A 72089-nucleotide genomic window follows, 5' to 3' on the forward strand; every position below is an offset into this window, starting at 1 on the left:
AGTCTTTCTCGATGCAACTCTTGGTTAAAAGCGTCATGCATTGGACGATTGGGTGCGGTCAGGCCTAATTGAATTAATAGTTTGTTTGACATTATCAAGCACATGTCCTCAATTGAAATCAATGCTTCATTGTAAATTTCTTCACTGATTTGTATATTTGGATTTCCCATTCTATTCTGTATTTGATACAAAATATCATCACACATATAATCTTTGTACTTGATCTTTTTTTATATATAATAGTTGAATACCTCCTAGGTGAAGCCGGGTAAACCAGCTAGTTTAATATGAACTTTATACCATAGCAATAAAGCTCAAATTGACTACGTTTTAGTTACAAATCATTTGTATTAGAAAAAGAAAAGGGCTATTTTTAGGGTTTTTCCAGCAATAATTCTAATTTTTCTCGCCGTAAAAACCATCCTTGAACTTCAACGAACATTTGAAAAAAAGATTTGGCCAAATTGGTCCAGGCGTTGTTGAGTTATGCGCTTACCAACACATTTTGCGATTCATTTTTATATTATAGATTATATTTTAATTTTTCAACAAGCTAAACAAACAATTATGTAAGTAAATTTTTTTTTTTTTAATAAATTATAACCAGGGTTCCCCTCAGGGAAAGTATATGATAATATGCTTAGCGCATCCGGGGCCCCGAGCTACACTGGCGGAAATCCTCAGGCAGGAGATTCCAGTGGGTTTAATCCGAATTACTCCCGGTATAAGGAGCAACCCCTTTACGCTAGTAAAGGGAAGAACATTCTCTTGTCCTTAGGGTAAGAAATTACTCTTAAAGGCGGACGAACGTGTCAAATTTTTTTTTCTCGTCAACGACATAGAATGCGAAAAGCAAGAGTCAACTATCGCATTTAATATCTAAATAGATATCCTGAGTATCAGCAATTTAAAGTATGAATGCTTCGACAGTAAAAAATTCCGGAGGTAAAATAGTCCCCCAATCGGATTTCCGGGTGAGGACTACTCAAGAAGTTAATCCTTTAAGATTGAAGAAGAAAGGTCACGATATCAAGAGAGTTGGCACGTGGAATGTCAGAACACTTCTGCAGAAGTTTTTAGTGCATATAATTTCTGGCTCTAATTATTTATTTTTTATTTTATTAATAGAATAATTTGTATAATTATTAGTTACAAAATAAATTATAATATAATCGTATTATATAATCTTACATATTATGCAAGGAAAATATTATATATACTTATCAAACAATTCATACAATTACAAATATTTTTTAAAGAACCTTGTTTTTTTTAATTATCTTTTTCTTTAGTTAAACAAACGTATCTCAAATTATTATTAACATTTTTTTAAAATAACGACCACATTATCGTTAGGAACTCATGCATAATATAACTGTAATTCAGGGACTGGATCCGGGAAATCGTGAATCTTTCCAATGGGCCAGTCCTTGTATGGGCCGCTATATATTATTATATAATTACCAAAAAAAAGTTTTATTTTATAAAATAAATAAAAATCATTAAAAAAATTAATATATATTTAAAAATGCATTAAGATCAAAATTCAAGTTCAAGTTGGAACTGATTAATCATGTGACTTACCCAAAACTATTATAGCTATAATTATAGTAATTTTATTGTAAATTTTACTAATTTAAGGGTGAAACTAAACAAATTTTGAAATTTATGCAAAATAAAGCATTTTTTTGGGAGGGGGAGTGGTAAAATAGTTTAATTTGCGGTTCATGGGCTGATTTATTTCATATTTCTTAGGCCGAAAATAATTCCCAATCCGCCCCTGGTTATTCAGTATGATGTATAATTTATGATTAGGTAAATATCATCAAATATTTACAGGTATTTTTATAAGTACCAATATTAAAATAATTTATAAACGTATTACATTAGATCCTTAGATTTCAAAAGTTTTCTTATCTTAAATATTATTATTTTTAATATATTTATTTTACGGATAAATCATCAATAAATATAAAAAAGATTTTTAACTGTTAGCATTATTATTAATTATTATAAAATGTTTTAATAATCACAGATTATTATAAGGTAAAGCACATATTTATAATTATTGTATATCTATGAGATATGTAATAAATATTTAAGACAGTTTAAATATTAATACAATTTATTTTACAACGTTATATTTATTAATTACAAATTATTTTTCACACAGATTATAAATTTATATTTTAACATAATATGCAATGCCACCCTATCGTTACGCCACTGGTTATAATGCATTTCTATGCCATACCCATTTTTTGTTTGTGTGGTCAAATCTGTGAGCCAACCATTGGTATTCCAGCAACTTGTACCGTTCTGCACTTAAATATAGTGGTTTTCCACGTCTGTTTTATTGCAAAAAATGAATAAATCAATTTATGATTCAATATGCTTATTAACACACTAAACATTTTTAAATATTTACTTGAGTTCATGGTCTTCTTCACCAAAGGTATCCAAGTACATGGATCCCCAAAGACATGCCCGTTTGCCACGAATCACTATCACTGAACTGGAAGTTACAACCAAGAACATGCCTGTACCACCACCACATTCCAACGAATGCTAAAATAAAACCAAGTATAGGTTTATGAATATATAACTCATGATTAAATACAATTATAGTAAAAATATAAAAGAAAACAATTATAAATAATAGGATATGTATAACAATAATTATAAAATATTTACCGAAATGAAAGTAAAAATTGACCAAAATCTTCAACTGTTATGCAATGTAAGAAATGTATGAAATAGTAAAAATAGTCAAAATTCTACATAGATAAAGAGACATTAAAAAATTGAAACTCTAAGTCCTGAATACCCTTGAATAAATTTTCACAAAAATCATTAAAAATAATTGAACTAATCAAAATAAAAAAATTGAAATGATAGAAATACAATAACCTATAATAACCTATAAGTATTTAACTAGATGAAAATACATACTTGCACAGCTTCAAAAATACCATTAGTTTTGCAACAGTTTTCTTTCAGGCATACCACAGTACCACATATTAGACACAGACTACTCTCACGTGGTACGCCATGGCACCGATGACACGGTCGACCATGATAATACTGCAACACATCATCATAACAATGTGGCAACTTTATTAGTTTAGGCCCCGTCCACTTAACTGTTGGTAACAAACGGAGGCCACGGTCTGAATTACTATCGTTAATTTCACTAGTATTATGGTAATATTTAGAGAGACCACCATCACAGCAATCTACGGCAAGTAATAAACGTGCAGCCATCATAATATTGGCGCTTGAATTTGGGTCCATGTCTAGAGATGCAGGTGAAACATTTATATTTTTATACATGGTAGTGGCTATAGGAATACTGGATGTTAACGCTTGGCGAAATGATGTCAACCAAGCCCGAGAAATAGTAGTCGATATATTATCACTGGTATCAGAAGTAGAATACGACCATTTTGGCCAAATAACTGCTTCCATGGCGGACGGTGGCTGAAATGTTGTACATGGTTTGATATCTTTAGGGCTGTAACCTTTGTTATTTTTACAAGAATTATCAATTTCTTTACAGTTAGCACAGTCTTCATAGATTTCCTCGTCGTAATTTAATAGTTTCAAATAACAAGCAAGTGTAAAATATTCATAATCGTCACGTGACCATTGATGACAACGACAATTATTTATATGTGCACGTTCATTAACACATGCTGGAGTATTCTTTACTAACTCATTTTGTTTGTGATGTTCAACATTTGAATTATTTTGTTGTTGCGGCCATGATAATGTTGACAAATCTTGAATGTCATCAAGATTATCTTCATCATCTTCATTTATATACTTTTTCAACAATGCAGCGAACCGTAAAAATGGTAGAGTACATTGCCTTCCATATGATTCTACAAGCAATATATTTTGTTCATCTTCTGAATCAACAATTGGAACATTTTTATCATCTTGAGAAGAAAATAATAAGTTTTTAGCTAAAGCTACAGCTTGCAAAAACGTAGGTGACCGGAATGACAATAATAGTGATGTATCGCCACCTTCGGCCATGTCCACAGATGATATAAATGGCGGTACATCAACTTTGCCATCATCTATATCCATTGGATCACCACTGCTACCTGTTTCTTCAGTCTTCAATATAGTTTTACTTATTTTGTAACGATTATGAGGACGATAGCGATTGTAAGTATTGCGGTTTAAATTACAGTTTTGTTTCCATGTTATAGCAATTTTCAACGCGGCCACGTATAGTTGCATGTTATATGTAAGTTTGACCAAAGCATCAAACAAATCTACATGAATAGTAAAAAATAAATTTTATTTTGACGATTAGGAATTATTATTTGTATATTTAGAAATGTTTACATACTTAGAAAGTAGAATAAAAATTAGAGAAATAAATATATCTTACCACGGTCTAAGTTGGGTATCAACATTGAGAGTTGTAAAAGCACGGTACTTGGATCTCGCATTAATAGCGGTGGTTGAGTCATCTTATATTGTGCTTGAGGACGTTCAGCTCCGGTCAACTTGCACCAAACATCATTGATTGTATTGTCAGTAGTTGATATTAAAGATTGAGCGCTCACACGCAACACATTTAACAATGGAGCTACAAAAACACAAATTAAATAGTTTACTATAAGTAAACTACACTATAAAAAATATATTACACACTTATCTATACTACATTAACTTCTAAATGGATATTATACATTTATACATCAGTTAATATTTGTAAATCAAACCGTATACTTTGTATAAAATAAGGGTAGTAACAGTAGTGAATATTTGAAATTATATCAGTTGTATAGCATGGATTTTGAGAAAATTATCAAAAAATTTTATGAGTCAAAAGGTCTACCAAATATTTACCTATAACTCTTTTGAACTCAAACCTAAGTTTAATTTTTAACAACTGAAGTATAAATTATTTATACATAAATAAACTGTGTGGTACTGTGATATATTCAAAATCATAAGTGCTTACAAATAGTGTATAATTATGTGGCCCTCACTAAGACATTGAATGTATATTGTAACTATAAGCTCTCGTATGATGTTTCAAATCATGTTACACGACGGCACGATGCTCAAATACTAAGTATATTAAAATTAAAATACATTTTCCATCGTCAGAAGCAACATTCAATAACTACCACATTATCGTGTTTGTCAATATATTAGTATCTTATATTCTTAAACATTATTATTGTCTTTATTATTATTAATAAAAGTTAAGAAATATTTATTTTGAATTATATTAAATGTTTTCAAATATACTATTTATTTTCTTTAAGTAAAAATATACGCACCTATACAATTGCACTTCGGCAACATATTGTAATAATTATTGCTACCACTTTTATCTGTATTGGTCATTGCATATCTTTGGTGACGATAACATGAATTACCGTGCTGCAATGACCATGATTCCTTCTCTTGTGTTAGTAGAGTGTTATTACGTTGCACTAGTTCCACTTGGATATTCGTCCATGCTACAGACACGACATTATGCCATCTGACTTTGTACAATTTTTTTCTTTGAGCAGGAGTTAATAAATTTGGTGGTGTTGAAAATGTATGTGCAGCAGCAGTTATAACTGTGGTAGATATCATATCGTTTACACATCTATGTATAGCGTCCAACAAAGAATCTTCTCCACGTTCTAATTCAATTCCATCTTCAGAACTAGACGTTTCATCAATGCTTACATTACTACTAGTTGGTGTTATATTTATAATATCTGTCAATCGATTTATAGCATCATTCAAAGCAATTAATTTATTCGTAGGATTAGAAGTTGCAACACCATATTGCTTTTGTTCTGAGTCACTAGTAGGTGGAATTAACGGCATTATAGAATTTGCTAATTGTTGACAAAGTGGACAACTATACTCTCCTCTGTAATAATAATTAAAAAGTTTTATAATGATACAAATATACAAATTAAATTGCTATATCACATGTTGACAACCCGAGTATGCATGTAAACTATTTATGAACTTTACATGCATACTCTACTCGTGTTGATTATTATATATTAACTATTTATGAACTTAATATATAATATCATAAAATTACTAACTTATCAGAATCAAACCGCTGAGTACCACGCAGGGAGCTTAGATATAAACTCCAACATCTTATATGTAAATGGTGACCGCACGTCTGTACATGAGCATTACCACCGATGGGAACAGCACTAGTTGTGGTTGTTAAAGCTCCAATTTCCAAATCACCCTTATCTAAATTCTGCAACATAAATAATAAAACATCACAACAGGTAAATAAAAAAATATAATAGTAAAAATAAAACAATAATTAAACTAATACTCTGAAAAATTAATACTTTTGAATAATTTATTATTTTAAACACTTGAATATACCTTTAATGTGAGGCAAAACTATTAGAAGAAACAAACTTACATTGAAATACTGCAATAGAAGATGTTTGCGGCGGTCTGAATGTGAGGCATAAGTAGTTGTATCATCATCATTACTAACTGTAGTGACTATAGGTTGATGTTGCTTTAAATCAGAATCATCATCTTCAGATGTGGATTGCTGATGAACTTGTTTTGATGGTAATGGTGGCAAAGAAGGCCAATAACGACTGATATTTAGTCCATCTTCATTCACAAAGTTATTTTCCTCAAAAATACTGTTAGTATCTATTTCTATCTGTTTTTGGGATAACTGATTAGAATCAGTAACATTATTGCTAATGTTATTTTGATTAATTAATGATACTGTAGATGTAATGTGTCTCCTGTGGGCCAATACATTTGTACCCTATAAAGCAATAATAATATGTATTAATTTGGAAATATATAATATTTCATTCTTGTTAAGCAATTTATATGAACTCCGCTCATTAACATACTTTTTTTTGATTATTATTGTAAGTTTAATTATTAATTTACAAATTTGAACTTTTATTAAATTTGTTGCAATAAACCATTAAAATTGTTTCAACATGAGTAAATTATATATTTTGAACAATTAGAAATTATCATTTTAATAAAAATAATGTACTTGTACTAGTATCACTAATCCTACTGGATCTTCACGCTGTTGTTCAGCTTGAATGACCACAGTTTGTTTACAAATAATGCAATCTATTGTATGAAGTATTTTTGATGAATTTGTTAGATGAAGCGCTGTTTCCTTAGTTTCAAAACTATTATTTTGTTCTTTGTCCGTAATATTATCTGGTAAAGATGAGTTATTTATATTACTACTACCAGTGGTTGGAGTAGAAGTTTGAACTCCAGAGACTGGTTCATCATATAATAAAGATGTAGAGGCAGAAGAATTTGCATTCTCTGACACACGGAGTCTATCCAAGAATCTACGTTGCTCTTTTTCTATTTCTTCCATAATTTTTTGCTTTCTCTCACGAGCACGACGTTTACGTTCACATTCCTCATCTTCCCGAGTAGGTGTTTCCTGTATCACAACAGTTTTTGGCCATAATAACAGCCGATGATGAACAATACATTTATAACATGATGATGACCCCTTAGCTAACCGGTCCAATAAGCGACCCACATAGAATGTTCCATCTCCACATTGGAAATAATTATTAGCTTCTGGGCATAATTGATTTGGAAGAATTGATTCGTTTGTTTCAGAAGATGTGGGTGGTGGTGGATGATAGGAATCTGATTTACCAGACAATTGAGAATGTAATTTCAATAGCAATGAAATTATACTCTCATTAATGGGAACTAAGGGATTTTGTTTATCATCATCACTGATTTCCGGTGCTAACTGTTCAAATAAAAAAATGATTATTAGTCAATAAAACCAAACACAAATATTTGTTACTTACATTTTCATTACTTTCTAATATATCTGCTGATGTTTCAGTAGAATTATCATTTTCATAATTAGGCGGAAATACTCGTGGTTTAACTGGATTCACTGTTATATAAAATTAAAAAATTGTGAAATATTTGCAAAAAAAAAAAAAAAAAACATTTATAATATTTAATATATAATCAAATATTACTAATTAAAAATAGTATATAAAAAAATCAAATAATAAGAGTTTCTTACAGTTTCCTAAGTTATGAAAGCTTGAGTTAGGTGTCAAGATATCAAATACGTTTGTCACTAATGTTGAAGCTGTTGATGTATTATTAGTTGGTGGAATGGTATTTTCAGAGTCAGGACCAAAAAAATAATGAAAATATGGTGATGGCAATTCAAAATCCGTAATGGTCATACAAAGATTCTCTACCAAATCATCACTATTAAACCATCGATCCAATAGATGAGATTTTGTATCTTGTTTCTTGCTCAAATTTTTGGTTTTGTCATTTTCACAGCATGCATGGTTAACGTCTGCTTCTTTAATTTTGATTCGTTTCGTTGGACATAATTTTTCAATTGTATCAGTTTTTGGAGATACATAGGAATATTCTTTAGATGATGTTGGTAAAGAAGACGCAGTTGACAAATCCAAATTCAAATCCATGGGTGGTTGTTGTTGATTAGATGAATTTTTTTCATTTATAGAAGAGTCAATATAACATGTCCAAGCTAGATCAAGAAGATAAATCAACAAGCTGAGTGCGTGTTCATCAACATCTTTAAAAACAGCTGTACGATACAGGCAATGCCAAGCAACTCCATGAAATAATCTAGATAATAGTGCTCTACAAGGATCTTGATAAGCTGGGTGGTGTTTTTGTGGTTTCTTATATGGTGGCCAAGGAGTTTCATTCTGTTTCAGAAGTCCAACAGAGCGCATGCTATAAATAAGTTAAAAACAAATAATTAAATTATATAATTAATATAATATAATAAAATCTTTGAACATACTATGCTGTGTAACGATCTAATGCTGATTGAAAGTCACGCCTATGAACAGTTCTCAAAAGTATATGTATTGGATCGTATAAATCACACCAAACATGAGGCAAAGGTACATACAATCCTTGCTGCATATTACCTGATGCTTCAAATTGAGGCCTCTTGTACTCGGCAACCTTTGAATGTTTATGAAATAATTTATATATACGATTAATTCTAGACAAAAAATGATTAATATTAAACTTACAGTTTGTAATACAGTTTCAAAATCTCGTGGCCCTTGATTGTCATCTCTGTCTTTAATAGTGGTAGAGGCCGTGACAGTAGTAGTTTGTGTATTGTCACCACAACGCTCGGGCATTAGTTCCATTAGTTGACTATGAGTCTTATCCGAGACACATAACAATGTTACCATTTCTAGTTGGGACTGACAATAATCATAATTTTCGTCAGAACCTAAAAAAAATAAAATCAAGGTTTTTTAATTTAAAATAAATATTAATGACACATATATTTAATAATAGGAACTCACATAAATTATTTCGGAAGCCCACTAAAGTTGCTAAGAATACCAATAAGCTTTTTATGGTAGATATATCATATTCGACAGTATCCATTATTTGAGGTAATCCACCATGTCTTACATAGAGACAATCATATACTTTAAACCTACAACAACGATGATATAAGCAAATAATTATAATAAACAGAACAAAATTAATGTATATTCTTAAAATAGATAATAATTACTTTTCTAATATTAAAGTCATAAATATGTTGGCATCTGATAATTCAGATACACAAAGTTGAAGTAAATAGATATCAATATCAACCATTGATGTACAGAATTTTATATAAGATTGCATGTAATGCATGGTTTGACCTGAAATTTGTGTACCATTGCGAATTCTGTGATTCAGTGCTTTCTGCATAATTGTATGGAATGCAGCTTGAATATGAACAGGATGTGATGCAATCGCTAGTAAAAATGCATCTCTTTCATCTTTATGACTTGTACCGGTGTATGACATAATATCTTCCATTCGAGCACCTTGCTTTCGCACTGCTTGACACACGAAAGTTCCAAAATACCGATGCAAGGGTAGATGAAAACTGAACTGATTGACATTATCTGATCATCGAATAATGGCTGTGTTACTATGGGTACCAATAATATTATAGTAGCTGAAAATGATACATTACCACCATAAACATCGATTGCATATTGATTATTGATGTAACCAATACTTTGAAGCCATTTGAAAAGGTGTTTTGTAGATGCACGAATCACGTTTGAAGACAATTCCCGTGTATCAGTGGATGTGAGGTGCAATAGCATTGCCCACATGATGTATGTATTGAATTGTTGCTCACCTATAAAAGCAGCAATGAGAGTGTCAGGTTCAAACTCAATGTGACTGTCCAACTCTTGACGGTTGACATTCATTCCTATAAATATTATATTTTCTAGTATTTTTGCACAAGTGATCACTAAAGAACATTTAATATAGAAATACGTAATAATGAAAAATACCTTGAAACATGGACACAAATGAGAACAACAAATCTAACAAAGGTTTATCACGCATAAACTGAATAGCAATAGATCTATGATACAGTAAATTTTTCAGGTCACTCGCTAATACCCAATAATTTTGTTCTTTCATAACGTTTATTGAGCAATCTACAACCATGTGTTTGTTTTTTGTAATATCTAACATTAAAAGAAAATAAATAATTACCTAATTTAATACGAAATATAAATGTTAACGGATTTAATACAATTAATAAATTAATATGATAAACTCAAAAAACCAGTTATTTATAACTAAAATTCCCTAATAATCCTTAACATAAAATGATCTTACCATGAAGTGTGGATCGTATTAATATTTTTGTCATTTCTTTCCGTAAATTAAGTATAATTATTTTAATAAAATCGAATTTCATAACCATATGCGTAGCTAATTCCTTATGACTTAGAAATTGACAATTAATTTTAGCAATTTTGCTACAAAGTTTGTCTAAATCTGATGTTGTGGTTTCCATCAATTGTACTGCACATTTATAGTGCGAAATAATTGCTTCCGCCAAAGATTCTTTAAAATTTGAATCAGATAACATCTTTAACAACCAGCATACCATATATTCAGGATACTTATATTGTACAGTCCAAAAATAAATTTCTTGCAAAAAATTACAATGATTCAATTGATTTTTTTGACTGCTATTATCACCTAAAATATTATTTTCACTTATCATGAATATTTTCTTATAGAAAATTTATTAAAAATAAAACCAAAAAAACATTTAATATATGATGATAGATAAAGACAATAAACACTTAATTGAGAATATATATTTTAAAATTTATATTAAAACTATTTAATTTACCTTTCTGCTGTTGTGGTTCATATAGACTAAAATCTTGATTCACAATACTAGAAGTGCTACTAGTTTGGTAATCACATGCCCATTGGTAAATCTATAAAAGAAAAAAAATTGTTTACAATTTACATAGCTGGAGAAGTTTTAATAAATTAACCTTTTTACTAATGAGAGACCCAGTTATTACACGTCTCATAGTAGATCCCAAATCATTTAGCTTATGCAGCATATTAAAAAATACTCGTAGATCCAATTCTATTCTATCACTTATTATACCTGAAGATACATATGTTGAAGATATTCTAGTATCAGGAAGTTTAATAAAAATAGATATATTAAAAATAATAATTAGTATTATATTAAATTTTTCAATATAATATATACTATACCTGATATTACGTAAATATTGAAGCAGTCTTAACATTAATCTCGGCATTATTTTATCTGCTATTCTTAATAAATCAGCAGGAGATTGTTTATCACTATTAAAACTACCATTTGAATTATTTGTGCTGCGATGTTCATAGCAAATCCTTAAAAAAAAATTTTAATATTTACCCATTTTTCTATCATAAACGTTTTTTAAATTTTATACATATGCTTATAAATAACATGTATAATATTATTGTATTAACACAATGAAATTTATTTTAAAAATGTTCGATACATTACTATCCATTAACACATATCGATTCTGTGTTGTATTCGATGAGTATAGACATGTGCGTGTTCGTTAATAATTATTTATACTAACGTGTTATAAGTGTCAAATATCTAACGCTCGTTAAACAATCAATAATTGAAATTTGTGAACAATATTCAGAAATATTTAATTTAGAAGGAGATCACTTAACTTTTACAAATGCAGCGGAACATGACATTAAGCTAAAAGATAATCAACCACCAATTTATAAAAGACCATATAGATTACCCTATACACAACAATATGAAATTAATTCACAAATTCGAAAAATGGTAGACGACGATATTATAGTACAATCTATGATGCGTCCTTGGAACGCACCTTTATTATTAGTGAAAAAGAAATCAGATGCAAGTGGTAAACAGAAGTTCAGGGTAGTTATAGATTTTAGAGCGTTAAACGAAGTAACTTTAAATGAATTTCATCAACTATCTAATATAACGGAAATATTAGATCAATTAGGACAATGTCAAATATTTAGTGTAATTGATTTAGCGTCAGGATTTTATCAAATTCCGTTATCAGAAACATCTCGGGAGTTAACAGCTTTTTCGACTAATCAAGGGCATTGGCATTTTAAAAGAATGGCAATGGGCATGAAAACGTCACCAGCAACATTTCAGAGGTTAATGAATAACGTACTATCGGGAATAATAGGAATAAAATGTTTAGTATACTTAGATGATATAATAGTATATGAGAAAAATTTACGAGATCATAATAACAAATTAAAAGAAGTATTTGAGAGACTAATAAATAATAATTTAAAAATACAACCGGATAAATGCGAATTTTTAAAATGAGAATGTATTTATTTAGGTCATGTAATAACAGAGCACGGTATAAAACCGGATATAAATAAAATAAAATCAGTGTTAGAATTTCCGACACCGATAAATGCAAAAGGTATTAAATCATTTTTGGGATTATCGGGTTATTACAGAAAATTTATAGAATTATATAGTGCAAAAGCAAAACCATTAACAAACTTACTAAGAAAATATATAAAAATTAATTGGACAGATGAATGTCAAAAATCATTTGGTAGTTTAAAACAAGCATTATGTTCAGAACATATATTGCAATACCCAGATTTTACAAAACCATTTATTTTAACAACCGATGCGAGTAACAAAGCGTTAGGAGCAATTTTATCTCAAGGGGAAGTAGGAAAAGATTTACCTATAGCATATGCATCACGTACTTTAAATAATAGTGAAAATAATTATAGTATTACAGAACTAGAATGTTTAGCGATAATATTCGGAGTTAATCAATTTAGACCATATTTATATGGACGAAAATTTATAATTGTGAGTGACCATAGACCATTAACGTGGTTATTTAATTTAAAAAATCCTTTATCAAAACTCGCTAGATGGAGAATACAACTAGAAGAGTATGATTATGAAATTAGGTATAAACCAGGAGTATTAAACTCAAATGTAGATGCACTTAGTAGAATGTATACTATAGAGGAAATAAAAAGTGAAAACTATGAAACATTTTTAAATAAATTAGAAATACAGTTAATAACAAATACTAAAAGTATTTGAACAAAAGTTCGAAAATAATCAAACATTACCACCAAGTAAAATGATAGGAGATATAAAATATTTTAAATCAGACGATAGATACATAATATTTTTAATAACTAAAAATAAAAAACGTCAATTATCAACATACGAAAATATATACATATTATTAATAAACTTGAAATAATTTTGCGAAGAAAATAAAATAGATAAATTAATAATGAATAAACTAGGTCAATCAGATAATCTTGATGGGGATAAAATTAGGTCAATGTTACGATATATTTTTAAAAATACAAATATAGAAATATTAATTTGTACTAATGATGAGTATACCAAGGAAGAAAAACAAGAATGTTAGTTCGAAGGATTACTATGCATATCGGTTGATGATTAGACGCGATCAAGACAACGTTAGTCTACGATGTCATGAGCTTTGTCAACAATTCCTGGTGGTCTTATATGTAAAGATAGAGAGCAAACGATTTTGATTCTTGCGATTCAATTAAAAAAAGCTGCGTGTGGAAGATTCTCAAAACAATTGTTAGATATCAGTGATGAAAAAGTTTCATCTGTAGTTACTTAACTACAGATGAAACGGGATGCATAAAATTACCGACCGATTTCTGCACAATTATTGATTCACAAGATGCTCTCATTGACGACATATTTCCCAATGTACACAGAAAATACACAAATCATGAGTGGCTGGCATATAGAGCAATTTTAGCAGCAAAAAATGTGGACATCAACGAATTGAATTTCAAGATACAACCTTTGTTACCAGGAAACTTGGTGTCATACAATTCTATTGATACATTTTGCGATGCTACTGAAGGTTTGATCTCCGGTTATTTTGCTTCGTAATTTGAACTTACCACAGTTGTTCAACGGCACGCGATAAGTAATTAAAAAATGAACGAAAAATGTTATTGAAGCCATAATTTTAAATGGAAAATTTTGAGGTGAAAATATATTATTACCGCGAATCCCTATTATACCCACAGATGTACCAATACAAAACGCCTTCAATTTCTAATTAGATTGGCATTTGCAATGACTATCAATAATTTTCACGGCCAAACGATGTCTGTCTGTAGCTTAGATTTGAGCACATCATGTTTTTCACACGGAAAATTATACGTGACGTGCTCTCGAACCATCTAGTTTGTTTGAAATCATAAATAAATAAAATATATATTTTCTATTACCCATCAGACTTCATGACGCTTGTATCTCCACAATCACATACGCCACCTGTTTCAGAACGAAACATATTGAAATCATGACCAGTATGATCAGCACGTCTGAAACAATCTCCACATAGAGCCATGCAAACAGTCATACTACAAGTCCGACATCTGTATGCGAAATAATTATTTGTCCATACAAATCCACATGTTCTTCTATAATCATATCTTTTAACTAAAGAAAAAAGAAAATTTTTAATTATCAGTTATTAAATCATTGTTTATTCAAGATGATAAACAGTAAAATTTAGTGGCTTGACACATACGTATGTGATTTGTGTAAATACCACAAACCTATGGCTAAGAAGGGCTCATTATTTCTCAAAGTATATAAAACTTGTAATATTATACACACGATAATTACACGGTAAAATATGCAGTTATTGGTATATATATAGAAATTTCTCTCTTAATGTTTTTATATATTATGTTTAACCGTAGTTTAATTATTAATTGTCCTTTGACTTTATTTAAAATGTTGTTATGTTTCTAGGTTCATTGTTAAAATTAGAACTTAAATTAAGACACTTAAATTGTTATTGGCACTCTTATTAATAGTTATTGGAACCCAATAAAATATATGACAATTAAGTTTTAGTTCTATAAAGATTGTTAGCCACTTAATTGTTTACCATTTTTTTGTTAAGAAATGTATAGAAAAATATCCACAGGAGGTATATTGATAACTAATTGTTAAAATAAATTAATTTCTTACCTGTTTTATTGACTTGTTAAGATTTTGTATTAATTATGCATTTTCTTAACCAATCATTGCTTATAAAATATTGATAATTTGTAGAGGGAATATGTATCAGTTAAACCAAATAGTAAAAAAAGTTAATTTACCTAAATGTCGAAAATACCACTATTTATAAATTAAACAATTTTACTATGCCAATAACTGAGTACTTTATTCTAGTCAATATATTCAATATACTTAATTTATAATGATCTAAAAAAATAAAAATATCATTTACTATTATTATTATTGCTATTATTCGTTATCATTTTTTTTACGAATAAAATTAATTAATACTTATATCGTATACCTACAATTATACACAAGTACTTAATATAAGTACTATTTCTTCAGAAAAATCAATTACGAGTAGTACTTAGTATTGATTTTTCCGTACTCGTCGAGTACGGTTTAGGCCTATAGCGGTTACATATTATTTATATATATTTCCAATGGTTTTACTTATAATATTACTATACGAGTATAAGACATGTAAGTGATTCTATTTTTATAGAATATAAATACTTTATTTGTATGCAATTAAATTGTATTATTGATTTAATTGAGTTAGTCAGTATGTAAATTAGATTTTAGAAACATATTATTAATATGTTCATATCCTCATATATTTAAGAATTTCAGGCATATAAATACTAATACATTAGTCACTGGATAATTCGAAAAGTCTATCGGTGGAAGACAATTTTCAATTCGAATTTTTTTATCTACTGAATGATATAAAAAGGTATAATGACCGTTTGACAACCATTGAGGAAAACAATTGAAAAAAATAAATGACCGTTGATAACCATAAGTCGTTATTAACTTGGTAGTTCTAATATTGTATATCATAAACGGCACTTGGTAGAAACTCATGTGGGTGCAAACGTTTATGGTGATTCACAAACCGGTTGGTGGGGGGGGGGATGTTTTTCCACGTCACCTAATATTTAACTACTACTGTTACAAAAGTAATAAAAAAAATCTTTATGTAAAACTTTATTATATATTTCAATTAGTATAATATATAATTGTAAATATTAGTTATAACTTATAAATATATAAGGAACCTGTTTTTATCAACATAAATAATAATAAAAAACAATTACTGTTAGTAACATATATTATAATTAAAATTACAATATATTACTATTGTTAGCATTTGCAATTCAATAACTAAAATATAATATAATATTTTTGACTGTTGTCTGTGGGTGCAAAATGATACTTTTGCCCCCCTAGAAAAATTGTCGTGGGTGCAACTACACCCTCATGCTCCCTCCAGATGCCACCACTGTTGTATATAAACTACGCATTATCAGGGCCGTCCCAAAATTTTTCGGGGCTAAGGACAAATTAATTTGGGTGGCCCTTCGACCATAATAATAACGTATGATAAGCAAAATACTGAGAATAACAAAATTCTTGCAAACGTATTTTTCCAAACCTTAACCAATCAAATCCATTTAAATTCATATAATACATTACATACTTACACAATAGAATTTAATATTATTCATAGTTTAATCGCTCAATGTAATCGGAAAAGTTGCTACACGCTCGCACGCGCTCAACTTTAATCGCCGACACCCAGCGTGTAAAATTTCTTAATGTAATCGAGGTTTTATTATTATTTATTAAACATCTAGACTTTATGGGGCCCTCTAAAAAATATTCCAACAATGGGGCCTAGGGAAAAATGGTCCTGTAGTCCCTCCCCTCTGAACGGTCCTTTGCATCATCAGTATTAAAAATGTTAACTTTCATAGTGATATATTTAAAATATATATTATATTATATATATATATATATATTTAAAATATTAAAAGTAAACGGAGCCTTTCTAAGGAACACCAGTCCTTTTTTAAGATGAACCATCAATGATAAATTTATATGATTATATAAAAATCTATTAAAATTTTAAATGAAAAAATTACTTTTGAAAATTAATGGCGAGTAATGAGTATAAAGCAGGGACTGAGACCGAACCAAAAAAAACCGGCTACGGAACCTAAAACCTAGTGTAAATTAAAGAACCGAAAATAACCGTTACCTGTATTTTACATTTTTAATAGACCCTAACCAAAACCGAAACCTATAAACAATACCAAAAGAATACCGGTTTTTTCAAGGGTTTTTTACTGTTTTCAAGTTCCTATTGAAATCGAAAGAAATTACTCTTTAAACTAAAGATATATTATTTAGAAACAATAATTACATATAATAATTTATATTATACAGTATTTACGCAATGTTATATTCGACCGTCGACCAATGAATATAATATTATATACTATTATATTATATTGTCTAAGGAATATTAATATTTATTATGTATAATATACATATAACATATTATGTTATACCAATGGCGCACACTGGAAGGTTCAAGGGTAGCAGCTGCTACCCCTGAAAAATTGGGTGGGTGGGTGGTCCTCCTGGCCCCAAAATATCTACATCTACATAACTATATCATAATAAATCTACTACGTACAGTGGCGTGTTGAAGAGGTTTTTGAGAGGCCATGGCCTCTGCATTTTTAGAGGTGGGTGGTTTGGGTAGCCGAAGTCTCATGACTTATATGAGGATATCAATTCAATTGTACCTATACCTACATAAACTATAATAATAATTATTCAGAGACATTAAAATAGGCAAGTTGAACAAGTTTAGAGAATTCTAGTTAGGGGGTGTGGGGGCGAAGCCCCCACGGGTCTGCTTTTGAAAGTGATTTAGTGGGTGGGTGTTATTTTTCCATTCAATATGCTACCTCTATTCATTTTTGAGTGTGCGCCACTGTGTTATACGATAATGTCGATAACGGATCATTTCTGCGGACACATAAGTTATTTTTACAATTTCAAAAATGACACTGGGTTTTTGAAGTGTTTATTTTTATTACATATCTACACGTCAAACACAGTGCAAACGCATATCGTATTATCGTTATTAGTTATTATCGAATATCGGTGCTCAATGATGAATTTGCTGTCAGTTATGACACATGAACAAGCAGTCTACCTTTTTTTAGTTTAAAAGTGTCAAATTAAAATTATGGGTGGTCATACAGTGTCATGTGTTTATAAATATTTTGTTTACGATAAGAAATCCAAGGAGTCAGTTTGTAAAAGTTGCAATGGAAAAAAAAAAAGTAAGTAGTTACACATTTTTGTTTCATTTAATTTTAATTTAAGTTTAAAATCATTGACAAAAGAATTAAAATAATATTGTAATGAAATGGTAGGCAACTATATAATATTCAAGTAAATAGACATTATCTTTATAGTTTATATCTATACCATCAACTATAATAATGCAGTTTTGAGTAATTTATTTAGGTCCTACTCACTATTATGTTAAAAATACCCAATGTGAATATTATGTGATTATCTACAAAATAATAAATAGTACCTATGATTTTACCATAATTGCTCTTCACCTGTACGTGTAGCTTTGTAGCAGATTACTCATGAAAAGTTTAAATAATATTTATTTTGATTAATTTAGTTTGTATATTGTATTCCTTAAATATTTATATTTTGAAAATCTAATTGATATAGCTAGGTAATCAGATATTATATAAATATTTATGAATATGTACCTATAATTTTAAAAGGGAAAGAACAAATTTGAAAAGGCACCTGAGTTCCCACCAGGATATATATGAGGAGATGCTTTGCTAAGGATACAGAAATAAAAAAATTTACCAGATTTACCCAGATTAACTCATCTTTTATCAAACCACATAAGAAACTATTATTTTTCTATACTCGAGATTAAAGTTAACATTAATATGAACACTTTAATCAGTGCCTGCAAATACTAAACAATAGTATACAATAAATATTCTTGTATTAAAATTTCTAGTTTAAAAAAATAATATACAAAAATAAAGGTTAGAAACCGATTGAAACCAAAACCTAAATTTTAAAACTCTTAAAATCCCGAAATTTAATCTAAACCCCTAAAAATAATATTTTAAAAACCCGAACCCTTACCTAAACCGTTAAAACCATTAAGGTCTTAGTCCTTGGTATAAATACAACGTCTTATTTAGTTATTCAAATATGTTAATTTAATTTAACCTCTTTCGTAAACAAAGGATTTAAATAGGCATTCATAGAGCAAAAGTTATTTATGTTAATAGTTACCGGCACTACTGAATTCATCAAAGGTTTTACCACCAGCCATTAGCCAATATATCCAGTCCAAAATGTTGTCCAAATCGCCTATTTGATTCGGATTAAGTAATACATCCAGTAAGTCGTCTAGTTTTTTACAACGAATCAAAGCAACTTCTGCTTCATCAGTATTACAATTATCTTGCAGTAATTGTTGAGCAATAGCAGCAGCTGCATCACGTTTTCCAAGATTCATGAGGGAATAAGCATTCAAATGCTCAAGCTCAATAATACTATTCGGCATTTTATAGTATATTAGGGCCTAAAATAATGTGTACCCTGAAAATCAAAGTTTGTACCCAGAAATACAAATTAATTTACCAAGTTTTATAGTATATTTTTGTTTTATATTTCAAAATAAAATAATTTGAAATTTCAACACAAATGTATTAATAATATTTTACCCATAAAAAAAAAACTGTTGAATGATTTATCAATTGAAAAGAATTTTAACTTCAATCTCATCTATTTTTACTGATGTAGCTAACATTAATGTTGGCAAAAAAAATAGTTTTTGATCTATTTTTGTACAAAAACGAAATTAAATATTTAATAATACTGGTATATTTATCATCATTTAATGCATAGTTAACAAATGCGCATTAGCTCGGGAAAAACTAACTTCTGAAGTAGGTGACTTAAATAAACTTATTTAAATATGCTCTTCGATTTCATCCTAATTTTACCAATCATGGACTACTAAATACATACTTATTCATATGCATTAACTCAGATATAATACTATCAACTAATATAATAAACAATGGTTCTTAATAATATTGGATATGTATTAGGGATGTTGTACGAAAAATGTATAACTTATGTACGCAATATAATTAGAATGAGTAAAACAAGTTGTAGGCACACTAAAAATTTCTCCCAGTGAAAAACCAAATAACCATGTTGGTAACTTATTAGCATCAATATAATTTTCACTAATTGGCTTACAATTAATTAATTATTTTATTTTAATAGGCATTTGAAAATGGTACTTATAAACTATAACATTATCCTATATTTTATTACTGAGCATATTAAGAAATTGGAAAAGCCTAGTCAAGTCATTTACTTTAAAACAACTAGAAAATTACTGTAAAACAAAAGCTGAAGGATTTTTAAAGATATAATTGTCGTCAACAAATTAAAACTGATACATAAGTTACATAAATAAATTATGTTAACATGCTTTAAATTACAACAATAGATTATATTTATATTTTAAAATATCATATTATAATATAATAATATTTTAAATTTCATTATAAAAAAAAAAAAAAAGTTGGTATTTCAAATCATTAAAATATTTTTGAATATTTTGCTGTATATAAAATCAAACAGCATTGCGTTAAATACGCTTCCCGTGAAACGGTCGGTGTAATACATAATCATAACACAGGAAGGCATTGTTTAGTTTTTAACAACTACCCGCTATAGGAATTCAATTTCGATAAAACTTTTTTCACTATACACTCGACAGTCAGCAAGCTCTATTGACTATTTTTATTTTCAATGTTTTATTATAATACAACAGTTTATAAATTGAAAATAAAAATAACCAATAACTGCCGAGTGTATAATGAAAAATGAAAAGTTAAATTATACATAGAAACTTATTTATTTTAATAATGACTTAGACTGATGATAGTATAATTATTCAAATAGGGTTTTCTAAATTTGCATACGACGAAAAAAAAAGAATAATTTTCAATGAAAGATCTAGCCCTAAACTGAATGTCACTTCAGCTATAAATTGAAAAAAATCGAATAATTGCACAAAACATTTACGAAAGGCACTATACAAAATTACAGTTTGGATTATTTATTATTATTATTATTCACGAGAATTTTACAAATAAATCTATGATGAAGAAAGAAGAATGGAATTAGAATATGAATACATGTATTTTGTACAGTAATTAAAATATAATAAAGTATAATATATGTTAAGTTAATTTTTTAACGCCCAATTTTAAACTTAGAAAACATCACAGACTCTTAAAAATATTTGCTACATTTCCAGTTTCTACCGCAACCACAGAAAAGTAATTTTCGACCTTTAAGATGGTTAAAAAATTCTATGCGTTCTACAATGACTGAATTTAGACTAAACAGTGTTATTTACATTTATAGAACTCAATAAAGTAAATAATTTTACAACTATACTTATACTATACTTATATTAACTATTTTACTTTATTATAACAATGTTGAATTTAAAAATAATACAAAACTTACAAATTGGCTCTGCTGGACAAACATCGACTGACACATGTTCACAATGAACTACTACTACGAACTACAACTCCGACTGCGAATAAGCCCATAGTGTTAGGGTTTGCTTACGTTGAAAATAAAATTGTCCTGTCGGCGATTTGCGTGTGGCGAGATCTAAGGCTCGGTTCCACGAACACACTGTCTTCAATGTTTCACAATTTCTTATTCCAATTACAACTTATACATATAATATTCTAAATAACATTCGTTTATATCAACCGTTTAGGATTTTCTTTTTTATAGTTTCGCAGCACATTTTTTACTCGTCCAACAATATACTGCTGTTCAATAAATAATTATGCATTTAATAAAATTAGATAATGTTTAATGACGAATTAACATTAATTCGATAAAATTTCACATAACAATCTGCGTAAATACGTTTTTTTTTTTTTTTTTACTGAGACTGAGAATTTAACGCATAAAAAAAATTAAAAATATTCATACGCTTTAGCAAGACAATTTACATTTGTGACATTTATTTGACATTCTGTAAAATTTTTAATAACTTTTCGTCATTATTAGAAAAATTAATAGCAAATTCATAAAATTACCCTCTTATCAAACTAAACAATATTTCCTATTAGAAACCTTTTAAGACTGTAATGATCAGAGCATTTTTTCTAATCAAAATTGTATTAGTACACGGACTAGATGTCAGTGTTTGGAGAGAACGTCGTTCGTGAATGCCCGTTCACACGTTCACATTCATATTTTATGGACGACACGCAAACGTCACTTGTTTTTTTTCAAATTTAACGGGAAGAACATTTATATTTTAATGAATTTGAACAACTTTTGGGGTGATTAATTTGATTTACCATATTAAAAATGCATGTATAAATAATGCATATCGAATATAATATGTTTAAATATGGGTTTTAAACAAAAAATAAAATAAACCTAATACATTCTATAAAGGTTCCATTTATACAGAATGCCGATTAGTGGTTCATAAATATAAAATAAAAAAATTTAAATCAACAGCCATATTAACGCGTTCATATTTTCATAGAATGGACGTGAACGTAAAAGAGTTCCTTTTTAATGCATTGAACGTTTACGTGAAAAAGTTCAATTTTTAAATGAGCGTTCCAAATACTGCTATATATATTGTAAATACATCACAATAAGGATACATTGAAATAAGATGTACAATGAAATAATAAAAAAGAATAATGATGTGTACTTAACCATAACAAAAATATAACGTTATAACGTGGGGCAACAAGTAATTCTTCCCTCCTCTTTTACTGGCTCCCCACGTTACATGCATGAAAAAAATCAGGGTGCCATGACTTATGTTCGTAAATTTGGCCGTCCAGATTTATTTATTACTTTTACATGCAAGCCGGAATAGCCGGAAATAAAAAATGAATTATTTCAAGACCAAAAATCGTTTGATAGACACGATATAATCTCTAGAGTTTTTCATCTCAAACTAAAAAAGTTTATGCATGTATTAAAAAATAAATATATTTTCGGTGATGTAAATTGTTATGTTTACAGTGTTGAATGACAAAAACGAGGTTTGCCACACTGCCACATTCTTTTATGGTTACAAACGAAAATTCAGCCAGATGAAATTGATAAAATTATTTCTGCCGAGATACCAAACAAAGACAAAGATCCTATACTTTATGAAATAGTATGCAATAACATGATTCATGGCCCATGCGGCGAGTTAAATATTAGATCGCCATGTATGAATAATGGAAAATGTAGTAAGAAATACCCTCACAAATTGGTCAAGCAAACTGGAGATGATGGTTATCCGACTTACCGACGGAGATCACCAGATGATGGAGGTTATACTGCAATATTAAAAGTTCGTGGTCAAACAGAAATCGTGGTTGACAACCGTTGGGTTGTACCGTATTCTCCAGTGCTATCTAGGTGCTTTAATGCGCATATTAACGTAGAATACCGTCATTCGGTTAAAGCGATAAAATACATATGTAAATATATTAATAAAGGATCAGATAGAGCTACTTTTTCTGTTAATCGTGAAGACGATAAGATTACAAATTATTTGAATGGTCGATACATATGTACTTCTGAAGCGTTTTGGAGAATTTTTAATTTTGAAATCCATGATAGAGATCCGACAGTTCAGCACTTTGCTATTCATCTAGAAAATGAACAGCGTGTTTTCTAATCATAGTTTTCTGCCAACCGTCTGAACCTCAATCTTTGTGGGAACAGTTCAGAAATGATTTTTGTGAAGATATTCTTCATACAGAGCGCACTCGATTAAATGACTTGCAATTTACTTTTTCTGATGAAATATTTAATAGAGGTTTGATTAAAATGGAAGATAAAGTTGTTTGTCCGTCTGAAAAATATTTAACTGAATTTAGAATGAACTCACCTGTTCGAAATGAAAATGCATCTGATCCTTTTGAATTCTCAATTTTGCGTTCTTACGATAATAACCGATTACAAGGATTTGTAGAAATCAATTTACCAAAATTAGTAAATGATCAAAAATATGCTTTTAATGTTATTACAGAAAGTGTAATGAATCATCAAGGAAGGTTAGTTTTTTTTTAGATGCTCCGGGTGGTACAGGAAAAACATTCCTAATTAATTTGTTGTTGGCTCAAATTAGATCCTCAGGTAAAGTTGCATTAGCAGTAGCTTCATCTGATATAGCAGCAACTCTCCTTAGTGGCGGCAGAACTGCTCACTCGACTTTCAAGTTACCGTTAAATGTAGTATTATTTGATACAAAATACGTTTGTCCGATTCGTAAAAATGGCCCTCTTGGAAAAAATTCTTCAAGAAACCTCATTCTTTGTATGGGATGAGTGTACAATGAGTCATAGATCACATATCGAAGCAATTGATCGAACATTAAAAGATCTTAGGTGTAATAATAAGTTTTAGATGGCATAACATTTGTCTTCGCTGGTGATTTCCGTCAAACCTTACCAGTAATCCCTAAAGATACTCGAGCTGATGTCGTTAATGCTTGCTTAAAATCTTCTCATATATGAAACTATATTGAAAAACTTTATTTGTGAACAAACATGAGAGTTTATTTTTGCGGAGAGGACGATATTTTTCCAGCACAGTTGTTGAAAATTGGAAATGGAATTTTAAAAAATGAAAATGGTTACATTTCTGTCAATCACACGATTGGACGGGTGGTCATTAACGTGAAAGAGTTGATTTCTGCAGTTTATCCTGACATTTTTAATCTGTCCAATAAATCTTATCAGTGGTTATGTGAAAGAGCTATTATCTCTCCAAGAAATGTAACAGCAGGAGAAATTAATGATATCATCCTTCTAAAATTCGATGGACACTCACGTGAATATCTATCTATTGATACAGTTACATCAACAGATGATGCTATTCATTATCCACAAGAATTTCTCAATTCTCTTTCTTCTTCGGGACTTCCTCCTCATAAGCTAAAATTAAAAATTGGTGCTTCAATTACATTATTACGTAATCTTCAACCACCGAACTTATGTAACGGTACAAGATTACAAATAAAATCGTTGCGAAATAATATTATAGAAGCCGTAAATCTTACAGGGCCAGCGAAAGGAGAAATGGCATTTATTCCAAGAATTCCCATGATTTCCTCTGACTTGCCGTTTTCTTTCAAACGGCTTCAATTCCCGGTTAAAGTATCTTTTGCCATTACCATAAACAAAGCGCAAGGTCAAACATTCAAGTACGTTGTCGTAGATCTTCGTACAGAGTGCTTTTCACATGGGCAATTATACGTGGCATTTTCTCGAACTAAGGACCCAAATCGTCTTATGATTTTAATTTCAACAGGAAATATAACAAAGAACATCATATACTCAGAAGTCTTATAAAATTCTTATTTTAATTATTTTTTTTTCTTTTTTTTCTTCATCAACTTCAATCAAATTCTTTATCAACCATAAATTATTTCTTTTTTATCTGTATTTATTTTTATCATTTATAACGCTAGAAAAATTTCAATTCGTTTTCATTAACCGTTTTTTTATATATACTTGCCGATCACATTAAACAATAATATTTGAATAAAAAATTAACGGAGTTCACGGGCGAAGCTGTGACGGGTCGGCTAGTTATTAAATAAAACTATTAAAAAACTATTAAAAAATTATAAAAAAAACTATTTAAAAACCATTAATTTTATTTTTGGTAGTAAATGACGGGTATTGTATAAATATTAAACAAAAAAGATCCCGCAACAGGTGTCAAAACAAATAAGAATGTTAGTTCGAAAAATTATTATGCATATCGATTGATGATTAGATGCGATCAGGACAAAATTATTCTACGATATCATGAGCTTATTTTCATGATCAATTTTAATAAATTACTAAAAAAATAAATGTTTGATGTTTTTTCATTTTTATATTTCGTCAACATTTATAGCACTCCATATCTCTTCCTTACATCCTTATCTTTACCCACATTCTTACATGCCTATATTTAATTAGTTATTTTTTCTAGCAAAATATTTTTCTAGGAATAATTTATATAACAAAACAACGTTTGACGGGTCAGCTAGTTACTTATATATTTAAATATTTATTGACGATAGACCAAGGGCGTATTTAATACAGTTCTATCATTACTTGTGAATATTCGTGATTTATGCACGCGTCAATATTATACCAGAACGCGTTTTTTTTTTTTTTGATTCAATTATAATTAGATATATACGACGACCGTTCCGGAAATACAAAGATGATGCCGCATTATCGGTGTTCAATGCGCGCAGGCAAGTTATGTATGATAAACAAATATTTAAAAAATGTCTGTTAAATTTTAAAATAAATCAGTCTTTCAAGCAATACGCTGTGAACAGTACGACTTAGGCCAGAGCGAACAATGATAAATAAAATATAAAAAAAATTACATAAAAAAATATATACATATTTTGAATGCAAATCATAAATGTATAAATATTTTATATTTTTTTAATATCCATTTTTACGATACGTTTTAAAATGTGTCACAATGTACTCATTGTTATTAACTGTTCGTTGTTTTGAACACACGCGTGTGCTTGCACAGATCTAATTTACATTTAAATTCTGTGCATACATTGAAGATTTGAAATTTGAAAATTTTCAAACTTTTTCAACATATTCTTTTATATCTACGTTCGGACATTCAGAGCGCATCCAACGATGTAGCATTTGTCAATATGAGAGGGATTAAAAAGAAATTTCATATTTATAAGTTTTTAAGCGCATATAAATCCTGTCTCTAGTTATAAACAATTAACGTGATCAATTGAATCGTTGGAAAATGTTTAGAGAGATAGAATATGATTGTATTTGAAATGCTAATAATATTTTACACTATAAATTTCAAAGTTCAAAATCAGACGCTCTGCATTCGCGATGAACACGGAGAAACGTAATCTGTCCGGCAGTCGGAAGACCAAATAGCATTATTGTGGTCTAAGGGTCAAAAACAAAATAAGTAACCTAACCCAAACAACTTCGAGAAAAACGATACCATAAAATATAATTTTTTTTTTTTGGTATATGAAATAATTAATTTTCAAGTTCAATATGTATCCTCGTTTACAAGTAAATAGTTTCGCCAGTCATCTGGTTCTAGACGTAACTCTTGTGGGTTTTGATACACAGAAATAACTTATTTGTGCTTTTATACATATTACTGAAGCTTTTAAATTATTCAAATCTAATGGTACTCACGTAAATTATGATGAAGATCCTCCCTCATCAGCTTCATCTACAAAAAAAAAAAAAAATGAAAAATCCATAATTTAAGAAGTCATTGTTGTTATATGAGTACATGTATGTATATACATACATACAATATGTATGTATATACATGTATTCATATAACAACAATGACATACTTTATTAAATCTTATGAAATTTTACTTTATTTAAACTAAAACATAAAACTGTAAACATGATGTTCTTTGCATTTTCACGCTAAATCCTATATATTCTGAATTAATTTAAAAAAACAAGAAAACTACCCTTTTTTTGCCATTACTTCAATACATTGACACTGGACTGAATTATCAAATGTTACATTTGAAAGGAATTACACTGCATATTTATAAGTTTTCTGGCTTATCAAAAACTATTCAAAATGACTTAATTACATGTATTTCTCAATACTTGTTTAGTCATATCAAACAAGTCATGTGCTCATAACCGTCATCGACTACAAGACACAATTTAATATGTTCCGTTTGATTGGAGTGATTAAAATATTTTTCTAATCAAAAATACGTACACACGTGAATCATAATCTGCACATGTATGACGACTTGATCATCAATATTGATTTGTATTTATTCCCAGTAAGTGAAATTATATTACGAGTATATACATATACATATACGCATTACGTTTATGTTTGTGGCTCAACGGCGATTTACGTTCTGCGAGCGAGGCGTGCTAAAATAAAAATAAAAAAAATAAAAAAAAAGAATAATAATAACTTTCGAGTAATAATTATTTACATGTTTTTGTCATGCCATATGCAAGAAAAAAAATAATAATACACTCAACAAAACTGCTGCCCCTAAAACTTAAAATTTTGCCACTGGGGATTGTTTTTTTTATTTTGTTTCAATTTTTTTTCTCCGACTTTATTGTTCGTTTTGCCGTTAAAGGATTCAAAACTTTAAAAATGTAAATACCTTTCATATCGATTTGCTTATAGCTATTAAAATAGTTAATATTCTGCTAATTAATTATTAAAGTATATATAAAAATTTACAATCGTTTAAAAAAGTAAAAAAAAATATTTTTGAATATTAGATTTGAATTAATAAAATTTGATATTTCTTTTTTAGGTATGGCAAATAAAATTTGTGAAATATTAACACAAAATAGATTACACCTTGGTAGTATAGCTTTTCAATCATATGATTTAAATATTTTTTAATTAAGATTAAATACATCAATATGTATGTATAGGTATACACATATATTTTTATCTGTAATCTAAACAGAAAGTGATCATAATAAGGTTGAAATGACTCCGAGTTAAGGCCGAAAACCCGTTCTCTCGACATATTTGATAGTGCATATGTTATAGGTATAGTAAAAAAAAATAGTATGTAAACTAAAATTAATTCTATGCGTCAAAATTTCCTTTAACTTAATTATTAAAATCTTAAGTAACATTCGAAATTAATGACGTTATTTTATTTTAGTCTTTAACGATTGTTTCTATCTTATAGTGTGCCTGACACGAGAAAAAAACATTAAATAAATACAAATTGTTCAATATTTAATAATACTATTAATAAATAATATACCTAGGTTTATGTCATCAGAAGAAGATTGTTAGGGATGTAGAAAATCAAGACAAGTAGAGGTTTAGGACAAGGGTGGCCGGCCCCATAGCTCGGTTTTTTCTTTTTAAGGAACTAGCAAACTATACAAATACGTTTTTTCCTTAAAAATCAACGTCACTGGAAAAGTTTAATACCCGAAATACAATTTATATGTGCCCCCCCCCCATCAAAATAACCAAGATCCGCCCCTGCTTATAAGTATTTATTGTGTCTACCTGTTACCCATAAGAAAAATATTATTTAGAAAAATTGAGTTTATTAATATTATGTCCCGGAGCCGATTTCCAGTATCGCCGGCATAAGTTAAATTGGGTTTAAAATTGAAATTTGTGAAAAATAATTGATTCGGGTGCTGGTGTAACGTTACCGCAACACCCGTAAAATTAAATTGAATTTCGGGGAGGTTCAGGGGTTGTAAAAAATTGTAAGTTGACGTGCGAAAAATGGTCGTACAAATTCATACAAATTACGTACTAATTATTCGCAAAAATATTGTTTTTGAGTTTGAATCCTATATTTTCTGAATAAATTTGAATTTTTTTAAATACTGCTGAGAATCATAGGCTTCGTACTGTAGCGTACGAATTCGTACGTTCGCGCATACATCACGCTGATAATCCGATGAGGTTACATCGTGGCTATTAAAATCACCTACTAAGATGAATGAATTGGGTAGTTGAAGTTTAATTTGCTGTCTCAACCAATGCCACTAAATTTGAATTTTGTTTTTAATTTCAGTTTTTTGAAAATCTTAGTGTGATTTTCATTCGTAATAAGAAGCCTTTAATAATAAGGCCTTTCGGGGAAACCGAATAATGCGACCCGGCCCGTCGACAGGTCTCGGACCGCGCGTGTAAAATCGTTTGTGCCGAGGAGGATATGAATTTTGTTTATTGTAACGTTTGTAATTATTATTATTATTATTACAATTATTATTTTATTTTATACAGATGGATTTCAAATAGAAATCGTTAAATGTTTTCACGGTTCGAAAAAAATGTTATTTCTTAAACAGTTTTTGATGAGTTTTAATTTAGAGAAGCTGCGTAAAAATAAATATAAATGAATAATAAACACAAGCATATAGTATTAATATTATAGACCAGATTTTCAATAATATTATAGAAAAAATATTGGGGTTTTGAAATTTCACAGGATATCTGTATTTTAATAATATAATACTTATACAAAAGAAGAAAATAAAACGCATCGTTTACAATTGCAATGAAAATATTAATATCGGCTGAGAAGAAAAACTATTGGTACCCGTCAAAAATGGCAGTACAAATTTATTACTAAATCTTAATGTCAAAAAAACTTATTTCTTTTATATATATTTATAATTTATATATTATTATTTCTATATTTTAAATAATTTTATCTTATGACAGTCTTGTAGTCATTAAGTGTAAGTATCATCGAAGTAACGACAAGGAAGCAACCACTACAATAGAAGATAAAACATAATAAAACACATACGGGTATATACATTATCAATGGGTATATATCACAGTTAAAATAACACTTATAGGATATAATTAAAAAACAATCCCTGGTAACATCACGCAATAAATGCAAGAATTGCAACTTTTGCAGAATCTCTGGAGAAAAAAATATACAACAGTCAACAGAATCACAATCACAAATTAGACAACAAACTCATATCTTTGTAGGTATAATATTTATACTTATTTATTTTATTTTTTAACACTTTTTTTTTTACTCCCTAGAAAAATATAAATTACACCATTGTTCTTAGATAAAACGGTTCAACATAAAAAAAAATTTAATCTTTTTAATATATATAAATAAATGCTTAGCTTGGAGTATTATAATATATGTATAGTTTGATGGTTTTTAATTAAAAATTATAAGGTAGGTATATAGAAAGTGGACTCTTAGTTGAAAAACTTGGAATGTACCGCATTGCAGAAATATTTATCCCTCGGTTGATAATCGCAATACCAGAAAGACAATTTTATCACCATCATGATCGTGCAAATAGTGATAAAATGTTCATGAAACAAATTATAACGGGCTATAAGCCGAATCTTCTAGAAATACTGGAATATATTGGGTTTTTTCATTTTCGGACCATCCGTTTATGAGGGCAGCTCTGTGATAATTTTTTAAAAAGGTATCAATATTTTTAGAGAAGGCACCCATGAATTTTCCTGGTTTGAAATAAGGTTTTTTATTATCTCTCATATTGGATTTTATTTCTGTTTCTTCGTAATCACCTATTGGGTTCGGAATAAATGTGATATTTGTTAGTGTATCAAAATCGTTTGAGGAAGATTCGCCTTTTAAATAATTAAGTAGTCGGGTTTTTAAATCAATGACTAAACCTGAGGTGATTAAGTTTCTACGTGCTAATTTGCGAATTAATTTTTCTTTGTTTATTTTGTGAACCCAACCGGTAGAAATATTAGAAAAATCAATGTTATTAAATTGTATGTAATTGTTTTCAGTTTCAGACATATGTATTGTTTTTCTTTTTTAATTTCCCACTCTCGGTTTTAAATAATATCAAAAGATGTATTTAGAATTTTAAAAGTATTTTAACTTTATTATATAATTTTAATAATTAATTTTCCACTCTTGGGTTTATTTAATATTAAAAAAATTTTATTAGTATTACTTTTTTTGTAATGGCTTTTTTTTTTTTTTTTTTGCTTAGGACAGTTTTCTTCTTTTAATTTTCTACTCTCGGGTTCAATTAATATTAGAAAATATCTTTAAAATTTAAAAAAATTTTACCTTTATAATATAGTTTTGATAATTATTTTCCCACTCTCGGGTTATAATAATATCAAAAAATTTGTTATTCATATTACTTTTTGTTAGTAATAGAAAAAATATTCATATAAATTTTTTTTGAATAAGACAATTTTATTTTTTAACTTTCCACTCTCGGATTTCATTAATATTAAAAAATGTTTTCAAAAAAAATTTTTTTTTTTTATTAAAATGTTTTTCCTTTGTTAGATAGTTTTGATTATTGATTTCACACTCTCGGGTTTAATTAGTATCAAGACTTCTGTAGGTATTATTTCTTTATACTATAAATATATTTTTATTTTAAGTACTTTTTATTATTAATGCAGTTGTTAAGACTAGCAATTGTTGATATCGGCTCTCGAGAGCCGTCTTTTACAATCGAATGATGCACATCATTACAATTCTGTGAGAAAAATAATATAAATGTATTAGCTTTACCAAAAATATGTACTGGACTAGACAAAAAAGATTGGTGTCTTGTTTCTGCTTTAATTAAAATTGTGTTTCAAAACTCTTCAATAAAAATAAAAATGTATCGTTTACCTCGAAATGTAAACGGAAATAACCAAACTATAAAACTCAATAAAAAAAATATGCCTAGACAAAAATTTGTGAATGAAAAGAATAATGAACCATATAACCATTTTTGCATAACTCAGACATATACAAATAAATTAACTTATTAATCAAAGAACTTTAAAAAAAGGAGTGAGTGTGCTTAAAAAATCATTTCGTATAAACTTGTTTTAACTAAGAAATTTTATACGCCTACGTAACGAAATACAACGACACGAGATTTTATTTGTGTAGATTCAGACGTATGAAATTCTCTCGTCATTAGTGATATTTGAATCTACGAGGAAATTGTTACGAGACATTCGGGCAAAAGAACTTTCTACGGTAAGCCGTTCGGCATCTGTACGAACGAATAGATTAAATCTTTTTCTGTCTTCTTTTTAACCAAATGTCAAAAGTAGTTTGTTTTTACATTTCGTTAGTTTAATACTTTCACATTTCCGTGATGTTCAAAAGTAATATTATTCTCTTTTTATATCTTTTTGATTTTTTCATCATAATATTTTTATATTGTGACCATAGTATTATACAACATTTAATTAAAATGTATCAGGGCCCCTGATTCTATGTATATACATTTTGTATTCATAATTATAATTCGTGTATTATTAATAAGTAATTATAATTTCTTGGTATAACATTTTGTTTGTATTTTCATATCGGGGAAATATTTTTGGTATTTTTAAACTTAATTTCTTATTTTTTCATAGAAGTTCCAAATATAGTTATTATTATTATTATTATATATATTTGATTTTAGTATACACACGTAACTCATAAGTCAATACTTCACTCTTGGAACCCGTAGTCGTAACTACTTATAGAATAATGAAAATCATCAAATTAAGATTATATGGAAAACAATACTGTTAACTTAAAATAATCTCTTATGTATCCTGTATTCATCCTGATATTAAGCAATTTTTATTGCTTTTTTTGTGTCACATTTTAGTGATTAACTATCGTTATATATAAATATTGTTTAATGGTACACTACATTACTACAATAAACATTAAACACCCCAGATAGCAAAAATACATTATTATTACGTTATTTTAATATTGTGTCAATAAAATTACTAATAATATAAAAATATTATTATTTCAATTCCTCATGACAACAGAGGTGTTAAAATAATGTTTTAGAAATATTTATTGGCCAAAGCAATTTCATATAATAATGACACTTGAATAATATTTTTAACACATTATAATAAAAATGTTATAATGACGTAAATTGTACGACATTAAAATATTATACAAGCATTATAATATTTTTTCAAACATTCAAATAATATTATAAAAATGTTCTTCCCTTAATTACATTGTGAGATTATTAATAATCGTAAATATGCAAAAAATGAATTTGATATTTAATTCATATTCCAATATAACAGATTATGCTCATTAGACCGTCTTATTTATAATAATTTATTATTTCATTAGGATACATGAAAGCCATGTGCTTATAAAAATCAAGATACTGTAGTTGCAATGGTATAATTGAATGTAACCATTTATGAATTTACTATCAGCATAAAACAGATACCATAATAATGTACTATACACATTACACATATATATTAGAATATATAGATGAGTAAATACAAATTTATTTCAGGTATATAATATAGACATACATATTAATTATTCTTAAGTAACTGTACATTATAGTAATTCAATTTATATAAATGTCATAATATTCATTTTGATAAAATAAGGTAAGAAAATCATGTCGGAATTAAAAAAAAAAAAATATATAAAATCAGGTAGATTATACATAATTTTGATTTTATTATGCACAAAACAATAATTATTAGAGCTTTACAATTTTTTCTTGATTTAATTTTGATTTTTCAAAAAGACGAGAAGGTGCACCTGACAAATATGTTTTTATTGGTGCTGCAATTTGTGCATTTGTGGATCCATTATGTGTGTTCATTTTTTTTACTGCTTCTGTAAGAGATAATTTAAAGATTGTTTCAATAACCACATTAATAAGGAAAAGTATATTATTATGTTACTTATATTACAAAATAAGTAATTTAAACACTTCATTAAAAAATAGAATGGATGAGTAAACAAGTTGTTGGCATCGTTTTTTGTAAGATATATCATAATATTTCTCAGTGTAAAGGGGACCACACACGTTCAGTTAAAACTGTGCGATCCGAGTGAACAGTTTTATCTGTACAGATAAATCATACGTGTGTAGGTTAATACGACGTAATTTTTAGAACTTTGCAGTTGATTGGAAATAAATTTAAAAAACCAATTAATAAAACTGTGCAGATAAGACAATGTGTTTGTAGACAAACTGATAACTGCATAGTTAAATAATATTACAAGCCTGAGAATTGCAACAGCATCATCTGTCGTCGCCATAGTGGACTACTAATAACGATTTATTCCGATTGTACAGTCAAATTGCACAGTGTTAACTGAAGGTGTGTGTTTTAGCCATTAAAACAATTTATCATATAGATAAAACTATTCAGTCGGATCGCACAGTTTTAACCAGCCCTATGCAACTTGATGAAATCCTATGAAATTAACGTGTAATTAACCCGTGCTCTTATTGATGGGACAGGGAACTCTTATATACTAGTACTGCCATCTATCAGTAATATATGACGATATAGATATTATCTGATTTTAATTTTATGTGAAATTTTTATTTTGTATTATAAATTAAAATTATTCGTTTAGCACGATTAAAGGATAATGTTGATGGACTAAGGTAGTACTAAGTCTAAAAACTCTAAAAAAAACTAACAACTTTTGAGTTTTTAATTTATAGGTATGTATAATATTAATTATTATAGATTATGATTTACAAAATTTTGACAGTTTCTTTTTTTTTTCATTTTCTTTTAGCTGTTCTTGGTTTGTTTGCCTAGTCCATTGACGCATTCTCATATTGATATAATATTTTATAATGTATGCTAAAATAAAATCTTTGTGTTCCGCAAATGGAAATGTGAACGTTTCACACTTGGTTATCAAGGCTTTTATCGTATCTTCAAAAACACTTGTTTTACTTATCATATATGGTTCATCAACTCATCTTCAATAACACTCAATAATTTATACAAATATATACAAATACTTTTTGTTAAAAAATCTTGAGATTCAATTTTCTCAGCTTCTAAATTAGATTCCCAAGAGTTCAACTAGTCCAGAGAACGTTGAAGTATCTGTTTAGTTTTAAAGTTAAAAATTATAATTTGTGATTTACATTTGAATTTTATTGTTGCTTTTTCATCTATGCTTACAGATTGCTTAGTGTAAGGCTTTAAATCACTTTCTCTTAATAAAATTTTACTATATATTACACTTTTATTGTTTCCAGGAACGAGTCTGCACCAATTTGAAGGAAACAGCATAGAGTCCATATTTAAATAAACTTGTTCAAAAATATTTTTTATAGAATTGGTTATTTTACTATGGTCAAGGTTGGGCTCTCTTATTAAATGTGTATGAACTGGAATACTACACATTTGAGTTTTATTATTTTCATATTGTTTCTAAGAATAAGCAAAATTATGACAGAATATGTGAGTAAAAAACTAAAATAAAATATAAAAATATAAAATTAATGTTACTATTTACCATTCCAGAAACATTATATGGGGAGAGACGCAAAATAGGCAGAGCTAATTCATCAGAATTATAGGAATTCTCATGACTAATATTCAGTTTTTTTACAACACTGTTTGATTTTGAAGGCAGTTGATTTGTATGTATATTGCCTTCATCAATAATTGCACCAAAAGTATCAGGAATATTATTACTTAAACCTTCAAATTCAACTATAGGATATGCATCTGGTTTTAAAAGTACCTTAATATAAAAATATGTGTTAAAAAAAGAATTATGTTAATAAAATAATGTAATATACTAGGTATATAAATATATAATTTTATTATATAACACATTTTATATATGTTTTTATGTTCTTTATCATACCTATGTAATATTTAATAACTTTATATTATTCATTTTAGCTTGAAAAACTTACTCTTGAACTTTTTGTTTGTTCTGGACCGTCTTTTATATTTTCTTTTATTAAAAAAGCTTTGGGAAAATGTGTTTGACAAATTTGATCACCTACTAATAAGGGAATTGGAACTATAAATTCCCAATTTTCTCTACGCTTTTGAGTGACTATAATAGTCAGTACTTCTTCTGTACCTATTTTGCATATGGCACATTTTTTTGACATCATGACTAAGAGTCAGACTGATTTTTAATATAAAAAAAAACTCCAAAAGTTATAATCTACAATAACACTCATTACTTAAGTTAAATTACTTAACAATAAACCCTTGTTTTAACAACTTTTGGCGCAATTTTTGTTTAATGTTTTAGATTTAGGCGGGGATATGAGTGTATTAGTTTTACAATGTTTTTTTTCTGTGTTAGTTTACATATTTTAAAATATAAAATATGACTTCGACCTCTCCCTTAGACATGTTTCTCCCTGACTAGATGAGTAGTGTAAAGCCGTGTAGGTTGTAGTTGTAAATGCTACACGTACACTAATAAGTCCAAACCTACTCCGCTAGTACTTTTTAATACAGACATACAATGGAAAAGCTGCTGCAGAATGAATGCCCCGGTTAATAATAATAACTAAAAACATTAATCCGCTAGATAGTGACACGTGTAGTGACAACTATTCCCTGTCTGGTCATTAAGAGCACGGATTCCATTATCAAGTTGCCAGACCTAATAATCTAAGACCGTAATTATGGGTATACATGATATATAACTCTTATAAAATAGTATTTTATGTATGTACTCTGCCTTAATAATATATTTTATTTCATAGTCTAAAAATGATTTTACTATTATAAAACAATTAATATAATATATACCAATATTTTGATTAGGTGACACTGATAATGATGCTCTCAAAAATGTATTAGTGTCTCTAAATGTATTTCAATGAGTATTATGGACCTTATGGTGATAGCTGATTTGATGTTGCATTAGGCAATAGTTTCCTTTCCTGTTAAAATTATATCTTGTGCAAGACTATAAATTCTGAATGAAATAGATTTTATAGAACTATAGTGTGAATGCGATGTCAGTTTTAGTCATATTTGTTGAAATACTTTGGAATTTTATTAACTTTATTCACATGTTAAATTGTTTTAGTTTTGAATGTTCAATATTTATCTATAACTGTTAAACATTTTATTCTTTTTTTTTTTTTTTTTAATTTATATTTAAACAGTGTATTCTGTTCAATAAATTATAGTTATTATTTTTAACATTTATATATTTACAGCTACATATAAAATATTATGTAAAATGTAATATTTAATAACTATCTAATTAATTTCAAATATTATAAAATACATACCAAACATTGATTCCACTATAATTGTATTAACTATTAACATTCAATTCCTTTAGTACTAATTGGGAATAGTTATTTCCCAATTAGTATGAAAATAATTTAAATACTTCATAAAAGACAAAAGTTATCTAATGAGAATTATTTTAAATGTACAAGTATTATATTTTTTATTACACTGTAGTTTTAGTGCTAATTAGCTGATGAAGATTATATGTAACATTGATATGACAATATTTCATATTTATTGCTGGAACTAAAATATTTTTTTAACCCAAACACAGTTACTTTTAATTTTAAAAATATTATATTGTAAATACTGTTTATCTATAATTTTCTATTGGTGTGTACTGTATGGTATTTAAATATGATTTGATTCTTTTGATTACAGTCAATACTTCCATTTTTAACTGCCACTGCTGACAGAAGTTAAGGAGTTTGAAAAAATATCTTCAGAATGCTACACCTGAGTTATGGTCTTTTATCCATTCATAGATATGTAAATATAATGGATGATATGGTAATAGATAAGTTTTCCAATTGTGGCAAACTGGTGAAGCTAGACAACTAAAATTAACAATCTAATTTAGTTGTAGGTTTAGTTTATGGATTTTTAATTCATATGTTGATGCTATTATGGTTTTATTTTGTAATTTAATATATAGCTGATTAGTGCTCCGCCAAAAAAATATCTGAATGTTATAAATATTTATGTACTAGACTCAATACTTCCAACTAAGCTTTGCTTATAGGGAGTAGGTATCAACACTAATATTATAATTTATATTTAAATATGTATGTGATAATGTTGAAATATCAATACATCAAATCAAATTTTATCCTTTGTTAATACTTTTTCAAAAAATAACATGATGCTCATATTGTTTTTCTTCATTTTTTTAGTTTAGTGTATAGTCAGGATTTATACAAAATATTTCCATAGACTGAAATTAGTTGGTTGAGGAGTTATTCCAATTACCTAATTATTTTATTTATGTTATTAATCATATTTTTTTTTACAATTTATATAATTGATACATTTAAATGGTTCTTATTATTGCTTATTAATACAGCCATTGTATTAAATGCTTTACGTGATTTTACTTTTGTAGAAGCACTGGTGTATTTCTCTAGAAAATATTAATAACTTATAATAATATCTAAGCAGATGTGAATAAGTGAAAATTTAATTTATTTTAACAATTTTATTTCAAATTTGACAAATAATTAGAAATTTTATATTTTCATACGCGTTTTGTCGATCACTTGATGGCCCTACGAACATTTTTCACATAGGTAAACTTGATCTACTTAAAGTATTTATAGTATTTTACAGTATGACCTGTCGTATACGCCACACAAAGGCTTGACATATGTAACAGATATATTTCAATTATTGAGTCTCAAACCGTCAAAGAATAAATATCGATACCTTTTGGTTAAAACTTATTTAATTCTCCTTTTGGTGACCACGATAACGAGTACTATACAAAAGGACAAATTAACAAGTTCCACAGGATTTATACTTTATAACTCTAAAGTATTTTTACTCTCGAACAACTAACCACGATAACGAGTACTGGATGAGAAAGTAAGTTCAGAAACATCTTGTTACTTTATAAAAGTGTTTTATCGCCATAAACGCTTCAGTACATACACTAGGATTTGATACTCCCAATTTACTAGGAAAAAAATTAAAAACAAATATTTTATAATTTAAAACCAAATTAGATTATAATTACTTCAGTCTCACAATAAAACACATAATTTACTTTTAAATAAAACTTGTCGTTAGCCGCGACACCCCGCGACTACTCGATCACCGTTACTGTTGCCTTATATAGGTTTTGAAATTTAGATGACGGCAATCATTTATTTTTGTCTCGTATGTAATTTATTGTAAACTATTAAGATTCAAGTTATAATATTTTCATCATTCATATATGGAAAGATACAACAAACCTGTTTTTAATTTTTACAAAAATATTGGTTTATAAATTTGAAATTCAGGGATTTTTTTTTATTATTATGTTAATAACACTGTAGAGGTTAGATTGGTGAGAATTTTATTTTTGACATTGGTACCAATGAATTTGGAAATTTGATTTTTATTTCTTATCAATGAGGATAACTAACCCAAGCCCCCCAGTGGCCATTTTTCGTTAATGGTAGACAAACTGTTACGCGCCAAATATAAAATTTTAAACTCATATTTTTATAATAAAAAATAAAAATTATGTGTATGTATTTACTGATATTAAAAAAAATATATACAATTTAATGTACACAATAAAAACATGAATTAATTAAAAATAATAGTAATAACAATAATAATAATAATAATAATAAAATAAAATATCGTCTATGGCAGTCTTCGTCTTCACTGCTGCTCCAATCGCTGTCGTTTTAGTCGATTTTTAAAATGATGGGTTCCAATATGCAATCTCTAAATCCTTCTTTTTCAAAATCTATATTTTGTAGTTTTTCTGCGTGTCTTACACATTTTTCCCAATTTTCTGTATATTACATTTCAATATATTTATTATTCTAAGCTTGTGTGTTATAAAATTTCATATTAGACAACTTTGAGATGTATAAAGTATGAATAAAACGCAAACCATATCGATAGTTTTTATAACACAGTATACAACGTTCCAATAAGATACGGTTTAAATAAATAAACTATACTAAGACTATAATATTTTCTAATGATATTAGGAGAAAAGTGTATTAATAACTAAGCTCTTTGGTACAACAGTTCTACACTCATATTCGAACATTTGTTAATTCATTACTCTGCAACCCATTATGAGCAAATTAAACAATATAGTTCAAAATATTTTAAAAATACATTTATATCATAATGGAATAATAGCGTTAAAAATTATAATCCGTACCATGTTTTCTTTATTTATAGTTGTGATTGTTTTGAATGGTATCATTAGCACCAATAACACATTGAATTCAATTCCATTCCAATGAAAAAAGTAAAATGAAAACATACAACAGCTATCTCCCTATATTATGTGGAAAAATAAATTAAATTGAATGTATTTAACATGTTTTTAAAACTAATTTATAGTTATTATTTAACATAATTTAAACACCTGATTAAACCATTGCACGATAAAAACCATTGAAAACATCCAATAGCTCTTTTCTAATATTTGTTGGTAAAACAAATAAAAATGAATGTGTAACTAACAAATTTTAAAAACACATTTAAAGCATATAGTATGAAGAAGTTATAACTTACTGGTTCTTCTTATTTTCATAAAAGTTTTCATTTCCTTTCGTCCAAGTGTAACGACTGATAGTATAAAACTCATTTACTAAAACCGAAAAAATAACATCCAATATATATAATTGAAAGAAAGAGTTAAAAAATGTAATACATACCATGTTTTCTTCATTTTATAGCTATGTGTGCATTACAGTCTTTCACATTAAATCAGTATATGTACCTAATGAAAACATCCGATTAGCTATATCTCCTCATATTTTTCGGTAAAACAAATCGAATAATAAATAACATATATTAAATAATACGTTTAAAGCGTAGTACGAAGAATTGATAAAATGCACTGAACGAACTTGAAAACGATTTCAAAATGAAAGTTTGAAACGAAGTGAGTTGTGCAAAGGTTGTGCAGTATATTTTACACGTTTATGTTCTACTCTTTTAAAAATAAAAACAACTAAAAATGACTTTTAGTCTACAAAAATAGTTGTTAATATTGGAAAGTGCTAAAGTGAAATATTTAAAAAAAAAAAAAAAATTAGTTTTAAATTCAATTATTTATAAGGATAGACTTGTTTTTGGTGAATCTTATCACCTATACCCACAGTTGCATAAAGATGAAACTTCATTTAGATCTTATACTAGAATAACTAACGATAAATTTGATTATATTTAAATTTAATATCGCTCTCTATACTTTATATTACATTTATTCCAAAGAATACATTCCTTTTTTGTACCTCAGATATAATGAGCTCCATATTGACCATACAACAATATCTAATATATAAATGTATAATATTATTTTAGTTAAAATACTACCTATATATTATAATTTAATAATATATATTACCCGTTTATCTATTCGTATAGTAAAATAATCGTATAAAAATTATTAAAAAATCGTAAATTGTAATTGAAATATTTTGACGTCTGTTCGCTTAAACGCGCGACCAAGAACAAAACGATTTGATTTTCAAACCGTGCGATGAACGCAAACGAATTAATTCTTTGTACTTGTTTTGTTTCAATATCATTATCCAATTCTTGGTGGCTGATTTTAATATTGATGTTTGCCTAATATGTGTGTTTTAAATAATTACATGTTTATATCAACAGCCAAGAATTGGATAGTGATATTGAAACAAAACAGGTATAAAGATAATATTTATAACTAAGGAAAAAAGAGAAAAGTTTAGGGAAATAGTTAAAGTACCTCATAAATTAAAACTTGGATAATGTTGATATCAGTGCATTTTTTGGACAGGTTTTTTTTCGTTGCAAGAATATATTAGTTCTAAAATTGAGCTTGGCGTTTTTTTACTTTTTGAAAGTTTTTTTGGGGAACATCAGCATTTTTTTTTTATTTTTTTTTTTTACACCAAAAACTATAATACTTACATATTATAAGTACTTACAGGGGCGGATCCAATGGCGCACACAGGGAGGGTCAGGGGTGTCGACTGATACCCCTCAGAGAATTGGTGAATGGCTAGTTTTGTGTGAACTTGTATGAATATTTGTTTAATTTAATACTAACCAATTTTCAGCTATCCAAATCAACATACTAATTATGTTTACCCTAGAACTAAAGCGTCACATGAGAATAAGTAGTAGGGCTCAATCCCAAAAATTATACTATATAAACTTATAAATTAATAACCAGAAAATTGAAAAATAATTAATATTAGGCTTATTTTAAAATTTTTTTTTTAGCATCTTCTTTAGTAAGAAAAAACCAAAAACACTTAAAAATAAGAGTTATAATAAGCTTAAACACAGATTTTACTGATGGGGGTGGGTGGGTAACTCGAAATATATATTTTCGACACCCTTATCAAAATCAAAAATCTTCTGTGCGCCACTGTCACCCACCATTGGGTAGCATTACATTACCACTGGGGGGCACTAGTGTCACGAACTTTGTTAAATTATCGAGAATTCTCATGGCAAGAAAATCATACAGAAGTATAAAAATACAGGCTTTAGTGGGTTTTAATTAAAATTAAAAATTAATATAAAAATCTGTGTACAAAAATGAGTTGTATTTTTATATGAAATTTAATTTTAAATTATAGTTTATTGTGCTTTAAACTGTATATATAGGTATGCTATAATTTACATAATTACAAATGCTCAACTTAGAGTTTAACTAATTGATATAAACAATACTTAACCTTGAAAAGTTGAAAAGATAAAGATAAAATTATTATAATTATATTGTTTGAAAACTCGATTGGCTCGCTAAATAAAAGTAATACAAATGTCAAGTTGTTGTAAAATATACAGCTTATAGTATTGTATTTGAATAAATTAGTAAACACTTCAGAAATTCTTGAATTTCTGTAAGATTATATAAAATATAATATATTATCGTTAGTATAATTATTATAGATAGAGAAAGATTCTTACGGAATAACACAGAATAATATAATAATTAAAAAAAAAATGATAAGAAATTCAACATGTGCACCGTAACATTTTACAAAAGTAATATTTTTGTGTATATTATTTAATATGAGAATTTTTCATTTTATCCCATACCTCATCAATTAATAACGATTTTATCTTTGTCCTTTGTTATATACAAATTTTGGACTACACGAGTATTTTTGTATTTTCCGTATTAATTATGATCGCCAATCACTAAAATCATGATTTTTTTTTTTAACCAATTTTAGAGTAATAAAATTCTCTAATAGTTAAACGAATCGCTTTTAAAATCAAAAATTGAATTTAGATATTTTAGAAGTATTGCTTTTTTTCTATCTTTGTAATTTTATTTGTATGAAGAAAATTTTGAAAATAATGATACACTACATTTTAAGTTTTTTTTTTAATAATCCTGATTCTATTAATTAATTAAAAATTGTTAAAATAATTGGTAGTTCATTATATAAAGTTGAATGTTTGCAGTAATTACATTATAATCTAAATAATTGATTATTATCACTTTTATTTTTAATTTTTTTTAAATTAATTAATATAATGATTTTTGTATTTCAATAATAATTACAGTATTGTACACTACGACTGTAAAAAATTTAAGTAATTATACTGATTTCTTATCGGATATGTTTTTCAAATATTTTAATTTAGGTATATTATATGTAGGTACATGCTTTTAAATTTTCATAAATAATTATAACATTTCTAGGAATAATTATATTTTACCGAATTGTAATATTAATCATTTTAATTTAATTAATAATTTTACTTAAAATTCTAAACTAAATATCAGCGAAAATACATACAATTATTTAATTATTCTGAACTGAAAGTTATTAGCTTATTTTATTATAAATATACAATCAGAATATTTAAATTACCCGACCTTGCAATATAAATATTTTACTATTTTAAATTAAAGCAATTATTATTTCGGTTTAAAAATAATTATGTAGAAAAAAAGCGCACGGTTCTCGTATAATTGTATGATATTTATTTAATTTATTTACACCATATTAATATACATGTATCTCATCGGTAATTATTACAAACAATATATTAAACAAAACAAAATGTTTCTAGGTAACCAAAAAATTGAAAATGGATGCATTCAGCTCAAAATTGTTTTAACTTATCAAATTGTGATTTTCGAAATACATTTTCTTGTTGCATATCTAAGAGTACCTATTACAGAGTCAATATATAACATTTCAAATTCATAGGTTTTGTCGTCACTGAGATATAACAATCAGTGAAGGAAGAAGTTAAGGAATTTGAATTATGTATATATATCGTATATTAATCATTTCTTAACATTAATAATTATTATAAAAATGTTTTTTTCATTTTGCATAAAGTTTTAATAAAATTAATTTATTAATTGAAGAGATTAGTTTCTAGTACAAAAAGATATTTTAATTTTCATAATCCATTAATCTATTAGGTATTCTAGGAGTATAACATTTTTAGATAACATTTATCAGTATGTAATCATTATCACGGTGGGGTAATGAAATTATAATTATAATTATTATTATGATTTTTTAGGTAAATAAATTATATTAGGGTACTAAAATACTAAAATTAATTAGTATTATAAATTATTTTTCGGCAATCTTGATAAAAATCAGATACACATTTTTTCGATGTATAGAAACTAAAAGAGAAAAAACAACAATTTACAAGTATCCTTGTTATCGGGTACTCATACATATATTTTTAATTTGAATCAATCAACATAATTTGTATAAAAATTTTGATATATATATATATATATATATACTTAGGGGCCCTACTTATTTTGTTAAGAACTACTGAAAAATAACTAGGTTTTTTATCTTGACATTTTGCTAAGGTATTTAATAATACAAATTCATGTAACATAAAACAGTTCTCTATTCATACTTAATTATAAATATTTGAACTATATTAGAATAATAGGAAAAGGTGAAAATATTTATAAGTAATAATTATAAATTATATTTCACCCTATTCCTAATTTATTCTTAGTATTCTAATTTTTATTTATTTTTTTTTTTTTATATTATTTTTTTTTTATATTTAAGAGCCATCAGTAAAAACTATTAAAATTTGACAATTACAATGCATATATATGATGGTGTATAATAAAATCGGGTCATATAGTCAGTGAAGTCAAAGCCCTAAAAATGTAGTCGGACGAAAAAAATTTAAAAATACCACAATGTACGAATATAGGTCCAATTTGTGTAACGGTTGGTAGGGAATAGTGGTTTTTCCCAAAAAATATTGATGTTAGGCTTTAATTTTGTAATGAATATTTCACACGGTTTGGCAGCCAAACTTCGGTTTAATATGAAGCGGCCGACATCATCCTAAATTTTCAAAAGATGTTGAGCCAAGGTCCAACCTCAACGTAGGGTTAGGAGTCTATGGCTGTAGTAATTTTATATGTTATACAACAAGAAAAAAATAACATTATTTTTATAAACGAATAGCGAATGTTGATAAATGTAGATTATAAATTTAAACCATAATCTAAATAATAACAGCAATAATTATAATGATAAAAGAAAACAAAAGAAAGTTTTATAACAAAATTATAATGAACGCATTAAACGTATTGAAATTTGTAAGTTTGACATAATCAAAATGTATAATTAAGGCATTATTTAGGGGATAGAGAAGATGGTAGGAGGCGATTTAATTCGGAGGTTAGCAAAAGTATTAAAGGATTAATTATCGCTTTAAAGTCTTTAAAAAATTTGTTGATTGAGTTTTCAGGTGTAGTTGCAGGTGTTGGATGTGTTGCTGGTGATATTGGTATATTACTAATATGAACTTGATATTTATCAAAGCAAATTATGGAAATTTAGCAAAATACATTACTACATTGGAAACATCTGGATTATCGTTGGCTAACGAAATTAATATTATTGCTCAAGTACAAATTGAAATCGGAACAGACAACAGTAGTATCGGAAAATCTACTAAAAAAAAAAAAAAAACTAGAAGTTGTAATTGAAAAAAATTCGGGGTTTAAAACAATGAAACATATTTCAAATATTTTGAAAGGAAAAGCAACATCTCGAAATAATACAATATCTGAAGAACTAACTGCCGATGACATGGCTCATATGAAGTTTGTACCTATGACATCAGTTGACGTGGAACGAAGTTTTTCGAGATACAAAACAATACTGGCCGATAACCATCGAAGACATCTGACAATATTAAGCAGCACCTAATTATACAATACTATAAAACAAAAGGTGAGAGTATAACGAATATACCTATCTAAATTGTATACCTATTATTTTTTTAATTTTTTAGAGTAAAAAGAAGATAATAGATTAATTAAGGTTAATTAATTAATTAAGGTTAGTTAATTAATTAAGGTTGTACTGTATTTAAATATTTTTTATCAGATTTTTCATAATAATGTGTTTTTTATAAGTTTTAAATTCAAAATTGTGTTTTATTGAATATAAACACATTTTTGAAATTTTTTAGGGCATTTTTTTTAGTGCATTTTTTGATGTTAAAGCATTTTTTTAAGGCATTGAATCGTATTTTTTAAGATATTTTTCTTGTTTTTTATAGCATTTAAATCCGTTCCCTACATATTAGCATTGGAAATCATAATTCTTGAAGATGGTATTGCGAGTGGGATGTTTATTCAATTTGACTTCCTTAGGTTTTTTACGACTTTTTAAGATATATTAGTACACCAGACAGTCCTAATAGAAAGTTGTATGCGGCTCCGAGCATTGAGTTCACTTCGTGGGATCCTATGGTGATTTCATGTATTCTAAGGATAAATGGTTATCACCACATTTGACATAACAAGGGGACTGGTGGCAAAAATTACTTGAATGGAAGTAAGCTTGAAAATCTTTGAATTATAAAGGGGCGGGTTTTTCCCTCGGAAACTATATTTTAATTTTAGTGTGTAGAAGCAGGTCCAGTTTTAAAATATCACCTTAAAAGTCCCAGATAATGGTCTGTAAAAGAAACAATGGGAGTTTAATTGATACGATGAAGGATATTTGTGACACGAAAACTTCATGACCACTATCTGATATGCTAACTTTGTATGTTTTCAGCAGTGGTGGATGGATGGAGATATGTGTGGAAATACACAGAACGGTTTTAATGACTTGGGTGATGTGTGGAATTCAATCTGTTTGCTATCGGCAAGAAATTGATTAGTAGTGTTAAAAGTAGTTATCTTTTCTGTGCGAATATTCAAATATTTAGGAGTTATTTGAAAAATAATGATCGGGTTGACGATGTTAAATTTACTTTTTTTCCCCGGCTACTAAGATGATGACGTTGATGATAAATTGTGTTTACAGGTATTCTGAGGCATATTGAAAACTATAAATTCAGAGTCATTAGCGAAATAACAAAGGACAACGGACGAACATAATGAACCCCGCCTCATGATAAACGGTAATGACATATTATTCATATTTAATAAACTGAATTTTCAAATTTTGTTTGATTTTCAAAATGTGTACTCTTGAGTTCATTTAAATTCTTAGATTTACTAACACAGTTATTAATATTTATTAACAGTGAACTAATACAATATTATATTAAACATGAGATGTATGTTTCATTTTATATTTAGTCTGTATTGGTACTAATCGAATATAAAATTGTTTTAATTTTGAACTCTGTGCAAAGCGGGGCAATGATTATAAAATCATTATTTTTTTCTATTAAACCGTAGTTTGTGTGAAGTAAGGTATTTTCGTGGCATAAGCAATTTCGTGATATTTGCTGAACATAAAATGTAATTTCATATTACACGATTAACTTGTAAATTACTTTGATCTTTAAAATTACTGTGTTTTTAAGGATAATGTAATTTAATATGAAAATACCTTAATTCACACTATCTACAAAATGTATAAAAAAAAATGTTGATAATTTTTCTTAAAGTATATATTGAAGATCATTAATTTTGAACATATAAAAGTGTACGCGTACAAACTTAATAATAATATGCCACTAAACATTTGATGTTTTCAACATCCCAGCGATGTCGGTTTTAAGTTATATTTGAAACATCTGTGATAAGCACAACACTTTTTATAAGATTACTATGTTTATGTATAACACTCAACTATATTATAGCCGCCGCGGGCATCGGCAGTATCAGTGTTTATAATAATGAAAAAGGAGATAAGATTTAACGTATTTGTCATCCAAATATACTAGATTAGGTTATTTATAAATACTTAATTTTGTAATTTTGTATGAATTCATTCGAATTTCAGCATGTCCTGAAACTTGTCAAAAATATAATTATAAATCATCACTTAAAACATTTGTTACTGATTATGGTATTTTACATGGTTCACAATTTTTTACGTATTTATACGTACAATTCAATAAATTTTCAATCACTTTCCTATGTTTGAAATTACTCATGGCTCATTAGATAATATCAGCTCTTTTAGACAAAAATCATATAATTCAAGTCTTTAAAATTTGGAAGGATAAATTATTAAATTTTATAAAGAAGGGATCTAAAAAAAATATTAAAATAATTATTATTATAGATTTGTTACTATTATTGCTAATGATTAACGTATAAATATTAATTGTATATATACGTATTTATAATTAATGCTATTATTCATACATTTTAAAATTATTGGATTTCTGATTTTATTGTTTATAAACATTCATTTTACTTTGCATTGTAATGTTAGTAGGTAGGTCGATAGAGTTAGGTCCTTATAGGTCAATAGGTTTGCATGGTACAAAATTCGAATCACACCCCTCTCTAGGGATATATAATTTTTTTTTTTTTATAGTATACTATAGTGTTGGATGGATGTTTTAGAGTGATGTTTAAAGGACGTTAATTGAAAGACAGCAAGGCGGAACATTAATGGTCACATAGACGTTACTTTAACGCAAAATTAACAAAAATTGCGATGTTCCATGTTTTATTGAAACCGTCTGGTAACATTGCTAGGACAAATTATTGCACAGTGAGTGGCTGAATAATCAGTCAAAACTATTACTGAGTTGTGAAAACCGGATAAAACCGTTAAGGTTAGTACCTATCCAACTAGTAACTAGTATCTCTTATCTACAAAATAGCAAATAATTGTATACCATTTCAGTGTCCGATTTTCAATCGCAAGTGAACATTATTTCTCTTTCGTCGAGTCAGTCCGATTCGTCGGCAAGTTAAGTACAGTTAACATATGTCGCGGCCGACGGAGTTGATAGATACATGTAATAATTATTAGTAACATTCGTAACATAGTTTTATCGATATGTATTCATATCTTATGGTTCGTGCAATTCTATTACGTTGCATATGTTTACGCGTACAAATAATTGTCTATCGGTCGACGTGGATCATTCAAAAAATGATCTGTCGCTAACGTGCCGCCATGCGTTACGCGTGTTTCTTCTGTTTCGCGCGAACACTCCCTATACTCATACGACGTACTCGTTTTATTTTAAACACACAAATATTTACAAGTACAGGAACGCGCGACGGACAAATGTATCCGCGCGCGGGTGGGCATAATTGTTAGTTCACGACGTGAATCGCGGTATTTCGTTTGTTACGCGAAAACCGCCGTGCACGTTCGTTCGTAGAACAATAAATCGTACGCGATACATCATTGTAACGCGAAACCCAATGCCGTCCGAGCCGTGCTTGAAGGGACGAAGATCGAACATTAATGGTTCCGTAACGGGTTACGGCGACGTTTCGACGCGTTCGTTCGCGGCGCGAACGCGAGGGCCCGGGAAATGAAAATCGTGTCGCCGTACGGGAATAATATTGTTTATCGGCGGCGGCACCGGAGAAATCGGCGACCCACTGCACGCGCGGCACGCGTTGTACGCGTAACGGCGGACGTTGGGTGGGAGCGGTGGGAGGGGGGGAAACGCGTCGTTGTTGTTATTACTGTTTAAACCTCCGAGGCGGCGGCGGTACGCGCGGACATTACGGATCGCGGCGGACCGCGCGCGACAGCCGATGGCCGGGCTGCAATTGGCCGACGTTCGACGCGGCGGGAGTGGCCCGAGCACGCCCGTTTCGTTCGGCCGCCGCCGCCCGTCGGTCCCTCGCACACGAATCCCGAGCGCGCGCGACCGCACCTCATCAGTCGTAATCGATCGCGTGTCCTAAACGTTAAGTACACACTTACCGTGCCCGGTACACACCGCGCTCATCGGGTTCGTCGCGTACTCGCGCGTTTACGTGCACACACGGATGTCGGCAAACGCACGCACGACGCGCGGCTTACGCACGCACACAAACCCGTCCGTCGCACCTCGGCGCAGGAATCATTACTTTGTTTTTTAAATTTATTAACGCGTACGCGCGTAAACGTCCCCGTACGCGTACCGGCTTGGCCGCTCGTCAACGGTATCGCGCGCGCGCCGAACACCGTCAACGCGTTCCCGTCCGCGGTGGTCGACCGTCTCGAGTCGAAAAACGCGCGCGTCCGTCTCTCACCGTTCGCCGCGATCAGTTCGGGGCACCGCCGTCCGGCTCGAACAGACCGCTGACGCGCCCGTCCACGCACACCTATGTTGCACGCGGACGACGATGCCCGTCCGCAGTGCCTGAATCCAGTTCGGACACCGTCGGTACCGGTCCGGGCGCGCGACGGTCACGCAGAGGAATGCGCGCGGCGACGGTCCGGGCGACGACGACGACGACGTGAGAACCGTGTGACGACGGCCGACGAAAAATGAACGAGCCGGTGACCGTGTGCAGCAGACAACAGGGTACCGCGTACCACCACGGGGGCATCATGCCCGTGCAGTGCAACGGCGGCGACGAGTGCGCCGCCGAGCCGCCGCAACCGGCCAACGCGTTGGCCGGTTCGTGGACCGCGTACGGCCATCAGGCGGCGGCCGTCGCCGCCGCGGGTTACCACCATCACCATCACCACAACCATCACGTACAGCAGCAGCAGCAGCACCAGCAGCAGCATCAGCAACAGCATCAGCAACAGCAGCAACAACAGCAGCAGCATATGCAGCTGCAGCAACAGGATCATCATCTTCAACATCATCCGCACGGGATGTCCGTCGTGCCGCCCCAACCGTTGTTGCACCATCACCATCACCATCAACCGGCCGCGGACGGTGGCGGTTACGCGGTCTGGCCGACGGTCGTCTACAACAAACGCCGGCCGTCGTATCCGGACGAGCTGGTGTACCATCACGCGCACCACGTGCCACCGCCACCGCCCCCGCCACCGCCGCCGCCGCCGCCGCCGCCGCCACCGTCTTCGCACCATCAACCCGCGGGCGCCGCGACCACGGCCACTTTGCAGGCCGTCGCGGCCTACAACCCGGTGGCCACGTCCACCGCGACGGCCACGTGCTTGTCGCCCGGCACGTCTCTGGACGAACCGTCGTCCGCGGCCGCGGCCGCTTACCAGACAGCCAACGATTACAAGTATTGGCCGCCCGTCCAACACCAGACGTCGCCCACCGGTACCGGACGCGTGAGCCCGTACGGTTGGATGAAAAGGGTCGAGTACCAGGACCGTCCGCAACCAGGTGCGTGTAAATCTCTTGTGTTCCTTAACATATAAAGGTAATTACATACACGCGTGTGTGAGGGGGCGAATTTGGGCAAGCGTTGATCGCGAGAATAAACTATCGGTATAAATATTTTCGTTCGGAACATCCAATAACATTCGTATTTTTGCTGTTAAACGGTTACGGCACCGGCAGAGCCCCGAGCCGCAGGACCTCTTCGTCCTTTCTAAATCTGATCCTTGACGTATATCGTATAAAGTGCGCGCAACGCAATTCGGCCCATGGTGACGCACACGTTACGTGCGATGAACACGGACGTGTGTAAACATTTACGAGGGTGGTTCAATCCGGTATTCCTAACTCAAACGAAAAGGATATTTTATTTGATACAGCGTGTACGTTATATGATATCGAAACGTTCAATTATACGCAACCAAAGTCCTAGACTTATTTCAAAAATAAATAAAACCTCTAATTCAACACCTTTCTTAAAACGTTAAACCGGTCTTATGTCAAAAAAATAAAAATATCGTAAATTTTACTTAAAGTTCCTGGACACCTGTAAAAATTAACCTGACCCGCTGAATAATGGTTTTTTTATGTGCCGGGAATTCGACAGGTGAATGGAGGTCGTAACTTGTGGATGATATCTATAGGTTAAACTATAAGATGTTTGCAATTCACATCTACAGGGTTAAGCTTTTAGAGGTGTATAAAATAAATTTGTTTTAATTTTATATTCATATATTATATACGTATTATAATTCCATCATATATTATATTATTACTGTGTTTTATAAATATTGTTCGAAACGGGCAGATTAAGTTATGTATGGAATTGAAATGCTTGGAAATTTTTTAATTATATTACATAAATCGTATCTATACATATATTGTATGTAATTATACACATGAATAGATGTAAAAACACGCTAATAAGATAATAAAGTAAAATAAAATAATTTATAAATGTGTCGTGTACGTGTAGGCACGTGTATGTGTACTACGGTGCGAATAAAATACTATTTATAAAAGTTAAAATATATAATTATAATTTCCTCTTTATAGTTAATGATATTACGACTGTCTATAAAAACATATTTGAATTGAAACTAGATAATTGTTGCTACCCTGATTAGAGTGAGTTAATTATTAATTATAATTAAATGCAAAACGCTAATGAATGAAGATCACAAAGTAATTCATTAACAATAATATTAAATCATTATTTAAAACTATAGCAACGTTACGTATTATTTATATTCGTATTTTGAATACTTTGTTTTTACATAAAAATCTGTAGTAAATATAAATAAATTAATATTTTATACTCGTATAGAATGATATCGTTTTACAAAAACACTTATACATTATTTAAATAATTTACACAGATAAATACTAGGAGATATTTACTTTATCACTCCTTTGAACGCCCATGTATTTTATAACATTATACTTATAATTAGTATTAAATAAAACTGAATCATTATTTTTTTTTGGTATAATTTTTAAGCTATCAAAATACAAAATTCGTGTGTAATTATATAAATAATAGACATCAGTGCGTGTATTATTTAGGCCGATTTCACACATCTGTTAAATCATATCCATTCATCGTTTTAATGTGTACACAAAATGCGACTTAAAATGCATCAAAAGGCATATGAATGAATGAGGATTTACTTTTGAAAAAGCCGCATTGTATTATCAGTTATACTTGCAGTGAATAATTCATTTTTTGGAAGATGGTTTACGAATTTACACGCACATTTCCAATGATCATAAGAGTATTGTACAGGATATAAAAAGGAAAAAATAAAAGGGTTTACTTGGAAAAATGTCAGTGATTACAAGGAATTTCGGTTGGTATATTTGTCATCACAGTCTAAAACGGACTATTGCCTGGCAACGTTTTGGTAAAGTTTACCATTATAGCTGTATTTCCGTGTCTGAGAAATTATACCTATGTGTGCGAAGTATTAAGTTATTGTATTATTATCAAGAAAACATTATACCAGTTCTAGTATTCATACGTTTGTATGTGTGTGTCAGGACATTGATGACTTTAGGTCATTTTTGCGTCCATTATGATTGGGTAGTTTTGGAGAAAGCCGGTATTATTTCGTCTTTTATGTATTATCGTGTGTTAACGATGTAGATGCAAGTATAACAACGGTTTTGGAAGAAGGAAAGAGACGGGAAACCCAAAGAAATCATGTTATGCAACACTTGTAAATCATTCAGGTGAAGAAAAAAAAAGGTTCCGATGATGAATATTGTCAAAAGAAACCGACTTGTTTGAACTACGCGGTGCTCTTTGTCGTCCTCACGACACCGATCCCTAGTCGGATCCGTACGCGTCTGTACAATGGTATATATTTTCGAGCATGGTATAATATAGTGTTATGCATGTAACGAGAGGGACGAACGAGACGGTGTTGACGATTTGTTTTCCTTTAAACGACATTTAGAATTTTTTTTTCTCCACCAAAGGGTGAAATTTATGTAGCGTTTATCGCCGCTCGACGACAAATAACGTTTTGCGCCGAGAGCCACCCACCGAGATGATGTCGCTGCAGAAATATTATTACCATTACATATGTCATCACGGACACCAAATGTTTTGTTCGATCAACATAATATTATATATTTAAACGAGTGTCTAATACGTAATAACATAAAATGTATGCGTGTATAAACGCGTACTGAACGAGTTACTATGAAAATACGAAAAATTAAATAGATAAATAATGTATGCTAGACTTGGTGAAAATAATATTTATAATAATTGTATTAATTCAAATAATACTAAATACATTTTCAATGAATATTATTCTTTTTCGTAAAATTCTTTATGTTAGTTCCCATTTATTTATCGAATTCATAGAGTAGAGATGTATAGTTCATCTCTGAACATCTTATTAGCTCGGTGTACGCCGTGCATATAATGTATAAACATTAGGTACATTAGTATAATATCATATGTAATAACTAATAAAATAAAACGTGTTTAATGTGTATTGAGTGTACGCCGACATTATATTATACCATGTGTGTATCATAATAAAATAGCAATACATGTAATATGTACGATTGAAAACATTGAGTTCTGTAATAGGAAACACCGCTCGGGATAAATTTAATTTTTGTTTCTTCGATCGTCGTAAAAATTGTTATTTTAGATATGAAATTCTAGAAAATCCAGTTGCTACTGTATGTGATATTTCCTTTACGGCTGTACAACTATCATAATATTATACTGTTTCCATGACATATTAATGGATCTGTAAAACATGTTTACGACGCCCATGCGTATTTATGTATGCATATAATGTAATATCATGTTCGTTTTGAACATCAAACCTCGAATAAAGGATAGAATAATTCATTTACGATTATCAAATCGTATTTAAATCTATTCCGACCTTAACGAATATTATTTTTGTCATGAAACATATGAATTTCGGATTCGTTAAAATATTTACAAATTATAAATTTATTTTTCCACAAAATTTTTTGTATAATAATTATTATTTCTGTAAAATACATGAATATTTTATAGAAATATTGAGAATACCTTGAAATTGTAACGATGTATAAATATTTTTGCTATAACTTTTGTTTTTTATCCTGTTGGCATTTGATTATATTAGTTCTGTTTTAAAAGGAAATTGAATTTGTTAATTCGGCAAAATGCATATGTTTGATTGATTTTTTAATTTAGATTAAATTAAAGAGTTTATTTAGTTGAGTTACAGTTTTATGTTTATAAATATCAAATGAAAATCACATATTCATGTTAGATATTTTTATTTCTAATACTAAAACAAGATACAAAATTTCCTTTGAGTCTGATAATGGATTGAAAATGAAATATAATTATAACTGGCGTTTTAATAAGACCATATTTGTAATTTATATTGGTTTTTTTTAATGCACTCGAAAATCGTTAAATGTTTAATAAAATCATACATAATAAATCTATTTGTTGTATTAAAAACATTTTAAATTTATGTTAATATAATTTAAATTAGAAGGATTTATTAAATTATAATTCATAGTATAGTCTAGACAACAACTAATTATTGTTGAACCAAGTCCGACATTATTGCTCCTATTTTTTATTTGATTAAATTTAAAACTTAATATTCTAAAATTGAATACAGTTCATTGATGTATTTTTACTAATTTTAATTTAATAATCCTAAACAATCGTAATTTTATTTTACGCAAATCGAAATTTTAATAACGACGAATTGATTATAGGTTAGGTTTATTCATCTGTATTTTTTTTTATTTATTGCATGTATATATTACAATGTAACAATGAAATTCTCCATCCTCAAGTTTCTGATTGTACGAAAATTATAAATTTACTAAATTACTAAAATATATAAATAAATCATTTTCCGATTCATCAATGTATTGTAGTCATGAAGTTAGCCCCCCACTTTGAACGATTTACTTCAGACCATCGCCAATATTTAGCAAATTAATTGCAAATAATTGCAAATTCATTTTTAGAATTTGCAAATCAAGTGAAAAGTCACAAATCAAAAAATAGGTTTGGAGAGGCTAACTTTATTCAGCCCCCCCCTCAATTTGTCCGATCCGTTCCAAACCGACGTCAATATTTAGCAAATTAATTGCAAATAATTGCAAATTCACTTTTAAAATTTGCAAATCAAAATTGTAATTTTGGCGAATTATTTTGCAAATTTTGTCAGCCCCCTCCCCCTACTTTGTCCGATCAACTTCAAAATATCATCATACAATAATTGTAATTATTAAAAATTGAATTTTCATAGTTGAAAACCTATTTTATGTTTTTATGAATTTATGCAGATATACATTTTCGTTCTCATTACTTGTATACATTTCGTATTTTTCATAGCTAGAGACTGGAATTAAAATATTCAGTTCAAATCAAACTTATATCATTGACCAAATTATATATTGCATATTATTTGAAAATAATTTATTAATCTTAAAGTTTAGATTGTCATTTACAAATTGTTTGTAATCGAAAATAATATTTCTATTATTTCTAATATCTAATTGCTATTAAAAAAATAAAATAGTAACGTGAGTCAGACCTTTAGTTAGATCTGCTTTACTAACTAATCTATTTATAAATACTGATTAATTACCTTAATATTATTATTTATCAAATATTAAATAAAAGCCTATCCTACTGCACATTTTAAATTTGTTTATGCATATAATATTTTTGCATATTTTGTAATTTTATTACGCATTATATTTGCATCATAGGATTTAAATACTTTTTAGTTGTATATAATTCTGGTTCATAATAATATAATCATGGCTCATTGGCTCATGGTTCATCAATGTATTGTGCAACGTGCCGGCGCGCCGGTTAAACGCCGCGGCGTCGCCTTGTCGATCAGCAGATAGGTGTTGGTCATTTCCTAGACCATCATGCTTTATCGGATCGTCTTCAACAATAGATGCTATTTTTATCACTACAACATTCGAAAATTATTTCAATCAATTGTTATGCAATTGCTTAACGTCGATAACTGGAGTTTCCAGTTTATTTATATTAATTCAGGCTATTTTTAATTATTGTACATTTTTATTTCATATCATTCAAAATATTTTCATTTATTATTTTCTCTCTAGAGGAACACGACTTGGTCTATTTGACTATTTGTTTGTTAAATGTTTAAATTTGTTAAATTTGTTTAAATATCATTATACCACTGCAGATTAATTTTAAAAATGGAAACCGTAAAACTAAGTGGAATACTGCAATTTGGTATTGATAATAATTGATAAATCTTTTAGTTTATTGTTATCGTCATTATTCGTCCGTTATCACTTTGTAATATAGTGGGTGCCCCAAAAAGGGTAAATATATCCAATAAAACATTAACAACTGCTTCGGCAGTTTTGTAAGTAATTTAACATAATTCCAGTTAAATGCATAAATTGTATTTTTATTTATCATTATTATTAAATAGTTTTATTACTCTTATAGATACATTATTTCAATTAATCATTTTTAAAAAACTTTTTTGATCATTATAATTTAATTTTTATGAAAATAATTAATATAAATTTTAATAATATATAATACAAATACAATTTTACCTACACTATAATTTTGATTTGCATTTCCTTTGCTAAATATTGACGTCGGTTTGGAATATATCGGACAAAGTGGGGCAAACAAAATTTGCAAAAAAATTCACCAAAATTACAATTTTGATTTGCAAATTTTAATAGTGAATTTGCAATTATTTGCAATTAATTTGCTAAATATTGGCAGTGGTTTGAAGTGAATTGGTCAAAGTGGGGGGGCTGACAAAATTTGCAAAATAATTCGCCAAAATTACAATTTTGATTTGTAAATTTTAAAAATGAATTTGCAATTATTTGCAATTAATTTGCTAAATATTGGCGGTGGTCTGAAGAGAATCGGTCAAAGTGGGGGGGCTAACTTCATGACCATCAATGTATTCGCATAGCCAGTGCCGCAACTACCGTGTGTGCAAGGTGTGCATTGCACATCGGCCCCCAAACCGTTATAGGCCCCACATGGAGACCCACACGATGTATTATTATGGATTTGGTTGTATACATTTAAACTGAAGTAAATTGATAAGTATAAAAAACAGATTTAGCATATTATTAAATATTTATAATCAAATAACGTACCCAACTATTAAATCGTTGCCAGTGACCAAATTCAATACTATTGATTATAAATACTTTTATATTACTTAAGTATTTATAATCCTATGGTAATTCTAATTCTTAGAACAGAAATGGTAAAAAATAATGCCGGTCTACATTAATGCAGGTTATTTAAAATTAAAGATCCACTAGACTATCTTCCATAATATAAACACCAGTTAACATATTTTATTTATAGTAGGTAAATACTTTTTTGAAAAAATATTTAGGCCCCAAATTCAGATTTGCATACCAGCCACATAGTGTGTAGTTGCGGCACTGCGCATAGCATGTACTCAAATGGTATCGAGTATAGCGAAATGGAAAATAATAAAGAGCCAAAAATATTAACCTAATCGTACATTTTAATGGTAAACAATTAACTGTAAAATAATACTTATAACATTGGCTGTACACGAGTACGCGTTGCGAGCACATTTCGTTTTCCGAACGATGGGATGTAAGGATACTATATTGTTGATTTCATAAAATTGTACGACAACTATAAAGATTTCCCGAGCTATTTCATGCTCGTTTATTTAAAAAAAAATTGTTTTTTTTTTTTTTTTAAATCTGTATTGACACAAACTCGGAACGACATGCACCTAAACGCGCAATGTGAAGAACCGTGTAACGGACGACGATGCAAAACGAAACGTGATAATAAAACGGGTAGTTTTCGGCTTTCGGATTCGCGATACGTACACGCATCTATACGACGGGTAGTGAATTGTATTATTATTATTATCGTTATTGTTATTGTCGTCATTATTGTCTCGTTGCTGTTATGGTGGCGTTAACAACGTATTAACTGTGAATAAATCGGGCGCGTCGGTGCGCGAACGACTACTCTCGCTCACACCAACTCCGACGATCCCCGCGGCCCACCCTTTCGCCGTTCGTCGCGTCACGTCGCCCGCGTATCCTTCGCCGGGTCGCCCTTTCGCGCGCGCGCGCGAAGCTTTTTTCACCGCTGCGGCGGGCGTGCGTTGTTTCCGGTTTCGTACGGACCGGCGGCGGCGGCAGCGGCGGTCGCGGCCAATGGCTCCCTAGCGGCCCATTCCGGTGGCCCTCCAATTATAATCCCCTCGGTCTCCCGTCCCTCGCGCGCGTCGCATAACGACTTCGGACGCTTACTGTAACAATCATCAGATTTTCCGCTCACATACAAATATAAACACGGACTCGGCGCGGTGCGCGCTAACCGTAATGGGCCACTGTGCGCGGGGAATCAAATAAAAGTAAAATAAAAAAAAAAATAAATAAAAAAAAATAAAAACAAAACCGAAACAGAAATCGTGCACTTACATCGTTTGAGCCGTTGTTATTATGGCGATTCCGTGCAGCGCATTGCGGTTTTTACGATAACCGTGTACATTATCACCACACCCGCACCTGCAAGCTCGCGGATATACGCGTACCCCGTACGTGTGTTGCGTACTCGAACGAGCATTGTCTGTACTCGGGGGTTTTCGGTTTTTTTTTTTTAAATAATTGGTCGGGGTTAACCGTTTTCAAAAGACTTGCACACCACGTTTCGGTGAATTTTCGTGACGTACATCCATTCAAATATGTTGCAGCCGGATCGAAAAACAAAAAAAACGCGGTGCAAATTGTCCACGTAACCGGAGAAGGAAAAATTTTACGAATTGTGCCGAGAATTCATCCTAGCTGTTTAGACGAATTGAATGTGTGACGGAAATTCTGTTTCTGACTCGTAGAATATATTTTTGAAGTTCGATTGTCACTAAGAAATCGAAAAAAAACCTTTGCGATCGTGAATTCGTTGTTACAAGAATGAGTGTTGGAAAAAAATGAGGAACAATGATTTCGAATAAAATTATTTATTTATTTAAATCCATAAGTTTACTGAGAATTTTTATGTTTTCAAGTATACGATATACTCAAAAGTATATATTTTTAAATGCTATAGCATTGATTTATTGATTATTAATATTATTGGCACATAAGTAATTATATCATAAACATTATGAGATTGAAAATAAAATGATGACATTTGAAATTTATCAAAAAATGAAAATCTACATTTCTCACACACATAGGTTTATTATATGCATTTTTAGTAACTATCAGTAGATCATCTATGGGCTTCCAAACAAATTAATACATTTTATAATAACTTCAACAAAATGTTTGTGCAATCGAGATAAATTTATTATTTTATAGTTGGAATAAAATATATTAGATTTAAGTAATTCTTTTTTTCTATTCATTTTGAATTCTTTAATAAATTATATCAAATCGATAAAATTTGCGCGAGAATTTTATTTTCAGTATCTTTTTTTTTTTTGGGGTAATAATTTTTTATGTAGTAGTACTTAACTAAAAAATAAACTTTAAATCTATTAATTTGATGATAAATTAAGTAATTATGTATTAAATTTTTTTAAATTTACTGTGAAATTTAAGATTTAAGATACATAAAAAACCTACTAAATCAAAAAATAAAATTGATAGATTTGATTAAGGAAACGTTTGAATTTGAATTTATGTGATATGTATGGCAAATCATATTTTATTTATTTTTGTATAATATGAATGTATAAGTCTTGTACAAATTACGATATAGATTTTCACCAGAAAACATAAACTTATTCCTTTTATGTAATATATAGATCACAGAATTTTTTTTTTTACATTTAAATTATTACCGCACTAGCATTTCTGTAAAAAAATAATTTTATTCATAACATTTAGAGTAATGGTTTAAGGAAAATAAAAATAAAAATTTATTTTCAACTCAATTTTCAAAGTATATAGAAAAACGCATTCTTTTAAAATATTACAAAATAAAATCATTGAGTCTATTTGCAGAGTGATTTATTTATAATCAAAAAAATCACTATTCACGAAAGGAGCCTATAGCTTGGATTGACAAACCAAAAATTTGTCATAGCTCTTTTTGACCAGTGTTCTTTTTCCTAGCTTATATTCTTTTATGTTGTCTAGTTTACATATTTTTCTTTTATTTTTTTCGCATATGCGATACTTTACAATTACTGACTAATATTCTAAACATAACAATTTCAAAATTGTATTTATTATTACTAGTTTTGCCTCATAATAAACGGCACTATTTCTATATAATGTAATATACGATCCATATCATAATATTAATTTTAGGTATTTAATGAAAATAACTACAAATATTTAGTTCGATACAGTGGTTTTTATTAAATTTATGGTTTTACAATAGGGATGTATATATATATACTATTATACCTCATAAAATATTGTTTAAGAGTTATATTTGGTTTTTTATTATAATCTTCTCTAATTAATTCAGTGTTTAAACTTCCATTACGATTAAATACATCAATTAAAATTACATTTCAATTATTTTATTATGAGGAGCGCATAGATGTTAAACGAAATCTCAGTTTAGAGGCGTGCGAGTTGGTATCACTATTGTTTAATGCGTGCATTGCCGTAAACATAAATAATCATTGTTACATCGATTTATGCTTTAGGGAAAAAAAATCATTTCATAATGTAGTAGCAACCTCAGAGCCGTAACTAAAATGAGGCGAGCGAGGCACTTTGCCTTAGTCGCCTGAATCTGGAGGGCGCAAAAATATTAAATTATTAAATTATTTTAAGAAATGTTATTTCTTGTTTTGCTACAAATCTAATTACAATTTTTTAAATTTTTCCGAATCGTATCGTACATATTAAAAGCTATGAGTGTGACAACGCTTAAACGTAGGAGGCGCATTGCTTCAGTTCTTGCCTCAGGATAAAAAATGGCTCGGTATGGCTCTGAATATAGTATTTTTCTTTTAACACATGAACACATTTTTGACGTGAGTATTACGAAACGTTAAACACTATTTTAGGACATTTCGGTAGGATCTACAAGGGTTATTATTATTATTATTATTATTACACATGTTATTATATGTGTTCGAAGAATTGTTCAAATTCACGCGTATAATATGTACAATACAATAAGAAACACCGCAGCGCCTAAACAGACACGTTGATCCGGTCTCCAGATTTATTGAACACGTTGCGGAGATAAACCGTGAAAGAGAAGTTTACCTACCTAATGTTGTATACAATATACCAATATTAAACTACGGTAACCGCTACGATGTATTCACGTTTAATATGTACTTGCAGTAAATATACATATATATATATATATACCACTACTAATGTATTCGAAATCCTTTAAACTTGTAATAAAATCGTACGCGCGCGCATGCATAATTATACGTATTACAATCGTAATATTATACACAGGTGTATACGATTCCTGCGATGAACTTGAATCGCCGGTCGTTGCGGCGGTACACGCGTTATAGTACGCGCGATCGCATAAATACGGTATATATTTATAAACACTTACTGTACCTACTATGGAAACGCTCGCGTACATAAATTATTATTATTATTATTATAACATGGCGTTTGTTGTGGGCACAACGTTTTTCTGTTGCGAGGCCGACACACCGGAGCATGTGATGACCGCTACCGCCTGGCCTTAGGTAATAATAATACTCACGTAAAATATGTGCGTTTGTGTACAAATATTCTACTTATAATACTCGCGTGTTTTATGTACTTTTATTGTGAGAACCGACCGGAGACCGCGGTGGCGGCGGCAAACGCGTAAAACCGCGTGTGCATGTGCGCCGCGTTCTACGCGCGGTTTTACGACTCCGGCCGTCATAACACTACGACAATAATAATGATGATGAAGAAATCTGATGCGAACCGCCTCAGGTGTTATATACATACGATTATTGTACGGCGACGACGCCACTTGCTCGCTGCTGATGCCGACTGTTGGCTTCGGTGTTGTAACACCCCTATGTAGTTATACGTACGTATGTATGTATCTTCCCCCCTCGGCCGTTACCGACTTACGTGTATAAGTTTCGATTGAGTTCCGCAAAATATTTTTGTCGATCCGCATGGGAATCCTTGCAGGCTCTCCTACTTACCACCACTCTTTTTGTCCATAAAACGTATATTATAATATTTGCACTTTCCAACGAGCGTTGTCAGTTCGCGCGCACGTTGACTTTTTATTTAAATCGGTAATTGAAAAAAATAAAAATGCATAAAACTGTTTGTTTAGGTACAGTTAAATGACTTCAAATCATATGAATGTGTTTTGATCACCAGAAAACAATAAACCATCTTTCACGTTATTACAATTGTTACGTATTATTTTTACATTTGTTATATTTTACGGCTGTTACCGATAAACCTACGCGTGTGATGATAAGTTACAGCTTTAGAAAATTTATTACTGCCTACCGGTGCCTGTTTATATAAACCAAAACTATAAACAAATCTTCAGATCTGTTGTAGTTACTTAACATACATGTTCGTATACGAATAACTATTTATCATTTTTTGTAGTTGTTTATTATTGTTTTTCTTCAGAAGTCCCTAGTGTTGTCAACTACCAATAAGATTTATATTTAACGTTATACATTTATTTCAAAATAATAAAATAGGGTTCTACAAAACAAAGTAGACGTAACTAAGCATATAATGCTACAATAATAGCATTATTACTAGAGCCTGGATTTATATGCATTTAAAATGTGTCGAATATGATGCAAATATTCAAAGAAAAAGTGGCTAAATAAGCAATTATATGCATTATGTTACACTTTATAAAATTTTTTTTTTTTTTTTTTTTTATTAACCACACTTTTATACCAAATAAAATTCTAAATATTTTATCAAAAACAAAAATAAAAATGATAATATTCAAAGCTTTATACTTCAAATCATTTAAATCAATCTTTAACTTTTAGGAAACTTAAAAACGAGAATACAAATAAAAATAAAAAAACTAAAAATAAATATTTTAGATCATTTGAAGTTATCTACTCTCAAAAAACTAATAAAAAACTTTAAAAAAATACAAATCTTTTTAAATAATATTTTAGAAACTATGATACCTATCATGTCTCTTCGTGCTCTATTCGAAGCGATTACAAAATTTACTGTAAATTAAAATAGTTAATTTATTAAAAATTCATTAAATATGCATGTTATATGCATTTGTTAAGAAATATTCAATAACCCTCGAAATATACAAAGTATGCAATATAAAATTTGATTTTAAACCTCCATAGACGTGCATACACTTAGTACAAACATGCAAATGCATATAAATCCGGACTCTAATTATTACATATACCTACATTGAAAATTATTTTGGTAAAGCATTTCAATATATATTTGAAGCAATAGATTTAGGGCCGGCGTTAGTAAATACTGATGGAGAAAGAGGGTTATAAATATAAAAATGTATCGACTACTTTCTAAAACAAAATTTTACAATACAAATATTACTTAATTTATCGATGATTGCCGACTATATAAATATATTATTCATAGATGAAGGTATCACACCCCCAAACCACCCTTACACCGGCCCTGAATAGATAAATACAACGGTTTTCAAACTATCAATTAACAACTAACTAATTTATGCAAAATAAAAACTTTGGTTAAGCGCTGTAGTTATAAAATAGTATATTGTTATCTAATTTTACTAGTTCTGCATGTTATAGTTGAATAATAATTAGTATTGATTTGAAAACTATATTAAAAGAAAAATTCGGGATAATATATATTAGTATTGAATATTCTATGTAATATAATTATAACCAAAAGTAAATAAATATAAATGTGGTTACAGATGAGCTTTCTTCATAACGCAAAACAACTGAGAAAATCGAAAAATTACTTTTCAAAAGTACCACTTTTGTGTCCAATTTTTTATTTGAAAAGTTAGTGCACAAAACTTTAGGTTTTGATTTCCTACACGTTTACTGAAAAAATGAAATTAAGTTATCCATAATATTTTTAAGAACTATGGTTCGAGTATATTACAAACGTTACCTTTTATTATCATAGTATTATTTAAGTGTACAACGCTTTGTCCCAGGATCGGGAATTATATGTTCAATTAATAAACCAACAAGTACATTTATCAAAATTATGAGTTGTACAAATACATATAAATATTTTAATAAAAATATGGTAGAAAAAAAAAATTGTTATAAATATTTTATTTTAGATAGTATGATATTTGTAATTTTTATTTCTCAAAAACTTGTTTAATAATAAAATAAGAAACTTATTTTTTATCTATTTAAACTCATATAAATAAATATAGCAGTTGAATTTTTTCGTAGATTATTTTTAAGGAAGTTATTATGTAGCAAACGCATAAAAAATTAAAAATTAATTTATCATTTTAAGAATTCGGATCCTTATCATAACTATGACGAATAATTTAACTTTAAGATTTTATAGATGGATTAATTTTTTATTATTCATATCCGAAACTAATTTAGATATTTATATAGAAATGAAGTTAATTATTTATGTTAGAACCTATTTAAAAACTAAGGGAAAGAATAAAATATTGATCGAAATTTCTCTATAGCTTTATACTACCTCACAAAAATATATTTTCCGTTTGATACGACAAATTAATTGATAAAAATTTACAATCATTTCTCATGAATTTACTCAAAATCAAATCCAAAGTTCAACTAATCAAAATAGTTTTATGTGTTAATTTGCTGGGTTTGGTTTTAATCACAGCTGAAGCCACGCTCAATTTTCAAAAAAATATCATCTCATGTTACCATGTATTTTTACAAGTTTAATTTTTGATTATTTTATCACCACACCAATTTATATAATCATACTCTATGTAAAAGCTTTTCATAATCATTCGTATGCCAGAACTAAATAAAGCAATAAGATTTATTTTCCTTTTTCTCAAAAATATTCAGAGAAAACTTTTTTGAAACTTGTTCTTCTTCTAAAAGAGAAAAATATAATAGTTATTTTACTATAGACCTTTTTCTAAATAAATATTAGTATTTTATGATGTGATAAGAGGCTAAAGCACTACTACATTAAAAATATGTAGGCCTGAAGGACGCTTTTTTTTTCATCATTTACATGACTGACCAACTGACATAATTAAAATTATACTAATATCTTAGGTGGATGACTCAGTTTACCAAACCATAAACTCATTCCATTCAAGTTATACGTAACTTAAAGCTAGAGCTGAATATGATAAAAAAAATTAGAGAAAAATTAATACTATTTTAAGCATCCATGTCACCTATTTGAATAAAGACATATATATTTTATATATTATGTTATATTACAGTTAAAGTTTAATTTGGTCCATGACAGCCCATATTTTTTATAAAAATTCGTACTACACATTTTTTAATGTACAATGATATGATACAGAGCCCTCCTCTATCCCCTTCCATATGATTATAATTTTTAGTACAATGTTAGTAGTAATTTTAGTATTAGTTCTATTTTATTAATTCACATTATAATTAGATAACTTCCAATCTCTTATTACTTTCTAAACTGAAAATAAACGTTTGTCTGGTATAAATCTGAAAACTATTTACAAATTATTTATTTTAATGTGGGATGTATAATTTAAAATGTAATAGATGTATTTAACTCCTCAATAGCTGTCTTACTTAAACTGGCTTCCTGAAAAAACATCTTCATAGTAGTCTTATTTATTAGTATTTAGGAGGTACACACTTCTTGAATCCGAAGTGCACCCTTCCAGTTTTCAGACTACACACTTCGTATCGGGGTTCACTAAAAAATAGGGAATGGTCCATGGTATATTGCAAATAACGTGACATGAATTGTAAAAGCCGCAAATGTTTAACTTTAGCATTTTCCTCTCTAAGTTGTATATATAACAAATTTTGATTGTTACTTTTAACCACGACCATCACGATTAAAACACTACAAAAAAAAAAAAAAATTAAAAAAAAATAGTGTCAATAAAATGATAAATAGTTGCGTTTTCGCAGAATTTTTTCCACTATTTTATACTCATCATAATGCGCCTAACTATGCATATCGGCTCCAGTTCAAAAAGAACAACCTCTTATCGTACAACACATCTGACGTTTTTGTAATTTATCGGTTTTTATTTAAACCACTAGGTAACATTTAATACTTATTATTTTATTGGTGTTTATACCGGTTTCGGCAGTCTGGATATCTTAAACAAATTTTATTGCTCGGGTCGAAGGAAATGCTATTAAAAACCAAGAAACCCTTCTACCGTGTGGCAGCGCATATGATGAGGCGGCAAAAAAACAACCTACAACATTATCTTTAATTTTATTGCATTAAACATTTCCCTTCCCCGGACTGTTGCGGTCATAACTATAACTTTGATAGCTATATATACATTCTGACGGTTTTAGTTCAATTTTTTCCTCTTTTTTTTTATATCCTTCCAATGGAGACATCATCACCACAAAAGGTTTCTCGTCGTAGTGGAATGTTACTTTTATTCTTTTCGACAAAATGACGGTGTACACACTATACTATATACACCTATACTGTGTTATTTGTGTGTGATGTATAATGTATGTAGTATTTCTGCTGGACGGCACGGCAAAGCCATTAAAAACAACCTGATAGGTGATAAATGTGAGCTATAATGTTAGAGAGCAATTATATTACTTATATCGAGACCTTGACGGTAAAATTTAATATCGATATTGATGTTAGGAAACATTTTTATACACGGGTTAAGGTTTGACTATCATAATAATATACGTACAATATAAAAAATATTGCAATATTTATCATCACGGCTCGACACTCGTGTAAAGCGTTACGTGTACGAACGGGAGTACAATTATTTATTTTAATATTTTTTCAGTTAATCACTGTCACTGGACGGTGATATTATCACGTGTTGGCATCCGAAACATACCGTAGATGCGTATCGGTACTTCATTAAATCCGTTCCAACACGTTAAGTAATTGTACACCAACCGATAATTGATAGTCGATGAAACGGCCACCGCCGCTTTTTTCAAGAAGAACAGTGGATCCCGGATGGAAAAGCATTCGGTGCGGGAAGGGGTGGGGACGCGAGAAAAAAGTAATGCGTGTTTTCTGTGTACAATACGTACGTATCGCTTTATTCTTTATCCTGCACGCGCACGTGCTGGCGCAGAAATGATTCGGTCGATTTGATAAATATATATATATATAAATGTACGACCGTGTGTACTCGGATGTGATTTATTATTCTCCGGACGGACGCGTCTACCCATTTGGGCCGTTGATTGCCGCGAACGATTGTCCAACGGTCGACAGATTAACGCTTGTCGCGCGCGCGCGCTTTCCGAAACAAACCGATCCCCCGAGAGTCGTTATACGCGCGCGCAACGTGCCGTTGTCGTCGACTGCGCCCCCTCATGCCTCGCCGCCGCCCAGCGGTTCTTCGCCCTATCCGTTTTGTTTGTCGACTTTCTCCTCGACGTCGGGCTACCGCGGCGTCGCGCAGCCGCGTCAGAACGGCAGACGGCATCGTCAGAAACGAAATTCGACAAGAATAAAAAATAAAAGAATCGGAGGTGCGCGCACGTGCACGCGCGCACCGGAGATGAAATAATTCGAGTTACGACCGCGAACTGTGTTCCTGCAAGACGTTGCCCGTGCACGCGCGTCGTTCACCTGTTCACGCACGCCCGCCGCCCGCACGTACGTTACTCATTGTTCGGCCCGCCATATTGTTGCCCGGCCAATGGCGTGTCCTCGTCCTGCACTCGGCGCGCAGACACGTGTGCACGTACCGCGCGGTTGAGCGGTGCCGGCGCACCGGTTCGTCGGACAATCGTTAAAAGTCACGCGCGCGCGTCCACCCACCCGCCGCCGTCACGCCGCGAGCTGAAACCGGGACCGCGTTCACCGCGTGCGGTTTCCTTTTATCCGCCGCCGAAACCCTGCCCCGTCCACCGCGCAACACATCCATCCGAACCCGTTCGCTCGCGCGTTTCGGTTTCACAAGATATTATTCTCCATCGGGGGATACGCGAAAACCAGGAACTTCGAGAGAAAAAATTGAGATACCCCCCCCGGTTATTGGACACCGGACCCTTCGTAGCACCGTTTCGCGAAGCGTCGGCGAACGGCGATCCGTTAGCCATTTCGTCGTACGTCTACGGGTGATTAATCGTACGCCTGCGCGGCGCACTACTGCGACGTACGATGTACCGATGCGCGCGCGGGTGTACGTGCATGCGTGTGTGCCTATGGATTATCTTTCGAGTGGCTTGGCGGCTTATTTGAAAAACCTCGAGCGGCCTAAGATAACGTTTTGGAACCACAAAAGCCTTATCCTATCAGTTGTCGTACACGGACGCGCCGCACACATGCACGAAAAACGCTGAACAAGTTAAACACAACAGGCATGTGTACATGTATACATATGTACATGTATGTATACATAATGTACGTAAAGGTGAGAAAAAAAAATGAAAAAAAACCACACAAGGTACACACGAATCGACCTGCGAGATAACCGAACGGAGATACTTTCGTACGGCTTACAGTCATTTTTTTTCGTCATTGCGGTACGCTTTTGTTTAGCGAATACTATATCTCGTCCGCGTGCGCGCAACGCGCTACTTACGTACGTTGCATTACGTTTTATTTCTGTTATTCAATACAAAAGCATTGGTTGTGGAACTGGCTGTTCCATAATCACAACGACAACACTGCAATAGGAAAATTCCACTATATTCCTATACGTTGACTGTACGCAGTATTTTTGTTTTTTATTAATACCGAATGTATTACATTGCATTATTCTAATTTTTAAGAACTGCTCCCCGTAAATTGTATTTTCAATGTTTGTATTTTGATGTGAAATCTCCGATGTTGCAAAATATATTTATTATTATTATTATTATTGAACCGAAACTATTTCAGGCGACATTCGTTTTGGGAACTTTGGTTGTAATAATGCCACGAAGCGATAAACTGTTTAGTGAAATAATAACTATCGCGTGATATATCGCGGTCAAATGTAGTAACTATACTTTTGTGTTTTTTTTTTTTTTATAAAGCGAGCCTTAGATTAAAAGGTACACGGAACGTAGAACATTAAAAACGTCCGGTATGTTTTAACGGTTTTAATATGGCTGTATTACAATCAAATATTCATACGATTGTAACCGAAGCCTATAAAAATATTATTTAAATTTATATTTAAGCGCCTTACGCAACACAACTGAATAGGTACAAGCAGTCGACCAATTGCCTGGCATCCATACCTGTGCTGCTCGTGTTCTGTACATTAATCATGTTAACAAAGGATTTTCTATCATCTAAACCTACGAGTACCAAATCGTAATGCCATTTCACCACTATTATATTGCACGATTTCTACTGATGCGAAATACTGTGTAACAACACTACTAAGTATGTCAAAAGTCGTCAATATGCGAATTATGTAATTGATTAATTTATCATTATTAAAACGTATCGAAATCAATTATTTACATTTGAAAGGACAAGTTGTATTGTGGATTATAAAATTTGGTAAAGCATTGTATGTTCATCCGTTCTGAAAAAAGTTTCGATTGGATAAATTAATTTGTACTGTTTTTAATCGTTTTTCTTTTTTTTTTTTTTATGGACGACCAATAAATGAACTAAGAATAATAATTAAAAATCACAGAAGATGGATCAATTAAATTGTGTATTTATTTAGCTCGCTGATTTAACACGTTAAGCGATTGTACAGACAATAAAAATGTCATATAGTACTTATGCGCACCCGTGCCGTAGAAATTGCCGCTTATTTATCATCTTTATTTCATAGCAACAACTCTTGTTGTTATACCTCCACTATTATTAACACAGCAAACATTTGAATATTTATTTTTTTTTTAACTTATCGTTTTCTTTCACTCGTAGGTAGAACACGCACGAAAGATAAATACAGGGTTGTATACACCGACTTGCAGCGTTTGGAGCTCGAAAAAGAATTCCACTTTAACCGGTACATCACAATTACAAGAAAAACGGAGCTCTCCAAAATGTTAAATCTTTCCGAAAGACAAGTAAGTTTATTTTTAAAAAATTAAAATTATTCAACACATACAATTATGTGACGATATAATATGCTGTGTTAACTTCAAACAAAACAATGATAAATTATAAAACCTACTACAACATTAGATTTGATAAACTTTACAAGCAAATGGAGAATCACGTGTTAAAAAATAAATACGATTTTTTTTTTAAGAACTTGATTAAATGAATAAATAACAAAAGATTGTCTGACAATGCATATTTATATAATATCTATAGCCTACAAAGTATTATTAGAAAGTGAGAGTTAATTCAAATAAATTTATTACTCAAGGCTACATAAGTCTAT

The 72089-nt window shown here is 29.9% G+C and overlaps 2 protein-coding genes and 1 long non-coding RNA gene across 4 annotated transcripts in view; 2 read left to right on the forward strand and 1 right to left on the reverse strand.

The window, feature by feature from the left end:
- Positions 1 to 2139: 2139 nt before the first annotated feature.
- LOC112686506 (E3 ubiquitin-protein ligase Ubr3-like) lies at positions 2140 to 21936 on the reverse strand. Its single transcript, XM_025558795.1, has 23 exons — positions 21851 to 21936; positions 19586 to 19894; positions 14656 to 14869; positions 11596 to 11739; positions 11364 to 11508; positions 11213 to 11303; positions 10687 to 11055; positions 10353 to 10532; positions 10022 to 10267; positions 9569 to 9950; positions 9351 to 9487; positions 9066 to 9274; positions 8828 to 8994; positions 8060 to 8757; positions 7833 to 7924; positions 7034 to 7771; positions 6425 to 6790; positions 6084 to 6250; positions 5310 to 5899; positions 4406 to 4606; positions 2953 to 4286; positions 2429 to 2568; positions 2140 to 2348 (listed from the first exon to the last, which is right to left on the reverse strand). The coding sequence occupies exons 2-23, from the start codon at positions 19857 to 19859 to the stop codon at positions 2231 to 2233; spliced, it is 7002 nt and encodes a 2333-aa protein (XP_025414580.1). The 5' UTR covers positions 19860 to 19894; positions 21851 to 21936; the 3' UTR covers positions 2140 to 2230.
- A 13298-nt stretch (positions 21937 to 35234) lies between these two features.
- LOC112686507 lies at positions 35235 to 36459 on the forward strand. Of its 2 annotated transcripts, XR_003148896.1 has the most exons (4): positions 35235 to 35361; positions 35439 to 35848; positions 35914 to 36118; positions 36182 to 36459. It is a non-coding gene; the product is annotated as an uncharacterized LOC112686507 (long non-coding RNA). The 2 variants fall into 2 exon arrangements; XR_003148897.1 differs by lacking the exon at positions 35439 to 35848.
- A 14239-nt stretch (positions 36460 to 50698) lies between these two features.
- The window catches only part of LOC112686510 (homeobox protein Hox-B4-like), a 23153-nt gene continuing 1762 nt past the window's right edge, over positions 50699 to 72089 (forward strand). The window contains exons 1-2 of the mRNA XM_025558798.1: positions 50699 to 52153; positions 71624 to 71769. Of these exons, the coding sequence (XP_025414583.1) occupies positions 51334 to 52153; positions 71624 to 71769 (966 nt within the window). The 5' untranslated portion in view covers positions 50699 to 51333. The remainder of the gene's footprint in view (positions 52154 to 71623; positions 71770 to 72089) is intronic.

The sequence above is a fragment of the Sipha flava genome, unplaced genomic scaffold, assembly GCF_003268045.1.
Source record: "Sipha flava isolate LNK unplaced genomic scaffold, YSA_version1 312_pilon_pilon, whole genome shotgun sequence".
NCBI lineage: Eukaryota > Metazoa > Arthropoda > Insecta > Hemiptera > Aphididae > Sipha > Sipha flava.

Bases quoted from the DNA above. Each gene is read 5' to 3' on its own strand.
- LOC112686506 (XM_025558795.1), bottom strand. From the start codon at position 19,859: ATGCCGAATAGTATTATTGAGCTTGAGCATTTGAATGCTTATTCCCTC. The intron at 7,925-8,059 runs GTAAGAAACTCT...TTTATATAACAG, and splicing joins CTTTCATAACTTAGGAAACT to TGAATCCAGTTAAACCACGA. The intron at 4,607-5,309 runs GTGCGTATATTT...GTGTTTTTGTAG, and splicing joins GCCGAAGTGCAATTGTATAG to CTCCATTGTTAAATGTGTTG.